Source organism: Glycine soja, chromosome 16 (genome assembly GCF_004193775.1).
Source record: "Glycine soja cultivar W05 chromosome 16, ASM419377v2, whole genome shotgun sequence".
Lineage (NCBI taxonomy): Eukaryota > Viridiplantae > Streptophyta > Magnoliopsida > Fabales > Fabaceae > Glycine > Glycine soja.
Genome location: NC_041017.1, coordinates 32,629,773 through 32,698,115, shown reverse-complemented (window position 1 = coordinate 32,698,115; position 68,343 = coordinate 32,629,773). Strand labels below are relative to the sequence as shown.

The 68,343-nt window shown below is 31.5% G+C and overlaps 7 protein-coding genes and 1 pseudogene across 16 annotated transcripts in view; 6 read left to right on the top strand and 2 right to left on the bottom strand.

Annotated features, from left to right (window-relative positions):
• The first annotated feature begins 19,100 nt into the window (after nt 1–19,100).
• On the top strand, nt 19,101–23,626 carry LOC114391089. The gene is made up of 4 exons (XM_028352077.1): nt 19,101–19,378; nt 19,657–21,967; nt 22,068–22,895; nt 23,007–23,626. The coding sequence occupies exons 1-4, from the start codon at nt 19,259–19,261 to the stop codon at nt 23,288–23,290; spliced, it is 3,543 nt and encodes a 1,180-aa protein (XP_028207878.1). The 5' UTR covers nt 19,101–19,258; the 3' UTR covers nt 23,291–23,626.
• Nucleotides 23,627–25,285: 1,659 nt separating this feature from the next.
• On the top strand, nt 25,286–26,293 carry LOC114390617 (chlorophyll a-b binding protein, chloroplastic). Its single transcript, XM_028351419.1, has one exon. The coding sequence runs from the start codon at nt 25,356–25,358 to the stop codon at nt 26,148–26,150; it is 795 nt and encodes a 264-aa protein (XP_028207220.1). The 5' UTR covers nt 25,286–25,355; the 3' UTR covers nt 26,151–26,293.
• Nucleotides 26,294–27,161: 868 nt separating this feature from the next.
• LOC114390616 (pentatricopeptide repeat-containing protein At1g12300, mitochondrial-like) lies at nt 27,162–30,832 on the bottom strand. Of its 5 annotated transcripts, none has more exons than XR_003661980.1 (3): nt 29,116–30,832; nt 28,565–28,646; nt 27,162–28,344 (listed from the first exon to the last, which is right to left on the bottom strand). XR_003661980.1 is itself a non-coding variant. In XM_028351417.1 (2 exons), exon 1 carries the CDS (start codon nt 30,794–30,796, stop codon nt 29,135–29,137), a length of 1,662 nt encoding a protein of 553 aa, XP_028207218.1. In that variant the 5' UTR covers nt 30,797–30,832; the 3' UTR covers nt 27,162–28,646; nt 29,116–29,134. The 5 variants fall into 5 exon arrangements, 2 of the variants coding, with proteins under 2 accessions (XP_028207218.1, XP_028207219.1); XR_003661981.1 differs by having other exon boundaries at nt 29,161–30,832; XR_003661982.1 differs by having other exon boundaries at nt 27,162–27,775; nt 29,161–30,832.
• A 3,549-nt stretch (nt 30,833–34,381) lies between these two features.
• LOC114389977 lies at nt 34,382–37,671 on the top strand (annotated as a pseudogene).
• Nucleotides 37,672–41,096: 3,425 nt separating this feature from the next.
• LOC114390618 (chlorophyll a-b binding protein of LHCII type 1-like) lies at nt 41,097–42,098 on the top strand. The gene has a single exon (XM_028351420.1). The coding sequence runs from the start codon at nt 41,183–41,185 to the stop codon at nt 41,975–41,977; it is 795 nt and encodes a 264-aa protein (XP_028207221.1). The 5' UTR covers nt 41,097–41,182; the 3' UTR covers nt 41,978–42,098.
• A 1,007-nt stretch (nt 42,099–43,105) lies between these two features.
• On the bottom strand, nt 43,106–50,063 carry LOC114390615 (notchless protein homolog). The gene is made up of 14 exons (XM_028351415.1): nt 49,851–50,063; nt 49,064–49,290; nt 48,880–48,961; nt 48,669–48,758; nt 48,348–48,473; nt 47,710–47,837; nt 46,871–47,070; nt 46,478–46,541; nt 45,449–45,559; nt 44,721–44,858; nt 44,182–44,324; nt 44,032–44,086; nt 43,842–43,898; nt 43,106–43,743 (listed from the first exon to the last, which is right to left on the bottom strand). Exons 2-14 carry the CDS (start codon nt 49,226–49,228, stop codon nt 43,660–43,662), a joined length of 1,443 nt encoding a protein of 480 aa, XP_028207216.1. The 5' UTR covers nt 49,229–49,290; nt 49,851–50,063; the 3' UTR covers nt 43,106–43,659.
• A 5,643-nt stretch (nt 50,064–55,706) lies between these two features.
• On the top strand, nt 55,707–64,755 carry LOC114390701 (polypyrimidine tract-binding protein homolog 3-like). 2 transcript variants are annotated; one of them, XM_028351546.1, is made up of 15 exons: nt 55,707–55,792; nt 56,250–56,316; nt 58,075–58,146; nt 58,257–58,333; nt 59,575–59,653; nt 59,963–60,086; nt 60,365–60,429; nt 60,527–60,576; nt 60,734–60,775; nt 60,877–60,928; nt 61,037–61,082; nt 61,175–61,188; nt 61,830–61,937; nt 62,047–62,190; nt 63,889–64,755. In XM_028351546.1, the coding sequence occupies exons 2-15, from the start codon at nt 56,260–56,262 to the stop codon at nt 64,276–64,278; spliced, it is 1,320 nt and encodes a 439-aa protein (XP_028207347.1). In that variant the 5' UTR covers nt 55,707–55,792; nt 56,250–56,259; the 3' UTR covers nt 64,279–64,755. The 2 variants fall into 2 exon arrangements, with proteins under 2 accessions (XP_028207347.1, XP_028207346.1); XM_028351545.1 differs by having other exon boundaries at nt 59,933–60,086.
• A 1,609-nt stretch (nt 64,756–66,364) lies between these two features.
• LOC114391169 (5-formyltetrahydrofolate cyclo-ligase-like protein COG0212) overlaps nt 66,365–68,343 on the top strand; it is a 6,823-nt gene continuing 4,844 nt past the window's right edge. For 4 of the 5 annotated variants that reach the window (XR_003662068.1, XR_003662069.1, XM_028352183.1 and 1 more), the window contains exons 1-3: nt 66,365–66,504; nt 66,566–66,965; nt 68,052–68,142. Coding sequence is in view for 2 of the 5 variants with exons in the window: in XM_028352183.1 (XP_028207984.1) it covers nt 66,455–66,504; nt 66,566–66,965; nt 68,052–68,142 (541 nt within the window). In the remaining 3 variants the exon portion in view is untranslated. Of the gene's footprint in view, nt 66,966–68,051; nt 68,143–68,343 lie in introns of all 5 variants that reach the window. The other variant, XR_003662070.1, reaches the window with a different exon arrangement.

Sequence of the window (68,343 nt, the reverse complement as noted above, 5' to 3'; positions counted from 1 at the left end):
AAAAAATATCATTAACAAAACCATGATTCTATATTACCAATTATCCATGCAAAATGTGATTTCTTTATGATAGAAGAGTGTAAAATGATACTGGGAATCAGTCGCAGCACGAGGTGGAGGAGATGGAATAAGATGGTGATTTGGAGAGATGATGATGGTTGCGCAATTGTGACAAGGGGATGGAGCCTGGGAATACTGGAGTGGATGAGATGATGTGGGAGGAAAGAGCAAAATGAACTTTTTCGTGAAAAGATTGGAGCCAATAGTAAAAAAGGTTGGGACCTTTTTAGAAACGTATAATGACAGCTAATTATCTATCACTATAAGTTTTACTTACTTTTTATGGTGTGTAGGTAAAAGTCATTAACTTCTACCTACATCTTCTGAGTGTAAGTAAAAGTCTTTAATTTGTACCTATCATATTTAACTATAGGTAAATACCGTATAATAATAATAATAATAAATCTTCTAGCTATACTCACTGTTACTTACTCGTTCATATTTTTTTTTAATTATCATGTGAAAAATGACATTTAAATTGGAAGAACATGTAAGTTATAAAAATAAAAACAAGGAAAAAGAAAAAAGAAAAACCAATAGTATCAAGATAAAAAAAAATTGACATAAAAAACACTGATTTTAATTATCTCAATAATAATCACATTATAAAAATAATAGAAATTGACCAATAAATAATCACATTATAAGTGTAGGTAACTAGAGATGCACCTTGACATTGTACTCTGCCCTCCTCAACCTTACCTTGCTATAACTTGACTGAACTATAAGTGCCACATTACAATCTTCAATTGCTTTCTTGAATTGACCTAGCTTAGAATGACATGTTGCTCTATTGCATAGCAGAAGTGAGTTGTATGGATCATGCTCTAGTCCTTCATTGTATACAGCAGATGCTTCCGTGAATTTTGATGCCTTGTTTTATCGAAAGTACCAACTAACCAGTGGAGCTGAATCAGCACCCAAGGATGTTGCAGCCTGTGATTCCTTTAATATAACTTTCCAATCTTTGACTTTCCGAGCTTCAGTGCATTTGCTAAGGTGATTTTGAAGAGCCTGAGCTTGGAAAGCAAGTACGGAATCAACACATGGGCTTGTTTCATTGCAATTCAGTGCCTTTTCAGCCTCTCTCAATCTACAATAAAAAAATTATCAATTTTGTAATAAATAACAAAACAAACATCACAGCATATAGTCCCCTTTTGTTTATACTAGTCCATAGCAAATTGAATGAAGCATACACATGATAATTATTATTGTTGAGTACCTGAAATAAATTGTTGCTAAATGGGTGTGGGCTCTGCCATAAGAAGGCTCCAACCTGATAGCTTCCTCACACTCAACAATTGCCTGCAGAAACCTTCCCAAGCTTATCAAAGCCGCACTCTTGTTGCAATGATATGTTGCTTTCTTGGAGTCAATAGCAATGGCTCGGTCATACAAAGCCAAAGCCTCTTCAAATCTTCCCTGCTTGTATAGTTTCTTGAAATCGTTCCCTACTAATGCAGATCTTATCCTTCAAGATCAACAGTCAAGACCCAGAGACAGAGTTGCATAGTTTATATTTATATGAAGAGAAGCCACACAGCCATGAGGCATGCACACAAGCAGAAATTTAAAATGGAACAACACAGGTTTATAATAATAATCATAACTCAAAATCCAATACACAACACGAAATCAAGGCAAAGAAAATGTTACTTACTATTAAAATGGAACAAGAAAAATATTTCCAGTAGTGTAATTGTCATTGGTTTGAATAATAATTCTTAAAAATCATATACAATTTCCAATATTTTTCTTTTAACATAATAATTATAATAGAACAAAGAGTAAGAGTAAGTACCTTGTTTTGGTGTGTATTCGCTATACGTATTAAATATGGCTGGGTCAAATTACCTATCAGGGGGTAAATCCCCGTTTCCAATATAATCTTGAACAGGTGGCGTTTTCATCATTAGGTCCTTAAAGAGTTGATAACCCCATTGATGCCTCTCTTTTTTCTTCTTTACTTCGTTTATGTCTTAAAAAGCAAGTGCGCAATGAAACCGGCCAGAAGAATTGTGTTAATCATTTAACAAGTACTAGTAGATAGCAAGAAATCAAGAAGCATGGACAATACTACTATACTAGCTAGTACAAACAATACATACCCACTCCTCAAAGGCCAAGAATATGTACAAATCCAGACCCAACAAACTGTAGAAAGGTGTTATAATTAGGTGGCAAAAGTCCAAATCCAAAATGTTCATTGATTGGTGGGTTTTCTTTGTCAAGACATTTTGCCTGACCAAAAGAAAGATGTGTGAGAAGTACCTGAAACAATATATTAACTTTTGATACAAATATTTATTATTCGAATTACTAGCACTAATTAAATAAGAAATCTATGAAAGTAGATCTAAATTTTTTCAAACAAAACTCTTCATTTAATGATGAGTGATGAGAGTGTAAAAAGAAACAGAATATGCAGGGTAAGGAGGTATCTAATTCAAACATCACTGCTCTTCGTTTGAAGCACAACACCACACACATTGGGGTTGAGCTGCCTTGTCCTAGCTTGTGCAACAAAAAGTGATGGCAGCTCAGCAGGATGGTAGATACCACCCAATAAACTGATAGATACCGAAGATTTTTAGATTCTCTAATTGAAGGGAATTGGAATAACAAGTTTCATATATAGATTCACATCACAGGGAGATGCAAATCTAATAAATGTTTATCATCTCTGGCTTCACGGAGCATCAATCTAATCTTGCAATATTAATTGTTACAACTTGAGTGGGAATTTTCTTCTGTGTATGAGAAAGTTCCGTTGAGAAAGATCAAATTTATTAGTGTTCACCTTAAAGAGAAACTAATAACACATTGTACAGTACAATTAATTTTATTTTTTTTACTTCCATGATGCTATTAAAATTTATAAAATTATGTGCCACGGTAAACTGAAGAATATGTAACTTTGTGTGCACAAAAAAAAATTAGAAAAAAAAGGAAGTTGAATTATTTTAAAAACAATATTGAATGCCACAAAGATCATAATGACTTAATATAAAAAATTATTTAATATAGTTAGTTAAGGTTACTAACTTAAACAAAACAAAAACATTAAATATATTTAAATGTTTTGCATTGGCTGAATCATTAGTTGGTTTTCAATTATGGAAGGGCCAAAGATCCAACATAGCATGTTCATAATCTCCCTTATACGCTGGCAGTGCATTTTATTCTCAAAATGCAACGGAAGTATTATCATATATAACCATAGCTTAATGCCACGATGTTGTTAAAAAGTAGTTTAGTGCAATAGGCCATATTTATTTATTTATTAAAAATGGTTATACCTGATGGTTAATTGAAATACAATGATAAGGATTGGTATAATTTCATAAGATACTGATAGAGTGTATCTTATAACTTACAGTCGTACAGGATTTGCTTTCACAATGAGTGTTTGCTTGCACTTTTGAAGGCCGATGGTCTGGTGGCTAGGACATTGAGAGGAGTGAACTTCTCTTTATTATGCTCTTTGCTAAGGAAACCATAATAATGCACTGTTATGAGGGCCAAATCAGCATAGCATATGTGTATGGTAATTAAATTATAAAACCAAAAAAATTAATCCTTAACAACTGCTCATCATTTCGAACTTTGATGTTAAGGATAGGTCAAATTTGTTCCTTACTTGGGCAAATAATTATCATTTTGGTCGGTTATTCTCAAATATATATATATATATATATATATATATATATATATATATATATATATATATATAATTATTTTGATCTCTAATGCACATCAATTAATTTAAGTTTTCTTTATATTACACATCAATCATTTTGGTCTCATAGTAGTCTTCAAATTAAATTATCAAATTAATAATGATAGTCTTCTAGATTTGATTAATTCTTTAGTCTCCCTAATATATATATATATATATATATTGCAGTGAGATGAAGGGTGAATGTCAGAGTACTGTACTGCAGTCCAAGTAGAAAAATTGAGAATGAGTCAGAAGGAAGCAGCAGGAGCGGAGTGTGTCATGCATCATGGATCAAAATATTAATTTCAGATTTCCATCACTATTTTCAACATAGAGTTAGATTGACTTCAAAAAATATAAAGGAAGATATGGTTAAGCTCATGGTCCAAGTCTAATTCAGTCAATAAGGAGTGGATCCATAGCAATTCTGCTGCAGAATTTGCGACAGTTTTATATTCAGCCTCGGTTCCGGCGACAGCTGGTTGTTTAGAGGATTTCCAAGATATCAAGTTGGAGCCATGGTATACAAGATGTGCAGAGGTAGAGGTGAAATCATCTTTGTTTCCAGCCCAATCAGTATCAGGACCTTAGTTTCTGATAACCCATGAAAAATGGTACCCTATAGGGAAGAAGCCTTTTTAATGCGGTGAAATGTGTGGCCAGCTTGTTTACTGAGAAAGCAAGCAATGTCTGGTCAGGTCATGGACTGTAACGTACTTATGTTGGCTGAGGAATAAACCCATGGTTATAGTAAATTACCTCAACACCAAGAAAATAATGCAAGTTCCCTAAATCTTGTAGAGGGAATGTCTTAGCAGTTGCTGTGCTACAATACACTAGTCAACTTTGCTGGAGGATCCTGCGATTAATTAATATAATATCATCTACATACACAATGCACAAGTGTGTATAAAACAAAATCTGCAATTCTCAGGACAAGGAGTCACATTTCGAATTAACAAACCCATAATTACAAAGGAACTTTCGTACAAATGAACTTTCTTAAGGTAAGGTCTGAAACCACCGTGGTGCTTGCTTGAGGCCATAAATGGACTTTCATATACAATAAAGCCTTGGAGGTAGACTTCCTCACTTAAGTGACCATGAAGGAAGGCGTTGTTCCCATCAAGTTGACGAAGTGGCCAGGTTTAACAACAGGACTGAAAGTCTGAGTAAAGTCCAACCCAGATTGTTGATGAAAGTCTTTGGCCACTAATCTGGCCTTATCGATCAATATCACCATTGGCCTTTTTTTAACTATAGACCCATTTGCATCCTACAGAAAAGGTGTGCCTTGTTTCAATTCTCTACATGGTATACATGGTATAAGAGATATCAGACTTTCCCTAGTTTAAGAGCACCTCGATCCTCCCTCAAATCAGCCGCCATGACGCCATGGCCATCACTAAGTCCATTTAATAATGGTACACCCCTCCTCCTTAATGCTGTCATCACTTTCAAACTTAGAGTCACCCCTTAGTACACCCCCTTTGATCTCATGTAGAGAATTGAAATAATAATGGTACACTTTTTTCTATTGCTTTGGAAGTGTATTTATACATAAGGATGGGATGAATATAACAACCACATATGTCATCTACAATTCAAAGCAAACATGATTGAAACTGATAACAGACTGATAGATATGTATGGTTAACTTGTTGATCCAACACTTGACTGCTCTTTATTTTAATTTAACCTACATTTATGTCTGTAGGTCCAACTTATTTTTCTTGTAGTGCTAGCTTCTCCTTGTGCTGTTGGTTTTTTGTACCAAATAATAACCCGCCATCACTGGTGAGATGATTGCTAAAATGATTATTATACAAACTTCCCATCTTTGTGTAGACATTCACTCACTTGTTTTTCTCTCTTTAAGCCTCTCATAACTTATCTTTCACTCATCTTATCTTCTTTTATTTTTTTAAGAAATTTTTTAGATTAAAAAAAATAATTTAAACAAATACATTAAAAATAGAAAAATGATTATTTTATATTAAGAAAATTAGTTTTAAGAATATAAGTTTAAACAACCCCACATTATTATTTTTATTATCAGGTGTTGGTGGTAAACTTTTGTATGAGATTATGATTAAAAAATAAAATATATCAAATATTATAGTTTAGTGAAACAATTTATTAAATACTTATCTATAAATTATATATTTTATAATATTTAAAATGTGAAAAATAAGATATAATTAATATAATCATACTATCGTTAAGGTCAAGTTTATTTTTATGAGATATAATTATAATAATGTTGTGAGTCATTCTACCAAAATAATATTTTGTAAGTCATGTATGACCAATGAGACAACAAGAAAGGAAAGAAAGACTGGATCACAAATTTATTTGTCATTGTTTATATCTGTATTTTTAATAAATATCATATCTATTAAGATTTTAAGAAGTAAAAATAGAAAATAACTAACCTACTTCTACCATCATTCTATTCTATCATTCTTCTTACCAAGTACTTCTATAATCGATAAAGCTATGAGTTTAGTTTTATATAATTTTTAATCATACTAATCTTGTGAGTGATTCACATTCATAGTATGAATTAAGAAGGAAAACACATGATCAAAATATTTATTTTTCATTTTTTTATTCATGAATGTTTAATATAAAAATAATAAATTAATGTGTATATATATATATATATATATATATATATATATATAATAAATAATAATTTTAAAATTTATATAGAATTACAAATATTAATCTAATTTATAATTATTCAGTAAGAACTTTCACGATTTAGGATAGGCGCGTGTAATAAATAGATGCATGAAGTGGGACACTTGGGTAAAATTACCAAGTCTTACCCAAGAGGGACCATAGTGCAATATTATTGATCACGTGGCTAGTTGATTTAAATAGGTAATCATAATTGAAAATAATAATGTCACGGTTTCATATCCACAAAAATTGTGGTGGGTGTCGCTGGAAACAAATGGCTGTGGCCTGTGGTCAGACAGAATAAATAAGTAAAATATGTTTTTATAATTAGAAATAGATAAATGATCACTTAAAAAAATATCCATACGAAATGCGATTATGTTATGATAAAAAATATCTTCAACAAAATCATGATTCCATACTATCAATTATTCATGCAAAATGCGATTTCACTGTGACAGAAGAGTGTAACATGATACTAGCGAGGAGATGAAATAATTAAGATGGTGATACTTTGCAGAGGTGATGATGGTTGTGCAACTCGAGCTTGGTGATATCACTTAGCTTAGACATGTTTCTGTGTATAGAATTTTCTATCCTTTATTATCTTGTTTTGATTTATTTTGGGTCTATGATGATAAAAAAAAAATGAACCTAATGTCTCTTATGCAAACGCAAGGTTGATTCATTATATTTTTTTAGCCTTAAACCAAATTTTAAGGTAAAGTCTTTTTAATTAATAAAAATATTTTTTCCAAAAAAACTAATGATAGAAAAATTTGAACTCTTACAACTTTTTTTCATTATGGAACCTCATTCTCCAAGAAAAAAGAAACAACCTTCATTATCATTAATTATTATACTAATCTAACTAATAATAAAAAGTTATACATGTACAAATATTAATTTTAAGGGAACTCAAAACAGGATTTTATGTCAGGAAAAATTATTAGATAATTCTAGACTACTAATTATATTGATGTCTCAATTAATCTCTTTATAATAAATAATTAATAAAAATTATTTATGTATCATTTGAAAATTGATTGATATCACATGATAACGTTTAGCGCTTAACAATTTATCCTTAAATTAACCTTAATGGTTTATATTTTTTTTAGTTTGATAAATAGTATTAGCTAGTAATGATCAAAAGTTGTTTGCATATGTAGTTGAATACTTAAGGGTTTGTTTGAAACAAGAAAAATAACGCAAGACAAACATACAAGATATAAGATATTTTTTCTTTTACATATGGTTTGGTGGATAATAAACAACAAAAAGTAAAATAATATTAAATTTATTAAAATAACTTTTGTTAATTATCTTAATATATTATTATACATTATAAAATAATATATATTTTAAATATTCGTATATAGTTATTGTTAATTCAATGTGTGTTCTAAAATAAAATAAAAATATTTTTCAAACAAAAATAAAAAAGATAGAAATTAGAATAAAAATTTTCACAATTTCCTTCTTGAATAAAACCCCAGTGGTTATTTTTCTTACCATATATTAATTAATAGATAAAAAGAGAAAAAATAATAATATGAATACGTTTTAAATACTTTGTACTTAAAATAAGAAATTATCACATGATCTCCTAAAGATTGACTACTTAGGTTGAAATCTTTATTTTTTATTATCATCAAAGAAAATTAGAATCATAGGATTAAATAAAGAAATTTCAAACTTTCTATTACACATATTTGTTTTCGCAGTGGTATTTTTGTTTGAGCCGTACGAGATGAAATTCTCATATATGGTTTTAGGGGGGTCCGTTGGTTTACCTATCTCAATAAAGTCTATGATTGGTTCGAAGAACGTCTTGAAATTTAGGCGATTGCCGATGATATAACCAGTAAATATGTTCCGCCTCATGTTTATTGTTTAGGAGGAATTACACTTACTTGTTTTTTAGTTCAAGTAACAACGGGATTTGCTATGAATTTTTTATTATCGTCCGAAAGCTTAGAATAGAACCATTTATCCTTTTTAGTATCAGGATTTTTATTACAGTCTTTCCTTTAAAAAATTGGGATGCTTGCCCTATTACATGCTCAAAGGGTCAATCTTTTTTATAAGTGGTGATAAGATATATCTAGACTAAGATTAATGATATGGGTTATTTATCGTTATGGATTATCTATGTTTAAAATGTCAATGGATAAATGTTTTTTCAAGATTTAAATGATGGGTAGGATGTGTTAATTCATATATTTATATGTGAGATGATTTTTTGTTTGAAGTATAAGTGTGAACTTTACTGACAAATACAAGATAGGAATACATTAGTGCAAGAAAGGGTAAGGTTACCAGATAAGATGTAATATTTACTTTTATGATTTATGTGTCTTATTTTTATTTATATGATGGTCAATCTATTACTGTTCAACGGAGATTTTACTTCACCATACTTTTGATCCAACCACTCTCATTCATGTTCCAAGATTAAATTCTAAATTGTTTAAAGAACTTTTAACCATTAATATGACAACTAGATATTGAGATATCACATTGATCATTTCTCTTTGATACTATCCTATTATATATTTTATTATATTCTCCTAATCACATGACATGATATATAATATAAGTATGAGTAAGGACAACTAAAATCCAACATAGTGTAACGTAGCAACACAGATAGAAATATTCAATTTTTGGTTAATTGATTGAAGTGCATAGTTTAATCTTTAAAACCTTTTTGTCTCAACTTTTGTCTCAACTATTAAGTGAATAATACAATACAATGTGTGAAGAGGAAACCTTTACTAACATTACATGCAATAATTATATCAACATGTTAAAGAGATAAGCATATTTCTTATGACTTTACATGCTTTGGAGACTAAGAGCGATCAACAGAGATGTCTTGATTTTCATAAACCCTTCTTCTCATATATAACAATGATATATTAAGAAAAAGTTAGACAATGATATATGATTTTTAAAATAATTATTATAAAAATTAACAAATTTATCATGTAAATCACTCCTTTCTCTCTTACCAATCATGTAAGGAGGGACTCATCACTTATCTTCCTCTCTTTTAATAGAGTTGTTTTCTTATATTAAGAAAAATAATTTAAATAAATACAATAAAAGTAACAAAAATGATTATTTTACATTAAGAAAACTAGTTTTAAGATGATAAATTTAAACAACACATACTATTATGTAATTTTCCATTAACATGGTGCTAATGATCAACTTTTGTATCAGATTATGATTAAAAATATATCAAATAGTATAGTTTATTGAAACAGTTTGTTAAATACATCTATGAATTATATATTTTATAATATTAAAAAATGTGAAAAATAAAAGATAATTAATATAATCATACCATTGTTAAAGATACAAGTTTTTTTTTATGACATAATTATAATAATGACCAAAATAATCTTGTGAGTCATGTATCAATAAGACAACAAGAAAGAAAAATCAAAAATTTATTTTTCATTGTTTATCCCTGCATTTTTAATAAATATCATATCTATTAATAGTTTAGAAAGTAAAAATAAAAAATAATTAACTTAATTTTATCATCATCCTTACTACCAAATAATTTTATAATTGATAAAGCTATGAGTTTAGTTTTATAATCTATAATCATACTAATTTCATGAGTGTTTCACATTCATAGTATGAATTAAGAAGAAAAACACATGATTAAAACATTTATTTTTTCATTTTTTATCCATGAATGTTTAATATAAAAGCAATAAATTAATGTGTATATATATATAATAAATAATAATTTCAAAATTTATATAGAATTACAAATATTAGTTTAAAAGTAAAGTTATGCTACTTTGATTACACAACATAGTTAAAATTTCTCTATTTTTTTTTTGGAAAATTACATTCAATTACTTACAAATTGGAGAAGACATAATATTGAGTAAATTTATTTCTCAAAAAATATTTTGTATCATTAGATTTATAAGTTATTAAAAATAGAAAAGCATATTATAAAATATATCTCATGTAAACATAACATTTAGCTCCAATAGAAGATCATGCATATTCAATCATTCGATGTGCAAGATCTCCACTGGGAAGACCCTACCCTTTAAGTTACTTTTAACTGCAGTAAAACGATAGAATGTAACAAACCATTTGTAATGATTTAAGTTTAAATTTATTTGATCATAATAAATAATATATTCAAAAAATATTATATCACAAATATAATCATATATTATTATATATTTTGTGATTTTATTTTTATGCTTTGTTAGTATAATTTTTTTAAAATTATCAATCCATTATAAATCATAATAAGCGTGACTTTTAACATAATTATTATTAAACTGAACAAATTTATCTATTTATTTTATGATAATTTATAATTTAATAATAGTATTAAAAACTATTTAGACTATTAGATAAAAAAGTAGTAAGAGTATAACATTTGGAATAATATGTAAAATGCATGCGTTGCAAGTTATTTAATCAATATAAACTTAAACTTTAATATTTTATATTTTCAATTATTTTTGAACTTTTTAAAGATTAATCTCTTAATTTTTATTCAATTAAATTTATATTATTAATTATTAATTAAAATAAATGTTATTAATTATTTTAAATTAACTAAATATTTCTAAGAGATTTTTAACTATACACTTGTGTGTCCCCAATCTCGATCGACCGTACATTTGTGATACTTTGCATGAGATGATGTGGGCAGAGGAAGGAGTAAAATGGACTTTTCTTGTAAAAAGATTGGGGCCAATAGTAAAAAAAGGTTGGGACCTATAAGGATTCTCTTTCTATTAATCCCTATTAGTAGTTGTAGAATCATCTTCAATGTACCTTTTAACTTCAACTTGTTCCACATTTCCTACATAATAACGTACTAACCTAACCTGCATAGTAATAATTAAACTACGTCAATCATATAAACCTAGTAAAGATGATGTACATGAGTTTAATTGATATATATATATATAACCCTTCCTTTATCTAGTTATAAAATAATATATGAATACTCTTAAGAGATAATCTATTACTTAGGGTATCATTTAGCTTAGACATGTTTCTGTATAGAATTTTCTATCCTATATTTTCTTGTTTTGATTATTTTTTTCTTTAACGAGATTCAAACCTCATTCTCCAAGAAAAGAAACAGCCTTCATTATCATTAATTATTATACTAACCTAACTAATAATAAAAATTATACATGTACAATGATTAATTTTAAGGGAACCCAAAACAGGATTTTATGAGCAGAAAAATTATTAGATAATTTTAGACTACTAATTATATTCGTGTCTCAATTAATCTCTTTATGATAAATAATTAATAAAAAGTATTTATGTATCATTTGGAAATTGATTGATACCACATGATAATCTGAGTACTTCACAATTTATCCTTAAATTAACTTTAATGGATTATCATTTTTTTTATTTTGATAAATAGTACTAGCTAGTAATGATCAAAAGTTGTTTGCATATGTAGTTGAATACTTAGGGTGTGTTTGATACATATGAAGGTACAAACAAGAGAAAATAATGCAAGATACAAGGTATAAGATAATTTTTCTTTTACATGTCGTTGGATGGATAATAAACAACAAAAAGTAAAATAATATTTAATTTATTAAAATAACCTTTGTTAATTATCTTAATATATTATTATATATATAAAATTATATATATATATATATATATTAAATATTCATATATAGGTATTCTTAATTCAATTGTGTTCTAAAATAACATAAAATAAAAAGATTTTTTAAACAAAAATAAAAAAGATAAAAATTAGAATAAAAATTTTCAATACATTTTCCTTCTTGGAAAAAACCCCAGTAACTATTTTTTTAACCATATTCATTAATAGATGAAAAGAGAGAAGAGTGATGATATGAATGTGTTTTAAATACTTTGTACTTAACAACAAGAAATTGTCACATATCTTTTGAATAACAAAATATAATGTTTTTGTCCTATTTTTTAAGTATTTATTTTGTGTTGTTACATAATTCCTCTTCAAATCAAGCGTGAAATAGAAATATTTATTCTTTTCAGTATCACATTTATTTTTTATCAAATTAAACTGATCTTAGATTTTTTAATCAAAGTTTGAGGATTCAATCATGGATTTCAGAATTAATTGAGTCTTGAGGTATTATTTTATTGGCTCACCACAAGAGAATCGAGTTTGTTGTTGCGGGGACTGATTGTCGTTGATTTTCCTTTGTGTATCAAAACCTGGATATATATGCTTGCACGCATATACGCTCAAAAGATTAATCTATGATAAGTGGCGATAAGATATATTTAATTTTGAAATTTTAAATATTTTGAATGCATGGGTTATCATTATATATGGAACTTATCAGTACACGAAGCTAGAAGCATAGGAAGCAACTAGATCAATGATATGGATTATTTATTATTATGGATTATCTCTGTTTAAAATCATCAATGGATAAATGTTTTTCAAGATTTAAATGATGGGTGGGGTATGTTAATTTATATCTTTACATATTCACATCTAGTTAAAAAAAAAAACTTAGATATAACTTTTGTTATTAGCCTTAGACGAAGTATTTGTTTATTAACTTTTAATCAGTGATTTCTTTACCAGTAAACACTCCCCTTTGCTATCGTTCTTTATTATGAACAACGTGTATATTGGAAATTTCTTAAATTAGCCTAATTTATGTAAGATCAGTAAAACTATGCCTGCCTGATAGATGGTTTGTATTGTTGTATCTCTTTTTTTTTTTTTCAACTACACTAAATCTTAAGAAATAAAAGACTACTCCTGTACTATAGATTTGAGTGTTCCTTTTGGGTTGGAAAATGAGATTTTGTCATAATAAATGCAAAAAAGGCTGAAGTAGTTCAGGTTATGAGATAAAATGTGATGTTAAGTTTATTTTTATAACTTGTGATTTGTACGATGTTTTTATTTATATGATATTCAACTTTTTTACTATTATTCAATGTAAGACTTTACTTCATCATATACTTGTGATCCAATAACTCTTATCCTTCCCATTCAATTTTTCCATTAACACACTATTCATGTCTTTTTTCTTCCTCTTCAATATATACATAGTGGTATCCATAAACTTAGGAGAGTGGGATTGATTCTTTAGAATAACTAAACTCCAAATGTACATAAGAAATATTCAATTCTTGGTTGATGGGTTGCAATTTCCTGTGTCTGTGTATTATTATTGATGATACCTGCCCTGATTTTTATAAGCTGCATAATACAACCATGAGGACCGAATTTGTGCTCCACACACAGCATTAAAAAATCTACTGGTTCACTACTAACTTTATCTTGTAGACAGGAGGTTTTGCTAGTGACCCTGATTTTTTATAAGCTGCATAATACAAGCATAATTTGGATCACTACAACATTAAAAAATTTACTATTTCACCACCAACTTTATCTTATGGACAGGAGGTTTTGCTGGTGTGCATTTGGGATCCCTTGTAAAGATGAAGCATTATCGCATCATTATCCCAATCCGATTTCTCGATGGATGGACGATCATATATCTTATAATATTAAAAAATATAAAAAAGAAGATAATTAACCTAATCATATAATAGTTAAAGGATGAAGGGATGAAGTTTACGTGTTTATACCACATATCATCATTCATACTAATGTTTATTTTGATTTTATCAAAATAGTCATCAATACTTGAAAACAAGGAAGAAAAAAATGTGGGATCAAAAATTTATTTTCATTGTTTATACTTAGATTTTTTTTTTATAAATATCATATATATTAATATGTTAAAAAGTAAAAATAAAAAATAACTAACCTAATTCTATAATCATTTTTTTTACCAAATAATTCTATAATTGATAATGCTGAGAGAGTTTAGTTTTATAACCCATAATCATACTAATTTTGTTGGTGATTCCACCAAAAAAATATTGTGAGTGATTCACATTCATAGTATGAATTAAGAAAGAGAACACATGATCAAACCATTTATTTTTCATTTTTGATTCATGAATATTTAATGTAAAATAAATAAATTAATGTATATATATAATAATAATTTCAAAAATTATATAGAATTACAAATATTAATCTAGTTTAAAATTAAAGTTATGCTACTTTGATTACACAACATAGTTAAGAATTCTTTGTTCTTTTGACAATTACATTCAATTACTTTTATACACATTTGAAAAGAAAAAATATTGAGTAAATTTATTTCTCAAAAATATTTTGTATCATTAGATTTATAAGTTATTAAAAATAGAAAAACATATTATAAAACATATCTCATATAAACATAATATTTAGTTCCAATAGAAGGTTATGCATATTCAACCATTAGATGTGGAAGATCTCCACCGGGAAGACCCTTTATTATTAATAGTTACTTTTAATTGCAATAAAACGATATAATGGAACAAATAATTTGTAATGATTTAAGTTTAAATTTATATGGTCATGATAAATAATATATTCAAAAAATATTATATCACTAACATAATCATATATATATTATTATATATTTTGTGAGTTTATTTTTATGCTTTGTTAGTATATTTTTTTTAAAAAATTATCAACCCATTATAAATCATGATAAGTGTGACTTTTAAGATAATTATTATTAAACTTAATAAATTTATCTTATATTTATCTTATATGATAATTTATAATAATAATAATAATAATAATAATAATAATAATAATAATAATAATAATAATAATAATAATAATAATAATAATAATAATAATAATAACTCTTTAGACTATTAGATAAAAAAATATTAAGAGTATAAGCATTTGGAATAATATGTACAATACATGCGTTCGAAGTTATTTAATCAATATAAACTTAAACTTTAATATTTTATATTTTCAATTCATTTTTGAACTTTTTAAAGATTAATCTCTTAATTTTTATTCATTTAAGTTTATATAATTAATTGTTAATTAAAATAAATACTATTAATTATTTTAAATTAACTAAATATTTCTAAAAGATTTTTAATTATGCATTTGTGTGTGTCCGCAATCTCGATAGAATGTACAACACAACACTACTAGAATGATAATAAGCAAATTGATCAAGCTACTTTTTGTTGAAAAAAAAATATGCATTAATAATGTAAAATAATTTTATATAGTCATTTAATTATAAGTTATATAACGTAAATTTATAGTTTAATGTTACTTTTGGTTCATTATGTGAAGTTTAAAAAATATTAGTTTGATTATTTATGTTTTCAAAATGTTATTAGCTTGGTATTTTTTAAAAAAATTTCATTAGAAAAATTAGTATTTCGTTAATTTTTAAATTTTAAAATGGTTTAATATCATTTTTTTGTTCATTATGTAACAATTATTTTGCTTTGATACATTCTATTTTAAAAGTTTCATTTTATTTTCTTATGTTTTTGAAATATATCGTTTTGATTATTTTTTCAATTTTCTGTTAAAAGCATTAGTTTCTATCTAGGTTTTAAATTTTAAAATAGTTAAATTAATATAGTGGCAACTAAAAATTACATTACCTTTTTTATTTAAAAAATACCAAGTAAATGAAGAACAAATGAATTTGAAACCACCAATAACAACAATAGCCTCCACTCTATTGTTGTTATTATTATTATTATTATTATTCATTTAATAACGATAATAATTTCATTCAACAATTATTCTTAATTATACTATGTAAGGATTCCTTCTCCTTCCATCGCATTGCCTCCCCATAAAGACTATTGCCCTAGCCCTGTTTTGGTCAATGTTGCAACCTCCCTACATTGTCGAAATTATCATGTCACCTAATGACATTGTTGGTGCCGCTCGTCGCAATGCGTTGACAAAGGTCAAGAAAAATATCGACAACGCTCGGTTGTGAATGAAGTTTTCGAGTAGTCATGCTAGTTTAAAATCATCTTCTAATGAAATGCATTGTTGTTTATCTCTACCATGTCTGATTGTAGATGTCAGATGGGAAATCCTTTGCTTGTTTGGCCCTACCAAGAACGACAGAAGAGGTCTTGTTTACGAACATCACAAAGAGTCACATCATGATTTCCTCATTCAAATTTGAGTTAATTAGCAAGTTAAGACCGTGTTTTTTTTTTGTCGAAGACAACTATTCGTCCAATCTGTGGTACTTTTATTTCCAAAAGCATAGCTAGAAAGGTTTTGGTTTTTTAGTGAGGAGTACAAGAATATTTTGTGGTTCCAACAAGATTATATGTTGACGTTGTTCGATTTGTATGAAACTTAATTTTTTTTCTCTTTTTAGATCTAGAAGCGGTTGGAGGATATGATAATTTTTTAGTTGTTTATTTTTAAAAAATAAAATCGAGATAGTGACGATTTTTAGCTGTCACTACGTAAAGTTAATTATTTTAAAAAACTTAATGTCACTTTTAGTCTATTATGTTTCAGAGTTGTTTCTCTTTGGTGCATTGAGTTTTAAAAGTTTCACTCTAATCATAGATGTTTTCAAAATCTATCATTCTGGTCATTTTTTAAGTTTTAAAAGTTTCACTTTAATGCACCAAAATGAAACAATTATGAAACATAATGGACTAGAAGTGATGTTAAGTCTAAGTAATATGATGTGATAAAAAAAAGATAAACAAATTATAGGTTTCAATAGAATATTTGTGATGAAATGTCACATATAATTACAAAAAATTATTTTATACATATAATTTTTTCTCATATATAATAAAAAATTATATATTTTATCCATGCAAAAATCTAAAATTTATTTATTAAATTATATATATTTTTGTCCCCTTGAGTCGAATTTCTGACTCTGCCCTGATTCACAGAATTGTTGGCCCCTTAAGCATGGTCTTCAGCAAGCGTGGAATCATGGTGTGCGCATGCTGTTATGTGAATGAAACTAACAACAACAAAGAAGATATAGAAGGATTAGTGGCATATATAATAAGACAGAGAACGTGAAATAAAGACTTCAATTAACTAAGGATGTAACAGATTCTCATTAATTTGAGAAAGATAGCATTTTTTTAGAACTTGGGAGAAAGACAGCATAAAATAAAAAGGAAAATGATTTTTTTTATAGGAGGTAAATGAAAAATCTAAAATAGTGGTCTATGTAATCTATGATTATATATAAAGAAAATATCCTATTTTGATGTATACATTTCTTTTGACAATTTTGCTTCTACTCTCAACTATCCACTCTTGCTCCACAGTTTTCCCTTTCTGTAAACCATCCTTCTTGATCTCTTAGACCATCGTTGAATAATTGTCTTCTCCCACTTAATATTTGTTCTCTCTGCAGATTTCTCTCACATAATAACAGTTTTCTTGCTTGGACCATTTTTCTTACTCTCAAAATTCTCACACCGTCTTCTTCTCCCGTGTCTGTATGCTCCTTTTCCATTCTCAATTTGTTAAATCTAAACGGTTGTGATTACAGTACCATGTTCATTTCAACTTTGCATGAATTGGGAGGATGCTTCCCTACTAATGATTAAAACGAGTTCATTGTTTTGGAAATTTACATAACCAATAAATGTTTTGAAGGATGTAACAGACTCACAATATTTGGAAAAATTGAAGCAATTTAAAGAGAACCCCCCTATGTGACCAAAAGAAGTCCTGAAAAATTGCTAAGATGTCAATGACATAATTTGTTTTACAACAATGGCATACTATATAGTTAATGCTTTAACTTTTATTATATTACAATATAATTATAAATATATAATTAGATATCAGTTACAATTTAGATTTATAGATTTCTTTTGTACAGATACATCATTGCTTAAATTACTACAAATATAATTCTCTAAATATGAATTTTTTTAATACAAAACATTATTAGTTGATGTTCGAAGTATTATTAGTATTTTTGTGTGTTTATCATCAGATTTATCAGGAAAAAGAAACATCAACTAGAAATTATCGAGAAAGCATTATCTATTTTAAAGACCTAATCGACTATTGAACTTATCAAAGTTTACTCAACAAGAACTTAATTTTTTTCAATAAATAATTATTTGTAATAACTTTAAAAAATAAAATTAATTTTATTATATAATCTGAAATTCAGTTAAAAAATAACTAGTATCCGATCAAAACTTATTTCAAAAATATTAAACTTCAATATTATTTAAAGGATTTAATATTAATTTTAATATCTTAATTATTTATGTCCAATCATCATTAGTATCACTTGATTACCCTCCTTTCATGGGGAAAAATATTTCCTGATAATAAATTGAGATTACATCAACTTCAAGATTCCAAGAACAGTAACATTGTATCTCAAAACAAAAATAAGCTCAACCGCAACAAATAGATAAATAAATAATAAATAAATACAAAATAAAGTAAAGGAGTTACCACTTACTACCACGTGCAGTAGCGGGGTCATTGGTGGTACACGTGTAAAGCCACCGACCATTGGCTAATATTCATAGTAAAAAAAGTTCAAATTCAAAACGGATAATGCTCTGGAAACTCAAATTCAAACTTTTTTTTTTGTTGCTATGATAAGAACTCAAATTCAAATTTGTTTGCACGAAAATCAAACGTGTGTACCTAAGTAAGTGTTTTGATTTACGGACAATAACTTTTTTTTTTCAATAAAAAAATGTATCGATAAAGTAGATTCACCAAGTTACAAATACCACACAAAGTAGCGGGAAACTCCTCATTTTAATTTCCAGAAACCAACCAACCCAAGTTCCTTACTTTTCGTTTTCTGTGTGATTTTCATTCTTCAAAGGTTTGAATTTGCAGACGTTGCTGCTTGTTCTAAAAGTGAAAGAGTGATGGATTTGGATTTCCACGGCATGAAAAGAAAGAGACTACAGGCTTTGTGCAAGAAACATGGCATCCCTGCAAATTTGAAGAACAAGGAAATGGCAGACAGACTCTCCTCCATTTTCAAGGTTCTTATCATTATATTTATACCCTTTTCTTTAAGTATGAACTTTTTGTTGTTGTTGTTGTTGTTGGTTTTGGTGTTGTTATTCGCTCAGAATTAGAGTTTTGTCCAAAAAATAAAATTTAATTGGACAATAGTACTGAAAACACTTTAGAAATTACGTCAATGTTTTGTCTATTTTTTCTAGGAAAATGCTTGTTAAGACTGTTTTATTTGTTTGAGTATTATTAAGTTAGTAATTGTGTTGTTGGTATGTGTAATTTGGTTTTGTTTTGCACATAGGGAAAGGAAGTAGAAGATCCTGTAGGTTCTGGTAATGTTGGAACAAAGAAAGGCACCCCTCGTTGTGTTGGTGGCAAAGACATAAATGCGGAAATGGTTGATTTGGTGACTCCTGGCCCGGGTTTAGAGGAAAGGAGTGTTGTTTCTGCCAAGAATTTGAAAGGTTTGGAGATTGAAAGGTTGGAGTTTGAAATGAATTCCTCCCCGGAAATAACAAGGGGAGATTCTGGAATTTGTGGGGTTGAGGAAGACATGAAAAGTGGACTCAATGAGGAACAAGTTGTTAACAGTCAGGGAAATTTGCATTCAGAACCACTTGTAGTTGCTTTAGAGGAACTTAACAGCCCTTTGGTGGAGGAAGAAGTTGAGAAATTGGGTGACAAAAATAATCTTCTTGAAGGTGTTTGTGAAAATGGAAAGGGAAGAGATGAAGCTGTAGAACAAGGCGACCACAATAGCCCTCAAGGGTCAAACATGAAGGATGTGAATGTTTTACATGTTTCTCAAGCGGAATCTCTTTACCCTATGGTGGAAGAAGATGAAGCTGCTGAACAAGGTAGCCTCAGTAGCCCTCAAGCATCAAAAATGAAAGATGTGAATGTTTATGTTTCTCAAGAGGAATCTGGTTACCTTATGGTGGAAGAATATGAAGCTGCAAAACAAGGTGACCACAGTAGCCCTCAAGGATCAAACATGAAAGATATGAATGTTTTACATGTTTCTCATGAGGAATCTGTTTACCCTCTGGTGGAAGATGATGAAGCTGTGGAACAAGGCAACCAGAATAGCCCTCAAGCATCAAACATAAAAGATGTGAACGTTTTACTGGTTTCTCAAGAGGAATCTTGTTACACTGTGGTGGAAGATGATGAAGCTGAAGAACAAGGTAGCCTCAAAAGCCCCCAAACATCAAACATGAAAGATGTAAATGTTTTACATGTTTCTCAAGAGGAACCTGGTTACTCTGTGGTGGAAGAAGATGAAGCCGCAGAACAAGGCAACCACAATAGTCCTCAAGGATCAAACATGAAAGATATAAATGTTTTACGTGTTACTCATGAGGAATTTGTTTACCCTATGGTGGAAGGTGATGGCAACCACAATAGCCCTCAAGCATCAAACATGAAAGATGGGAATGTTTTACATGTTTCTCCACAGGAAGCTGGTTACCCTATGGTGGAAGAAGAAGAAGCTTTAGAACAAGGAAACCGCAGTAGCCCTCAAGGATCAGGCATGAAAGATGAGAATGTTTTACATGTTACTCAAGAGGAATCTCTTTACCCTATGGTGGAAGAAGATGAAGCTGCTGAACAAGGTAGCCTCAGTAGCCCTCAAGCATCAAAAATGAAAGATGTGAATGTTTTACATGTTTCTCAAGAGGAATCTGGTTACCCTATGATGGAAGAATATGAAGCAGCAAAACAAGGTGACCACAGTAGCCCTCAAGGATCAAACATGAAAGATATGAATGTTTTACATGTTTCTCATGAGGAATCTGTTTACCCTATGGTGGAAGATGATGAAGCTGTGGAACAAGGCAACCAGAATAGCCCTCAAGCATCAAACATGAAAGATCTGAATGTTTTACTGGTTTCTCAAGAGGAATCTGGTTACTCTGTGGTGGAAGAAAATGAAGCTGCAGAACAAGGCGACCAAAATAGCCCTCAAGGATCAAACATGATAGATATGAATGTTTTACGTGCTACTCATGAGGAATTTGATTACCCTATGGTGGAAGGTGATGAAGCTTCTGAACTAGGCAACCACAATAGCCCTCAAGCATCAAACATGAAAGACGCGAATGCTTTACATGTTTCTCCAGAGGAATCTGGTTGCCATACGGTGAAAGAAGAAGCTGTTGGACAGGGCGACCACAGTAACCCTCAAGCATCAAACATGAAAGATGTGAATGTTTTACATGTTTCTCAAGAGGAATCTGGTTACCCTATGGTGGAAGAAGATGAAGTTGCGGAACAAGACAACCAGGATAGCACTCAAGCATCGAACATGAAAGATGTGAATGTTTTACATGTTTCTCCAGAAGAATCTGGTTACCCTATGGTGGAAGAAGTTCAGAAATCCGAAGACAATATTTATAATGGCAGTGTCTACAATTTCCAAAACAGTGGATCTGAAGTTGCTGATGGGAAGACCACTTTAACTGCTGATGGAAAGACCAATTTAACTGCTGAACATTTTGTAGATGATGTTCCTTCTAGTTTAAATAAATATTTGGTTGGAACACCAGATCTATTTCAGAGAACTTATCCAGAGAATGAAGTCAAGTCTAGTGGTCTTAATATTCATCAAGGTATAGTGCGGTTTTGGTTTTCAAATTTATTGGTTATGTCTAACTATGATTTCATAATCTTTTATAGCTGGCTTTCTGAAACATTTGTCTGCATATACAGATACTTGTGAAGAGGAGTTAAAAATACCACAAAAGACAGGTCTCATTGCAGATCCAGGGGAATGCATTGGATTTTCTCCCAATCACCTTGAAGCTTCAGCGGTTAAAAGCTTTCAGGCTGAAACTTATTTTCTTCCGAGTGCACTTGAAGATGTTGAGGGAACTTGTAACATGAAAGAAAGAACGGAAAGTGTCAAGATGGAGCAAGTTGATGACAGTCAGCAAGTTAAGCATTCAGCATCTAGTGTAATGTTATTGAGCAATGAGGATCTTGTACAGGTTGCTTCAGTGGAAGTTGGAGATAATTTGTTGGAGGAAGAAGTTGAGAAGTCAGGTCTGCTTGCTGATTCAGAGGAATGCATTGGATATATGCCCAATAACCTTGAGCCTTCAGCAACTAAAGGGTTTCAGGCTGAAACATATTTTGATTCAAGTACACTTGGAGATGTAGTGGAAACTTGCAACATAGAAGAAAGCATAGAAAGTGACCAGATGGAGAAAGAATACAGTCAGGAAGTTTTGAATATGGCAAATGAATTGCAGAGATCTATGGAGGAGAGTGATCCAATGGAAGGAGAAGTTACAAGGTTGTTTGACAACTCTGATGATCATGATGATGCTGGTGGAACTGAAGCAGAAGACAAAAGTCAACACCATATAAAGACCGACATGGATAGCATTGAGAAATATTTGCTGAATGATTTCCAGTCTATTGATGATGCTGATGGACAAAATTCAGATGAGAAACCAGATGAGTATGCTCCAACTGTGCCCCAATCTGTTGAAATGAACTCATGCACTTTTAGCCTTCAACAAATTTCTGCCCCAGGTAAATGAATTCTGGTTAAAGGATTGCAACGTCTATTTAAGAGTTTACCAATACAAAGTGACTGTTTATATATAGGACTCAATTGATATTTTTTTTAATCTTGATTTCTAGACACTGTTTCTGGAGATGAAGGTACTTTCCAAGAGAAGTTGGAAACACCCACAAAGTGTACACCAATTCTAAGTTCAGAGGACAACGCCATTTTTTATCCTAATGTTGAATCATCCATGAAGTTGATTGTAAAGAGTGTGCCCGTGAAACGTGCAAGGGATGTACTTGGGGCTAGTGACATGAAAGAAAACATTAAAATTGCAAAGAAGGAGCAAGCTGGCACGATCATATCAAGGAGTGCATTTCCTAAGAGGAAGCCTCTACAAGATCTTCGACAGAATTGAACTGCACAGCCCGTGAAGTTTTGGGTTCTGTCTGCAGTTTAGTGAATAATACTGTTTTAGTTTGTTGGTTACATATTTAACTCAATGACCAAAATGCTCTACGGTATCTATTATGAGAGAAGACAATGCTACTTTATGATAATTGTTGTGTCAAGTGTTTTCTGTTATGCTTGAATAACTTTTCTCTGCATAAACATTGTGTTTCCTGTAGCCCTTTATCATACATTGGATTGAAATTGTTACATGGCACAAGTTGAAACATGTCATATTGAAATATACATGACTATTTGACATGTATTGCAGATTAGGAATGACATGATCTTTCTTTTAAAAAAATTCTCTCGTTTTTGTTTATATTTCATGATTTCCAGTTTGTTATACCACTAAACCCTGTCATTAAACAGTTTGAAAGATGTTCTAAAGATCCATAGACTTCACTGGTAGTATAAATCTTTTGAGAGTCTGGAAAAGTGATTTATATTTTATTTTGGAACTGGAATGTTGGTTTTAATAATACTTCAAATGTTGGTTTTGATGTACTAAAAATCTGGAGTAAACCATCAATTTGCTACGATGATACATTTTACTAACTTCCATAGACTAATTTGAAGTATTATTTAGTATGGTTTCTAATATTTGAGGGATTACTTGATATAATATGTTTACTTTGGGGACTATTTATGAGATAGAGTAGTACTTTAGGGATGATGAATTTGTTGGTTAAATAAAACGTGTGGGTAAGAGAAGGTTTGATGTATCTAGTATCTAACCTATAATAAATAAATAATGACAAAGTTCCTTTTGTTCATTATTTGCAGGATCTAGCTATTTATCTGTTTTTCATTTATTGTTATTGTCTTTTTTAATGGAACAGAGGTATCAAAACCCCTTTGAATACTTTTTTGCCTTATTTATATGAATTACACGATTTTTTTAAAGAGACAACTTGTAAATATTACTTTTCCAATTCACATCTCATTTCTGTGATTCTATGATGTTTTTCAAGATGAAATTATTATGAATTACAAAAAGTTAATTGCTTTTTTTTGAACAAATATTAATTTATCGGTTTTGTTAGAAATATTAGTTGGGAGGATTTGAACATGTGATCTATATCCTCTCCCTTCGCTTTTCATTTTTTCTCCATCATTGGATCAATTTTATATTTCCTAGAAGCTAAGCTGACTATTATGATGAAGATTTCTTAAATGTTAATTCATTCTGCTTCACAAATCAAGTACAATTTTGAACATTATTCCTCAAACTGGTACATATATAAGTTTAATTGTCCTTGCTATGATTGACTCCCGAACCAGTTAAAATAAGATACAACCACCATGTGATAAAATGTTTTTTTTTTTCAGATACATCATTAAATGTTAAGTGAATACCAACGCTCATTTGGTTTGGTAATAGCTGACAAGAGAAACGTCTGGCTATGATTCATTACTCTAGTTTTCCTTGTTATACTTTGCAAGCTGTAGGCATTGTATGAAAATTAAATTAATCTGTCTTGAGACAGTGAAGTAATTTCCTAGAGTCTACTTCATTTTCATATGACAAGGACTACCACAAATAATTTTCACAACCTAGAAAATAAAGTGCAAATGTTTACCAATGCAAATACGTATATTTTGCAGTACTTCAGAGATACTTGGTATTGTTACCAATGCAGCAAATGTACGATGGTCTCGCTTCTGTAACAGTTACCAGTGTCTGACTTTAGATATCTTTTCATTACACATAGCCTATCCAAAATCACACACGGCAACTTCTTACTGGATAGAATGGGTATTTAATGATATTATTTGAGATATTTGATCTGTATAGGTAAGGGAAGGAAATAAAACGATTAAAAATTCACAAGTGTCTAACTGATAGGAGAAGAAGCAAGTGGACAAAATGGATGCTCCAAACCAATAAGAATTCAGATATAGATCACATAAAGATAAGTGCCCTTTTCTTTTTTAAGCTATATATAGTGCTCAACAAATGTATGAATCAACAATTACCATTCTCTTCACTTTTAAGTTAAATAATTTTTCATTGTTTCATTTAATCTACAATGGCTGCTTCAACAATGGCTCTCTCTTCATCATCATTGGCTGGCCAAGCTATCAAGCTTGCCCCCTCCACCCCTCAGCTTGGTGTTGGAAGGGTTAGCATGAGGAAAACAGCCTCCAAGACTGTTTCTTCTGGAAGCCCATGGTACGGCCCAGACCGTGTCAAGTACTTGGGCCCATTCTCTGGTGAGCCCCCATCCTACCTCACTGGTGAATTCCCAGGTGACTATGGTTGGGACACTGCTGGGCTTTCTGCTGACCCAGAGACCTTTGCCAAGAACCGTGAACTTGAAGTCATCCACTCCAGATGGGCCATGTTGGGAGCCCTGGGCTGTGTTTTCCCCGAACTCTTGGCCCGCAACGGTGTCAAGTTCGGTGAAGCCGTGTGGTTCAAGGCCGGGTCTCAGATATTCAGTGAGGGTGGGCTTGACTACTTGGGCAACCCAAGCCTGATCCATGCACAAAGCATTCTTGCCATCTGGGCCACCCAAGTTATCTTGATGGGTGCCGTTGAGGGTTACCGTATTGCTGGTGGGCCTCTTGGTGAGGTGACTGACCCAATCTATCCAGGTGGCAGCTTTGACCCATTGGGCCTTGCTGATGACCCAGAGGCTTTTGCTGAGTTGAAGGTGAAAGAGCTCAAGAATGGTAGGTTGGCCATGTTCTCCATGTTTGGTTTCTTTGTTCAGGCAATTGTGACAGGAAAGGGACCTTTGGAAAATCTTGCTGACCACCTAGCTGACCCAGTAAACAATAATGCCTGGGCCTATGCTACAAACTTTGTCCCCGGAAAGTGAGCATAGCAATAGTGAAACAAAGAGAAACACAGTGACTTGAAAATTAGAGTGAGAGTTTCATTGTTATTTGGAGAAATACATATTGAATGTTTTCTTTTAAGAAGAATATGAATTATATATCTTATTGTGCATTGAGATCTTTATTTAGTTTTGTAGTGTTGATGCACTTTATATATTTCGCTAGATGAGGTAGAGCTGCAATACCAACAAGAGCGCATTATATTATTAATTATACGCGTTAATTGGATTAACATTGTGAGGATCAATATGGCTTGTAACATACTTGACCACATTCTGTACACTAGTGTGATGATAGTAATAAGGTCAACATTACTGATTGTGCTAATTGCAACCCAAGAAAACCCAAAACTTATTATTGAAAAAAATTTAGTTATTTTTTACCAATTCAATTCGATGTCAGTTTAGTTCAATTACTGATTTCAACTGTCCCAAACATGTACTTCGATGAAACTTTGGTTAATCTAATTGTTCCAAGTTATTATCTGATTGTGCTGCTAACGCCTGAAATTCAATATGTTGTTTGAAAAAATGCCTATGAATGTGTTTCAAATGAATTACACGTTACTGAAAGAACACAAGAAATTCAGATCCAAACATTAGGTTAATTATTCAAAGCTAGGTTTTTTTATCATGCATCTTAAAGTGAACTAATTCAAAGTTGGGGAAACCTCTGTTTTAGGATTCTCTTCGGATCTGAACTGCTTCGGACCCTTATCAAATTATATATTTTTAGAAAAACCTCTGTTCTTGCAATCTGTTTCTTGGTGACTTACAATTGCACTCGCTACTAGGCCTTGGAAGAAATTATGTATTTCGGGAGACTTTTTTATATCAAAGTTATTTAAGTTATTATTGGTTGGAAATTTGGAATTCTTACACGGGGTAAGAAAAAATGGGATCATGATTAATTAAAACAGATATACACAAAGACATCACATGTGGATCTTTTGGTTTCTAATGAGTCATTCATTTGAGATAAAACAAAGGATGTAGATTAAAAGTAACTTCTTAAATTTTAAACTAATGGGTCGTATTAAACAACTAAAGATTCACATGTGACCGATTCTGCAACTCTTTTTGTTGTGCTATTTCTCTCCCATGAACGAAATCGACATTCTGCATGTTCGCAGCCATAGTCACTCTCCTGTTCCAACTTGGATCCTCTTCCTGTTGATGCTCGCTTTCATGTCAGATTTTCTTTTCAAGAAATTAATAACGAGAGCAATTGTAACTTTTAAGTCTCCAAGGAAGCTATATCTGGGGCCATAGGAATTATCCTTGGCTTGAGCAAGCACTGCTCTTACATTATTGCAATACTTTCTAATTTAGTGTAGGCTATCTTGTTTCTCTCTGCATAATCGTAACTGATTTTGCTCCATTTCTTTGTTTTAAAGACACTTTTTTCCAGAATTAATTTATAACACTAACCAAGGTGCATGTGACATTCCTAAGAGGATATAACACCAAATAGAAGACATTGTCCCAATGTGATCATATCTTGGCAGTTCATTTGTTATGCTCAAACTTGGCAGTATTGTACTTCATATTTCTACTAGTGCAATCACTCCTCCAGTGCCTGAGGTAGTTCTGCTACTATAATAAACCTAAAAGTCAAAACTTTATCATATCGTACTCCATAGAAATGAGAAAGTAATGGGTAAATAACAATCTGAAATGTTTAAAATTTAGCAGGTACTCTTAATTCAGTATTTTTTTTTCAGCTTATGTAGGGTACATTTTAGAGCACAACATAACATAAGGATAATGTTTTGTGAACAAAATATCAGACAGCAAAAAGCTATTTTCTTAGATTTTGGAATGTAATTTTAAAAATGTGTTTAGAACAAAATGATAAAAATATAAAGAAAGAAATAATAATTATATGTAATATATAATTGTCAAATTATGCTCTTCTAACTTAATGCATAGCAACAAGCTCTGTATCAAATGTTTCAAAGTGAACAACACTAAGCTGTGACTTAAACTAAAATTCCACTTGGAACTATGGGGATATATAAGCATTGGATGTCAACACCAACTTTCAAGTTTCAAATTCCAATTCCCCAAACATTTCATCGACGGTCCATAGTAAAATGATCAAAAGAAATCACGTTTCAAAATCAAATTAAATATGCTAGTCACCTGGGATGCGAGTGAGTATAGATTTGTTCAACTGCAGTCAAGTGCAAATAGAAGTCAAAGCACAACGAAGTTATATTAGATTTCAGTTAATTGGGTGGATCAATTCAAAATCATACATTTCAATTATATTCTCAAGTAAAGGACAGTTGGAATGGGTGACACACGGCAAAATTGTCACTCACAACATTGAAGCAGCAAGGCCTTGTAAGAACATAAAAGGTACAGGAAATCAGCAGCAACAAATTACTCACCGGAACGCACAATCCGGAATGAGTACACCAAAAAATAAGTTCTGTCCTTTCAAGAAGCTCCCATTAATTTATAAGCAATGACCTGGACGAAAACATCAGCAACTTTAAAATCTAAGACTACTCAGATGATGCAAACAAATATGCTGTCGGTTTTAAATCTTCTATTTCTACAAAAAAAACCAGGAAAATAACAGATAAAAACAGAATTCAGTTATACTTTCTATAATCAGGAGTAAATGGAGTCAACTATAAAAGTTAAGGCATTTCAAATAACATGTCTGTTTCAGCTTGGTTTGTTATCTGAAACACTAAGAATTAACAGTGACTGAACAAAACCTTAAAAGTAGACTGAGACAGGTAGAAAGTACACGGGGAAGAAAAAATGTAGGTATGAGTTATGACAACACTAAAACAAATAATAAATAAAAAAATCAGTGAAAGTTATTGTTACAATACCAAAATAAATTAACCAGCATATGATTTTTAATCAAATGAAATGTCCATAGCATAGTCTATGAAACAATCAAATGCAATAAACATTGGTCGCTCACCATGAAAATTCACAATAACTTAATTTGTATCTAGAGATCGCTCACCATGAAAATTCCTAAAACGTAATAGGCCTTTAGCAATCATTTCATGGAGAAGTTTCTCGGCCTTGTCATTCTCATCCTTCTTGAAAAGAGAACGAATAATGATTTCAAAAGTTACAACATTAGGGATGCAACCATTGTCTTCCATTTTTGACTTAATGGCCAATGCTTCATCAAGCATGCCCTCTTTACAAAGCCCACCGATCATGACGTTATATGTGCAGACATCTATACAACAGCCTTTAACCAAGAGATCTTGAAAAAGCTTTTGTGCATCCTTAAGTCTTCCACCTTTACATAATCCATCAATAAGTGCCGTGTATGTGTACTTGTTTGGCTGAATTCCCCATTCCTTCATTTTCATGAATAGTGCAGTTGCCTTGTCAAGGTTTTGATTTTTGCAGAAACCATCTAATAAGGAAGTGTAGGTGACTACATCAGCTGGTTGACCTCTGTAGTGCATCTCCTTCATAAGACTCAAGGCAGTAGTAATTCTCCCTGATTTACACAAACCATCAATAAGAGAACTATATGTCACTGCATCAGGAACCATATATTTATGTAACATTTCTCTTAGGAGATTCATGGCTTCATCCACCCTTTCACTCTTACATAATCCATTAATTATTATACTGTAACTGCAAACATTAGGATTTACTCCCATTTGGAGCACAGCGTGGAACATCTGTTTTGCTCCCTGCACTTCACCAGCTAAACAATACCCATTCATTAAAGTGTTATAAGCAACAACATTAGGTTTTACTCCTTCTTTCGTCATCACAGCTAATAAATTTTTGGCTTCTTTCACCTTTCCTTCTTTACATAATGCATCAATCAATATAGCATAGGTATAAACATTCGGGTTGATGTTCTTCAATATCATTTCATTTAATAAACTGAATGCTCCCGTTAACCGACCCGCAAGGCAAAAACCACCTATTAGAGTAGTGTAAGTGATAACATTAGGAAAAATTCCTCTAGCATTCATTTCAGAATAAAAATCATAAGCCTCATTTACAAGTTTATCTTTGCATAAACCATCAATGATGGTGTTGTACATTACCACATTAAGCCCAGTTGAACTGTCTTCAATCATTCGCAGAAACTTGATGGCGCATCTCGTTTCTCCTATCTTACATAGTCCATTGAGCAGGGTCCCATAACTAACCTGGTTCATCTGAAATCCTTGTGCTACGACCTTGTCATGAAAGTGCACTGATTTCTGGACCTCACCCTTGAGACACAGACCTTTCATGAGTGTAGTCAAGGTTATGGTATTCGGCTGATAACCTAATTTTAGAATTTTGCCCAATACAGAAAAAGAAAAGGACATTTGGCCCAAGTGGCAGAAACAATTGATAAGGATGTTCAAAGTAACAAGATTTGGCTCAATTCCTTTGACTTCCATTTGTTTAGAAAGGGAAATGGCAGTGGAATAATGCTTCATCTTTGCAAGATATCCTAAAATCTCGCCAAATTCGACTATGGGCGGGGTATGATGCATAAGGAGCATGCCATTGAACTGGGAAATAGCATCATCAACAACATTGTCAATGGACGGAGGCTGAGAGTGAAAGTAAAGAGGGAAAGTGGGGTTTGGAAGAAAAGAGCTGAACCTTCTTGACAATGAGAATGACATTGTTGGGTTGAATCGGTTTTAAGCGAGAGAGATCAAAGCTTAGTTTGCTTCGATTTGAGGCTGATATAAGGCATAACAAAAATTAAATATTAAACCAAAATGGTAGATTTTTTAAATTAGGAGAAGAAAACTACAAATTTTTTAAAATATGAGAATTAAATATTTATATTTTAAAATAAAGAATTATAATTGTAGATATTTTTTTAAATAAGAGGATGAATTGTCTCAATTAGACCAATATTATAAATTAAGTAAAATAGAGAGATAAAAAATATATTTAAGTCTATAATTATACAATAGGATGTAAATAAAATATTTGATATTTTAAATTAATTTTTATTATATCTATTATATATATTATCATTTATTTAATATTTTATCAAAAAATAAAAATACAATTAAATTAGAAAATCAATCCAACATCAAATTGGATCGTATTAGATTAAAATTATAAACAAAATCAATTGAATGATTAATTTAAAAAATAAAAAATAAATGGATGAAATAATTTTTCTTTTCAATATCGATCTAATTGAATCTGCCACCATATTGTCCAATGAAACCAGCTACCAGCTAATTGATTAGACTATCCGTAGGAAAAAAGCGACTACAAAACTTTCAGTTTCTTGAATTTGAAAACTCTTTTTTAGAAGCTCTACAAATTAAGAAGTACTAGTAATTTCTTCCTTCCCAAAACCAAATAAACCTCCTTCGACTGTGCAGGGCACATTTCTCGATATCAGACCACACCACTGTTTTCTGTAAGCCAATTAGTTCCTAACGAATGTTGTTGTTAACTCATTGGCAAGTGCACAAAATCGTGACAAGCAGTAAAGTTCTCGGAAGTCCGAGTGTCGAATCCACAGGGACTTTGTTTGTACTTAGATTAATGCAAACCCAATTTAAAAGCAAGAGATAAGAATTTAAAATAAAAGATAAAGAAAGATAGAAGATAAGCTAAAGAAAAGATAAGATATTTAAAGATAAAATTAGAAGATAAAAGAAAAGATAAGATATTTAAAGATAAAGAAAAAGATGAAAGATAAGAAAGATAAAAGATTTAAATAAAGGATAAATTCACGATAAAATAATATTAGGAACTGACTTGCCTTGTCTGCCTAGGATGTATGAGTTTATGATTTTTTCTTTACCAATTTAGGTGATTTTATCCCACCCACATCTATTCATTTACTTGCCCCTGATGCCTCACGATGACAAGTCTATTTTAAGACTCAACAGATAAAATGCATGAAGTTCTAATTCTAGATGTTTGCTTTGACGCATGGGCATAATGCAATCACTCTATGCCTAGCAATGATTTTATTATGATATCTTTTCTTCTTGTTCTATTAGAAGTTATCCTCTCCCGAGCGTCTAACCCCTAAAACTAATGCATGCATATCTTCTTTAAATCTTATTTAGAAGTTACCCTCTCCCGAGCATCTAACCCTAATAGAATATAAAGATGAGTATACAAGATAAAAACAGAAAAGAAAATAGGAAAGAAAAACCTGGTATTGCATTGATAAATAGTGAAGAGTACATCATACATCACATTGGCTTCTAGGCCTGCCAGGCCCTAACTAAGGGGTTTAGCCACTCATGGCCATTGAGGGCTTTACAATGAGAAGGAGGTGAAAGAAAGAAAGGGAGTAAATGAAACCCCTAGGAGAGGGGGTTCTGTCGTGGTTTTTTTCTGTCCCTTGGACTGACTCTCTATTTATAGCTGCTGAAGTGGGCTTTGGGCTTTCGTAGGCGCGCTTAGCGCGACACCCCCTCGCTTAGCACGTGTAGATCGCGCGCTTAGCGCGCATGTTGCAGACTTAGCGCGTGCTTCTGTTAGATCGCGGGCTTAGCGCGTGACGCGCGCTCAGCGCGAGTATTGGACTGGGCCTGCTTCAGATTTTCTTCTTTTCTTCAATTTTTCTGGCCTTTTTGCTTGTTACACCTCCAGTTTTTATATCTATAGCCAAAATTCAACAAAACATCAATTCTTTAATATTTAAGCGCAAATAACTGCTAAATAATTATTTTTAAAGACAATTTTACCTTATTTTCTATTATCAAAATACAATTATTTAGCAGTTATCAGTTGTTAATTACGTTGCACGTTGTTCTGACTGTTTATTCAGCTTCGGTTGTAGCCACGGACTCATCTCTTGCGGTGAAGGTGATGACAGAGATTATTAACTCATGCTTAGTTCGAACACTATTTTAACTGTTTCAGTTTTGAGTTCAGAAGAAAGCACACAGCAGAGGTATCTATCTCCTCAGCTTAAAGCTTTTCAATTAATCACTTTGAATATTATTTATTTTTTTAGTGAGTTATAACACAATCAGACTTAAAAAATAGTATCTTATATAAAAATCAATTACAAATTTTTTGTGAAATATGACCATTAAATCACATGATTTTTTTTTTAATAATCGTGTAGAATATATGATTGTTAATTAAACTTAATATCCAAACTTTTTTTAATTTTGTAGAAAATGAAACAAACACTTACTCTAACCATCTAATCAGTCTTAGAAGATAGATAAAGTCTCACATAAAATAAAAATAAAAAAATTTAAATATCATATAAATAAAGAGAACCTATAAAATTAAGTTGTAAGATTTTATATTAAAATATGATGTAAGTTTTCTTATGTAATTGTTCATCACTACTCATTGGTGTACTATCTACTCTTAAAAATATCTTCTCTAACCTTCTATCTTTATTACTTTTTTACTTTTTTTTCTAATTCTTTTTTTTAAATTATTTAATTAGTTAATTTTGTTTTGTTTTTCATTATTTTTAATTAATTACATGGCATATCAAATAACTTCAAAATTGCTGACTGAGATGATCGATCACATAGTCACATTTTACTGCATAATGAAATTGAGTTAGGAAAAGAACTAAAATCTGATATTTCTAAAATTTTAGAAATTAAATGCAAAGAAAAAATTCAAAGGACTACATGTAAATCTGGTGTATTTTTAGAATAAAAAAAACATATTTAATCCCTCTATATATTAATGAGGCAGAATGGGAAAAAATATCAGTGATGATTCTTTAAGTTCGAGACTAAGGCAGTCTTAGGAGAAAGAGGGGAAATAACAAACTTAAAGACTAAATTTTTTATTTTATTTAGTACTTCTTAATGTTTAAAAGTCTATCAAATATCTACAATAACAATAATTGTAATCCCATTATAATAACTTTATTCTCACTAACAATAACCACCACAGTTTCTAGAATGATAACTATCACTATAATAGGTTTCCATGAGAGCATCTTCTTCCTAACAAAGAATTTTCGAATATTAATGTGAATACAATTTTCTCCTAAAGTTCATTATATTCGGTCTTAATTTGTCCTTACTTTTGAAAACTTATTACGCTGAAATTTTTACCTCTATCTAAAATGCATGAACAAGATCTACTTCATTTCAGAAATCTCAAAGTGCAAACCAAGAAATTGCTTTAAGATTTCACAAAGAAACGAAGACTAGAATCGCCAAAAGAACAAATCCAAAGTCCTATGAATTTTAAATTCATTATTGTATTGTGTGCGCGCCTCAATGACCACGTTTGTATGTATGGGAGAATGGGAGCCAACTTGGAGCACAAGAGCTGCAGAAGAAACTGAGACTGGGGCAGCAATACCATGTTCAGGACATGGAAGAGCCTACTTAGATGGTCTTATTCTTAAAGATATGAATGAGTCTCTTTGTGAATGCAATTCATGCTATGCTGGATCTGACTGCTCCCAGTTTTTATCTGATTGTCCTGCCAACGCTGATGGGTAACCCTAGCTTTCTCATAAATTCAATAATCTATTAACTGCTAATTCAACCACGGTCATTGCAATAGTTTTGGACATGTTGATTTATTTATATTTTTACCTTCTAATGAAGTTGATATAATATTGTTTAATGGAAGTGACAGGAATTAAGTAAATGTCTTGCATCATGTTGATTTATTTATTTTTTTACCTTCTAGTGAAGTTGATATAATATTGTTTAATGGAAGTGACAGGAATTAAGTAAATGTCTTACATCATTAGAAAGTCAAAGATCTTAAAAGAGCTTAATATTTTGAGTATCATTGGATGATAAATGACTGCATCTATTTTATACATTAAACGATTCATCTAAACGTTTAACATTAGAGATTATTAATTAATTAACATAATATTAATGCTACCTATCCAGTACTACTTAAATTAGTTAAATAAAATTAAATATTAAAAATGTAGTGTATAAACTTATTCTGCAAAATTTTAAATTACATAAAAAAAAAAGAAACAACAAAATATAATCTTTATCAACAAATCATTTAGATCACCTCGATTTAATATTATTTTTTATCACCAATATTAAATAATCTTATCTTTTAAGTAAGTGATCAAAAGTTTAATTCATATGTATATATGTAAAAATATATATGTTAAGAGAAGTTAATGTCTTAAAGGAATCTAGGTATCTAGAGAGGATAGTTTTTAGTTCTCAGTTGAGATAGATATAGGTACACAAATATATATATATATATATATATATATATATATATATATATATGTATTGTTTTTTTTTACTGATAAAATTTATTGAATATGTTTATTAATTAATTGCAATGGGGAGGATCCATATTTTATGGAGCCATTTTGGATGCGACATACAGCAAGTAGTGCCATTTTAGTGTCAGGATAGCATAAAATGGATTATTCTTATAGTGATAAATCATACATCTCACAACTATTGGTTGAGTACATAAAAAAACTTCATGCCGTCGTTGGGAATGCAATTAATCTCCGAAGGAAAGTACATCGTATTTGGAAGTGGCTCAACTCAACTTCTCAATGCTGCTGTTTATGCCTTGTCTCTCAACTCTTCAATGTCCCCAGCAAAAGTGGTAGCCACAGCACCATATTACTCGGTGAGCTTTAATTTTTTTTAATAAACTAATATTACTTGTTAGTTTATTAATTTTTGTTAACTATTATCTCTTTTTCCTTCTTTCTCTCTTCGCCAAGAGTCACCTAGGTAAGCTTCAATAAAATACTTCCTTAAACAAAATTTAGATGTAATTCTTTAAGTGCAGTTTTTGTGTTGTTTTAAAAGTAAAATTATAGTTTTGTTTATCTCGATCATTTATGTTAACCTCTTAATACAAGCATTTATCTTATAAATCACATAATAGCAACACCTAAGAAACTATAACTAGGTTTTTCTAATACTTTTGGTTGTGTATACATTTATTTATATGCTTATGAAATTAGATAGCTAGATAGATGACATAAATTATGTTAAACTTTTTGAAACAGCTCTATAGAGGCCAAAAGCAATTGTTTAATTCTAGGGATTTTAGTTATGAAGGAGACACATCCTTGTGGAAAAACAACACAAATAGCAGCTTCAGATTTATTGAGTTTGTGACTTCACCAAACAATCCAGATGGAAACTTGAACAAGGGAGTTCTCAAAGGCTCTGATGTGAAAACCATCTATGATCGAGCCTATTATTGGCCACATTTCACTGCTATTCCTTCACCAGCTGATGATGATCTTATGGTGTTTACAATTTCTAAGCTCACAGGCCATGCTGGGAGTAGATTTGGGTGAGATATATCACTATGAAACTTTCATCGTGCTAATTTACATAATTAATTTAATGTGATTAAGATTAATAAATTATAACTCCGTTGAAGACTTTTATTTTGCCTGTTAATATAAAATTTGGTATTTTTTATGATTATTCATTATGGAATATATAGATTGGCATAAAATTACAGTTATAACTTTAAAGATTACCTGAAAAACTGAGAACTTTTACAAGTTGTTAGAGAGCCTGAATCACTTATATTGGAGCTGAGGTTCCCTCTGTATGGTCAAGAATTTGTTGGCTTTAGATCGATCTTATCTTCATAAATATATGAAATTTAAGGATAAAAAATGTTCTGCATTTAATTTGAATTCGGCCACAGTGTAAAACTTTCAGATCAAAATTAAAGTCAACATTTACTTAGAATCATGAATTAATTTTCTTTTCAGATAAATATTGTTAATAATATGAAGTGAGTGTAACACTTTCAGATTAAAATTAAACTCTATTTTTATCAACGGATAAGTAACACATAAGTGTTATATATTGTGATTTTCTAACAGATGGGCAATAATAAAGGATGAGACAGTATATCAAAAGATGATGATATATTTGAGATTGAGCACCATTGGAGTTTCCTGTGACGTTCAGCTGAGAGTTTTAAAGCTTTTGGACATGGCTATTGAAGGAGATGGAAAAGAAATATTCCAATTTACATATTCAACAATGAATGATCATTGGATAAGGTTGAAACAAATCATATATAAATCGAAACGGTTTTCTCTACAGAAATTGTCTCCCTAGTACTGTACCTTTTTCAAGAGCGTTAGAGATCCTTCACCAGGTAGATGTCAATTTCTGATCACATTTTTAGGTTTTATCATTTTTTAATTATGTTTATAAATACTACATTTGTTCTTAACCATTTTAATTTTGATTGTGTCTTACGCCATTTATTTCATCAATTTTATGAAGAATTAATTAATTGCTGTCTAACTTCACCAGCCCAATAAAAAGTTGAGTAAATATATGAAGTTTTCTCCTTGTTTACATAACAATTTGGTTTCACAGCTTACCCTAGGTTAAAGTGTGAGAGACAACAAGACATGAATTGCTATGAAACCCTAAAAGCTGCTCGCATGATTGGCCGTGAAGGAAGTATCTTTAGTGCAGATGAACGTTACGTGCGTCTCAGTATTATTAAGAGCAAAGATGATTTTGAGATACTAACAAATAAGCTCAGAAGTCTTGTTGCAAAGGAATGGGAATCCAACCCAGCTTCCATTTAATGGTGAGGAGTTTGCATATTGAAACCTAAATAAAGTTCACAATCAGAGTCAGATTATCAAAATATCTACTGATGCGTTGGGAACATTTTAGATAAGATTCGAAGAATCCATGCCATTCAAATGCTTATTAAATAAAGTTTGATGGCCTATATTGAGAAAAAAATAGTTGTCATGTTAAATATGACCCTAGATATATATGTTTGTTGTTGTTACTATTAAATGAAAAGAAAATGAATATTTAATTAATTTTCAAATATTTTAAAATTAATGTCCAAGTTTAATCAACACAATTTGAATAAAGGTGTATCACTAGTTACAAATAAATGTGTCAGTGCAAGATTCAGTCTATTATATACGGTCAATTTTAATTTTTATAAAATATTATTGTTTTTATTATTATATTCATCATTTTATGAAATTATTAATTAGGTAAATTTCTTAATTTTTAAATTAACAACTTGTTATCATTATAGAGATAAAGATTGTGATAATGAGATACAAAATTTTTATAATTTTAATTATTTATTATCGTAAGATTATTTTAAATAAGATATCAATAATTTTATCACTTACAATACTTTAACGTGTGGCTTTTGTCTTGCGGGTCAGTTAATGGAAGTTTGGTTTATTAAATGAAATGATATTTAAGAACATCAACCCGAATGTTTATACCTATACTATCTTGATTTAATGGAGTGGTATTGTTTAGTTGGTGAAGTGCAGAATGCAAAACAGATATTCAACGCTATGGTCTAAACAGGAGTAAATCCTGATGTTTACAGCTACAGTATAATGATTCATGGATTATTTAAGAGTAAAAGGGTGGATGAGGCCATGAATCTCCTAAGAGAAATGCTGCATAAAAATATGGTTCCTATGACGTATAATTCTCTTATTGATGATTTGTGTAAATCAGGGAGACTTACTTCTGCTTTAGATCTTATGGAGAAGGAGATGCACCCGAGAGGTCAAGCAGCTGAGGTAGTCATAAAAAGTTCAGTTACCTCACCCTTGAGACACAGACCTTTCATGAGTGTATTCAAGGTTATGGTATCGGTTGATCACTTAATTTTAGAATTTTGTCCAATACAGAAAAAGAAAAGGCCATTTGTTCCAAGTGGGAGAAACAATTGAGGAGGATGTTTAAAGTAACAAGATCTGGCTCAATTCCTTTGACTTCCATTTGTTTAGAAAGGGAAATGGGCTTCATCTTCACAAGGGGTCCTAAAATCTTGTTCAATTGGAAGATGGGCAGGGTATGACGCACAAGGAGCATGTCATTGAACTGGAAACAGCATCATCAACAACATTATCCATGGATGGAGGCTGAGAGTGAAAGCAAAGAGGGAAAGTGGGGTTTGGAAGAAAAGGAGGAAAGTTGGGAATGAAAAGAGAGAGAAGAGCTTAACCTTCTTGAGAATGAGAATGACATTGTTGTGTTGAATGAGAAATAACCAACAAGTAGAATTTTTGTGTCTGTAGCAGAATTTCTGTGCTGTACCACAGTACTACAGGAAATAACCAACTTTGTCACACAATAGGCGTGCTGATGTATTTTTAAAATGGTGAATTGGGTTAAGCAAGGATAGGCACGCAAGTCTAGCTCTGTAGTTTTTTGCTGGTTGGTTTCATGATAATTGACAGTGTGTATTGTGTGGGATGTAAATAGTTTTGTGTGGTCAAATGACATATAGTAGTAGTAGGGTGGAGGGCTATTTATTTTGTTAACACAGGTGCAGGTAATTAATATCCTGCAGCATAGAAGTTAGTAAACCTTTCGGTTTTATCCTGCTTCACACACCTTTTGTTTTTATAATGCAATAAAATTTTATTTGGCTTTAAAAAAAATAAACATCACTTCTATATTTATATTTTTCTCTTTTTTTTCACCAAAATGACGTTTATTTTTTTCATTTCAATTTACTCTTCGTGAGACTATTCAAACTGCGAAGGATATCCACAAGACGAATGCTCCACTCAAAAGTCACAAGCCATCACAACTGTGGAGTTTCGTGTTAAAGCTTTCATTTCATCATCTTCAGCTTTGTTTCATTTGGCATTTGGGTGTCTTAGATGCTTTACATTGCAGTATTAACAAATTTTAGTGCTTCCTTGGAGTGTTTTGTCCCTTTATTTCACAAATGAAAAAACCTTCCAAGGCATTTCTTTGGACCAAAATGCAGCACTTTTAGTATTTACTTAAATATAGGTATAAAAACTTGAATATATATCCAACAAGTATATGATCAAATGTTGCTTTAATGATAAGTAAGGTTTTAAAATTATGGTTGCCTATGGAGTACATGCTCCGCAAATCACGTGATAAGTACATTAGCAAGTGCTTTTCAGTTTTCACAAACAATAAAAAGTCTAAGAGTAGTGGTTTCTTGAATACTCCAATCTTTCAAATACCTATTCAACATCTTTTTATTTCTTTATCTTTTATTTTTTTTTTCTATTACATCATATCACTTATTATACATATATTTTTTTTTCTTTTATCTCTCTCACTAGATATTAAATAATATTTTGGCCGTCCAAAAATATTGTTTGAAAGTGTAAACAGAGCAATGTTTCTGCTTTCATTTAGATACAGACACGGTACAAACAAAAGGTTTCTACTTTCTGTATTTTTAAAGGGTACATAGAGCAATTTTTGAAAGTGTATGTAAATAGTAAAAAAAAAAATCATTTAGATACAGAAATTGAATGAATGCCGATACTGTAAGTGCGTGTCTACTTTGCATTGTTATCAAGGTACCATTGATTTTAAGATACCATAGACTACAGATATTTTTATTCACTACATGCGACAGAGATATTATATTCCCATTTCTTATGCTTCTAAAAAGTAAATCTAAAACACATAGACAGAAATTATTAATAACAACAACATCACCTCCTCTGGAATTTCAAACAGGCCGTGAATTAAGGCTATAGATTGCGCATGTATTAAACCATCAATAGAACTCTTAATTAAAACAATTTTCTTTTGTTTTCTTTTAGTTTATATAGAAAGGCCTAAAAAATGTGGATATGAAACTGTCATTTGAGATGCTTACCAATTTATGTCAACTACCAATAGGACCAATGCAGTAATGTACTATGGTCCCTCTTCGGTAAAACTCAATTTTCCCAAGGTGTCCCCCACTTTATACATCTATTAATTTATTTCATACAACATATCCAGAAATCCTACATGGCATTGTCTAAGAGGCATTTAATGATATGTTTGTAGATATCTGATCCATGCTGGTAAGAGAAGCAAAACAACCAATCCAAAAGATATCGAAAAGTACTAAGAAGCATGTGGACATAAACAATGCTCTAAATCCAAACCAATAGGAATAAAAATATAGATCTCATAAGATATTAAGATAAGAACCCATTTTCTATTTGAAAGCTATATATAGTGCTCGTCTATTACCCCAACTACAAGCAACATTGCTAACCATTCTCTGCACTTTTCAGTTACAAAGCATTTCATTGTTTTACAATATACAACACTACAATGGCTGCTTCAACAATGGCTCTCTCTTCATCATCATTGGCTGGCCAAGCTATCAAGCTTGCCCCCTCCACCCCTCAGCTTGGTGTTGGAAGGGTTAGCATGAGAAAAACAGCCTCCAAGACTGTTACCTCAGGAAGCCCATGGTACGGCCCAGATCGTGTCAAGTACTTGGGCCCATTCTCTGGTGAGCCCCCATCCTACCTCACTGGTGAATTCCCAGGTGACTATGGTTGGGACACTGCTGGGCTTTCTGCTGACCCAGAGACCTTTGCCAAAAACCGTGAACTGGAAGTCATCCACTCCAGATGGGCCATGTTGGGAGCCTTGGGCTGTGTTTTCCCTGAACTCTTGTCCCGCAACGGAGTCAAGTTTGGTGAGGCCGTGTGGTTCAAGGCCGGGTCTCAGATATTCAGTGAGGGCGGGCTTGACTACTTGGGCAACCCAAGCCTGATCCATGCACAAAGCATTCTTGCCATCTGGGCCACCCAAGTTATCTTGATGGGTGCAGTTGAGGGTTACCGTATTGCTGGTGGGCCTCTTGGTGAGGTGACTGATCCAATCTATCCAGGTGGCAGCTTTGACCCATTGGGTCTTGCTGATGACCCAGAGGCTTTTGCTGAGCTGAAGGTGAAGGAGCTCAAGAATGGTAGGTTGGCCATGTTCTCCATGTTTGGATTCTTTGTTCAGGCAATTGTGACAGGAAAGGGACCCTTAGAAAACCTTGCTGATCACCTTGCTGACCCAGTGAACAACAATGCTTGGGCCTATGCCACAAACTTTGTCCCCGGAAAGTGAGGGAAAAAAAAAAAACCTGAAACGATGAGAAACTATGACTTGAGTGTGAATTTCATGTTGTTATTTAATGAAATATATATTGGATGTGTGCCTTATATATCTTTTTGGAACGTTTTGATTGGTCATTCTTCAAGTTTGTATCGTTTATTCACTTTATTCGCCAATTTAATTAATAATCACTGAATGTATTTAGCAAATTAATAACATAAGATACAAATAGTTAGTCATTTTGTGCTGCCAGCTTTAGAACTTGCAAAGGACATTGTCTAAATTGCAAGCGAGCAAAAACCTGTGCAGAAGACCCGAAATAGTTAGAATATGGAAGTGATAGTGTGATCAAGCAACCCACTGAGATGTTCCGTGACATATAGATTTCCCAAACTCAACGGCACGCAAATACTAAATGTGTGCACCAACAATAATATGAAATACATGTTTATAGAGTGGGGTTAGAGTTTAGGAGATGAGATTGAGGATTTACTTGTAGCAGTAGTTGTATTTCAGATAGTGGAAATTGATTACGAAGTTAGAAATTGGTCCAGATAGCAGTTAGTTCACTTATGCTATTATAGTTTGACAGAAAAGTGAAACCAATAAAGAAAGATTTCTATTTATTTTTTTACAAAATGAAGAGAGATTTCTTGAAAGTTGTAATTCTTTTTAAATATTCACACATACATTACTCTCAAGTTTCAACAACAAAATAAATAAATATTTGTCACAATCTTTTTCTGTCCATCCAACCAACTTGAGAATCTAGTAAATTTTCTACTTATTTCCTCCTATTTTAATATACAATTTTTGAAAGTGGGGTTTTAAAGGAAAGGAAACATTTCCTGTTTTTGTTTCCTATTTTCTTTTTTCAAATTTTCAAAGATTTAGAAAATTTGTTTGTTTTAATTATCTATTTTCTATTTTCAAAAAAAAAAAGCAAGTGTTTACTCTCTTTCATCTAGTGTAGTCTCAACTTTGGCGAGTTTGAATCTATGAAGATGCTCCACTGACCATTCATCTACGATTTGGTGAAAGAACAGGTGTGCCTTGGCTCCATGAGGAACGTCCATAGCCCTTGCTCACTTCGAGGTGATCATTACTTGAGATCTTGATTTCCAAGCTTTTTCACACTTATTTTTTAAGTTTTCAACAATCCAAACACAATTTTATAAAATGAAAAGGACACAGCTTAATTTTCTTACATCTCAAATTAAAATACTCCATTCAAACACTACTACTAAAGTGGCAAGGCCAACAAAAAATCATCGTGTGTCAAACTGCCCAAAAATTTCTGAGTTCATACCAATGAACCCTATGACAGTTCAACCCATTATAGTCATTGTTGTCACCGAAAAACAATACCACCTACAACTATTAATGGAAGAGAAGACCAAGAAAGACTTCAAAGCAGACAAGAAAACATCTTGCAAGCATGTGATAGGCCTCCAAACATTTCAACCACTGTTCTGAGACTCGCTTTGAGCAACTTCTTCCAGTGCCTATATTCTCAATTGCTATGAGAGTAATATTTCTGATAAGTCATAAACATATCTTCTATGCTGTCTATATAATTTAAAGACCTTGCATCCACATAATACCAACCATTGATTTCCATGAAATCCATGCATCCGCAAAACTCCATTGAGATTGTACTTCGTTGGATTCCCAATATTCATCCAAAAATTAGCCTAGCCCATCCACAACTTCAACACTTTATCCTTACCACCAGAGGCTACCTTCTCTCCATCTGGACTCCAATCGACCGAAAAAACCTTTACAGCAAGAAAATAGACTTAGGTCAGGGACTAGAACGGAAGAATATTTGAAAGGAAAAAAAAAAACACTCAAGTTGTCATGTGAATAGGCATACTTCATCAGAATGGCCTGGAAGATCTTGCTTCAACTTACGAGTCCGAATATCCCAAACCTTGAAAACCAAACATAATGAAAGCTCAGTTCAAGTTTAGCAAATGAAAATTGATGTATTCAGGTGTATAAACCAAACTAAAAATGTTTTCGATACATATCCCTTCTTGAGAGAAAAGGAAAATTATGCTTACCTTAAGTGTTGAATCTTTGCTGCCACTTAAAAGAAGTCTACTGTCTGCAGACCAGCTGTACAGTAAATCCCAATACACATTTGATTACAGTTATAAATGAAATATCTTTAGCTTCAAGTTTTAATTAAGATAGAATCACTTATGTGGTACCTGATCTGGTAAACAGGCCCAACATGACCACGGAAGGCAGCAACAAATTTCCCTGTGGTGCCATTCCATAACTTCACAGATTTATCAAAGGATGCACTTGCCACCCATTGCCCATCAGGTGAAAAATAGACATGGTTCACAAGCTGTCAGCAAACCAAGTTTAACTTAATCATTAAGCCTAAAAGATGGAATGTGCATACAAAAAAAGTCATAACTTAATTTTGTGATAAGATCTAACAATAAAACAAATTTCAACCAGCAATGAATACTAAGAAATGGGCATCAGCAAAAATATTTATTAAAATTTGGATTGAGCAAGCAGCAGGATCGATACATTTATTAGAATTTTTTTTCCCATTTTTTGAGTACCAAGAAATGGTCCTATATCAGAGAATAATCTTTCTAAGCCTATTTAGCTGTGCTCGATAACACTGAAACAAACAGAACTTCCATTGCACTTTCAAGATCATTTTGGCTTATTCTCATTAACAATTTAACTACTTTAAATGTGAAGAAAAATAAAGGGAAAAAAGTTGTACCTGCTGATGGCCGGTCATGCGAGTTTTGGGGTGCTTGTTGATGAAAGGTTCCCAAAGGAACATAGTGAAATCATCAGATCCAGAGACCAGCCTTTCAGGGGCATTGCCTCTCATTAATTGATACCTTTCAAGAGCAACCTACATTCATCAGCAGCACAATCTGGTATTAATAAAACAGAGATGGAAGAAGTTCCGAGAGGAAGGAACTTGGAAAAGTTAAAACCTGAAAAAAAATGGATTGAAACTACTCTAATAATAATTATGAATGCAAACTACATAACTAAAAGGAGAAATGAATCGAGAGATAAATCAGCTTACCCCAAAGGTCCAAAATATTAATTAACATAAGAAAAATGTAATATAAAAGAACAAAATGTGTCCTTCTAAGTTAAGAACCATGCAAATCACTTTATGGAAAGTATAAAGCAGAACAAGAGTTCAAACTTTAAAGTATACAAAATTACAAACTTAAATAGCATTAAAATAGTTATTAAAATTCTTAATTTTATTGATTCAATACAATAGTTGCATGTAGAACTAATGCAACCCTCCCAGTCCAAACCACAGGGTTTGACATGGTTGCATGAATTGTAATCCAATTCAACAGACCTGCGAAGTCTGAGATTGGGCTTATCAATCTGATCTGACCAGCCAAGGCAAGCCAGGTCTAGTAACTAATAACTATTGTTAAAAGGGAAAACAATACCATTAAACAAAATAACATTTACCTTCTTCATTTCCTCTGGAGATGAATACTTTTTTCCAGTATGATCAAAAGCTCCAGTGCGAAGAACATACTCGGTGCTCAATGCTAAAGAGTTAACCCAATGCCCATGTCCCTAGAATTAACACCAAAATAAAAAATAAAAAAAAAAAGTTATTAGAAAGTAAAGACAGTATAGTGACATCACTAAAACAAGATAGGAGTTGAATATCAGGAGTTTTAGATGGAAAATACAAGGCATGTATCTGATGCATAAATAAGAACAAAAAACTCATCGTCATATCCATCTATACCAGAATTGTTATTTTGTTATTTCATGATAGACTTTCTTTTTTTCATAAACAAAGAAATTCATGTAGAGTAGACTCAGAAAATATTACAAGGAGAATGGAGGATACATGGATAAAAAAAAAATTCACACATAACAAGTCCAACATAATTTCTTATTAAAATTTCAGGAAAAGAAAAGAAGGAATTCCACAAAAAAACATTAATTGAAATAAAATTAAAAGAAAAAAGTCTCATGCAACATGGATAAACAGAAGTTTGGTCACCATACCTGGAGAATCAAACTTTTAAAAGATGTATCCACACATTGAATAAAAATTTTACACTAACATTCTAACAATGGATAAACAGAAGTTTGGTCACCATACCTGGAGAATCAAACTTTTAAAAGATGTATCCACACATTGAATAAAAATTTTACACTAACAATGAATAATGAATCAAAATAAAACACTAAATGTATGTTCAGAAAACCGTTAGGAACCCTGTTGCACGCTTTCAAAAGCAATTTTTCACTTTCCTAGGAAGCAAATGTGACAGCAAAAAATTCTTGCTTCACCATAAATAGTAAAATACCAATTAGTAGCTATATCTGGTATGCATAAAAGTGACACTAAAGATATTATCAAATAACTCAAATGAAGAAAAAGTTGACACCAGATGAGAAACAGGAGTTATGCATAACAAAAACCATGATTAAAAAAAATGCAGATAAGAAGTTAAACTGCAAAGGGATGACGCTCACCTTCAGTTCTCGGATTAGCTTCCCTTGTGTGGTTTCCCAGACTTTGATTGTACAATCCTGTGAGCTGTATAAAACAACATAATTAAGCTCCAAGCAGTAAAAAGAATTGCAGAGTGATAATTAAGACACTAATTTAATTAAAAAGAGGGGAAAACCCCTGTTCATATCATCAATCAACATTAGGATCAGTTGAGTTAAAGGACTGAAAATAAGATCTCTTGGATAAAAACACGAGTTAAAATCATAAAATGAGAATTTAACCTAAATGAGTTTCTATTTCCAACAGGGGTATGCAGGAATATGCAGGAATATGCAATATAACAATAAGAATTACTACAAATAAAAACTCAGGCTGAACTTCACAGAAACTGGAAGGACAGAGGGAGAGAATACCCAGTATAAATCACGCCATCTCCACCCCATTTTACACATGTTATTGCAAGTGTGTGGCCACTGAGACACATAACACATTTCTTTAAAGAAACATCCCATATACGAGCATCCCCATCTTTGCTGGCACTTACAAAGCGACGGCATGGAGCATTCAGGTGGACAGGTTCCCAAGAGATACCAGTAATCCATTTCTTGTGGCCCTGCATTTAGTATACTTTGAATTTTGTTATCCAAGAAACATTATAATGACCCAAAACTCTTCAATTAGCATCAGTTGTCAAAGTAAATACTCAACAAACCAAAATAATAGTTCCACTATGTACCCAAAAAATAAATAAATAACTTCGTACCCCATTGCCCAGAGGCTCTTCGCTATGCGAAGGTATGGGGGAGGGATGTTGTACGCAGCCTTACCCTTGCATATGCAAAAAGGCTGTTTCCGGATTCGAACCCATGACCAACAAGTCACCAAGGCACAACTTTACCGCTGCACCAGGGCTCGCCCTCTAAAACATATCAAAAATAAAGTTTGATGTGCTTTATTTATTTTGGGAGTGGAGTAGGGAAGAGGAGAGAAGTTCAATCAGTATTAAGCAGAGTCGTGTAATTCTTATATCTAAATAAGTGCTGCCCCTGCTACATTGCCCAGTGCCCACTACTGCTTTCAATCTTCATAACCACATTTGACTATTCAGTGTTCAGAGCTTCAAGTTTCTATAAATCTTTGTTCGAATCTTTGAATGTTTGAACTTGGAAGTTTGGCATGATATGTAAAATTAAGAGGAAAAAACAAAACAAGCTTTTTAATAGAAATTGGTATTCAAGGTTGAAGATCTTACAATTAGTGGATTGCCTAATGACTTTCCAGTTTGGGGGTCCCAACAAATAAGTTCTCCAGTCTTGCTCCCACTTACAAGATACTTTCCATCTGGTGACCATGCAATACAAAGGACCCAGTTCTTGTGACCTGCATAAAATGTAAACAGCTATAATGCTATATATGACTCTAAAATTCTTATGCTATAATTTCCTGCCTTCACCTTCCCTATATATCCCTCTTATCCCACCTCCCACTATTCCTTGCCATCTCAGCATTTGATTATGCCCAAGATTTAATAGCATGAACATTCCCTTTATTTCCCATTTTTTCTCCTTACCCACATGTTGATTCTCATCCCCTCCCTTGTAGCATAGTACTGGGTATTAACAGATTACACAAACTATCGAGAATTATTTTTTTTCTAGCAACGCAAACATGAGCATTACCAACTTCCAACAATTCTAACTTTGAGAATTTTTTTTTCTAGCAACACAAACATGAGCATTACCAACTTCCAACAATTCTGACTTTGTTTTGCATGAGTTAAATTGATCATTTTTATTCTTATACTAAGAGAAGGATAACAAAACATCAATTGAGTTTTTCTTGATTTAATTAGCAGATAACAGAGTAACTTATTATCTTTAAATGTCAAACCTGTGCAAGTGTACAATGGTGTCTGAGTGGTCAAGTCCCAAAATCGAACAGTGGTATCACCAGAACCACTTGCCAGTTGTTGCCCATCAGGACTGAAGGCAACACTTAGTACAGCTTCAGCATGACCTACAGAATACAAGCAATCCCAACATGAATTCCAGAGAATATGACAATAACACAAATTCATGCTAAATCTTCAGCAGCCAAACCACATGACTGTTTTTCATGATTTAGCATGCATAATATTTTTTGGGGATAAAAATTCTACATACACCATTGTGCCACTATATGAATGGAAAAACACAATTCATCATGTCTTACCAGAAATAGTAGCCGTACAGCGATTCACAGGACGGATCCGGAAAATAGCTTGAGGTTGACAAACTATAGGCAATGCCTTCTCCACCGAGACTGAAATAATGTTAAAGTAACATTGCAAAGGAAAAGAAAAACATCAATATAAGTGTATATTTTCTTCGGCTCAATGAATTAAGAAAAATAGACTAGTTTGTTGTAACTAAACATGACTAGCCTTTGTTTTTCTGCAAGTATGTTTCAAGTGGCACAAGGAGCTCCTCATTTGATATATAGAAAGCATACGGCAATTTCTCCTCCTAAAATGAGAGCATAGATAATCACTCAATGTTATAATAATAATAATAACCAAAAAAAATGTAAAATAAAATTTGGGAATAGGAGTAAGGGGGTTTAGTTACATTGTTTAGAAGCTTATTAACAATCTGGTTGAGGTGTTGAGGACCAGCATTCTGAGGTAGGTACATAGGAGCACCAAAAGGAGTTCCATCTGGGTCTGTCAAAAGGCACATCACATTGTTGATTATCTCCCTCTTCTCCACCATAGTCTCTGTCTCAGCCTCCATTTTACAATTAGGGTTTTTCCTTTTTTTCTCTAGTGGGTGTTGCTTCTCACTTCTTTGCAGCACTGAAACAAAACAAAGCAGTGAAATGGGGTCACATTAGCACAAACCCAGGACCCATGATACACAGACATAGGACACATTGGCACAAAACCTCTCCCACACTCAAGGTTTTAAAAACAGTCCACGACCATGATTTGGGCCGCAATATCAGGGTTTTATAACTGTCCACAACCGCAATGGGGACCCTATCGGCCGCATTTGTCCACGATATCAACAACAGCAATGAAACCGCAACACGACATTTAAAATCCTCACACTAAAGAAAATTTGTAAAAGCTCCCTCATAATAGTGATGAACACAAATGCTTACCACAAATGTCACAGGTACAACCAACCCAATGTTTAAATGTGTTCATGGAGGGAGGGTCAGAATAGATAGCAAGCAATGCAAGCCCCCAACCCAACTAAGCAAGCACTGCCACTCGGTTCAACAAAATCAAAATACTAATTATTCTAAAATTTGTTTCTCTGACGAATAGGTAGTAGTGAGTAACTCTTAAAGAAAAATTTCAAAATTGTTCCTTTTGGTATATTTCTCCGAAGAAGATTCAAAAAGACTTGCCTGGTGTTCGCTCGTGCGAGTCTCACTGGTTCGAGTTCGACAGCAACGACGACTGAGTTTGATGCTTTAGCAGATTATTAGGGTTTCAATGGCGCCGGAGACGCAGGATGCGCCGGTAATGGAGGCTGCGGGAAGGAGAGGCGCGCGGGTGAGGGTTTCGTGAGGGTTCAAGGAGAAGGAAACCATGGCATCAGTATTTGGAAAAGCTTAAATATGTTTTTTTTTAAGCCTATTTTTTTAGGATAGGTTTTTTAGGGTGTGTTTGGTTGTATTTTTATTTTTTACGGATCTTGGTCACATTAACCCCAAATTCGGTCGACTAATACAAGGTCAAAGTGGTTCAAAAGCATAGCAAATCAAATCCAACCTATTTGACTAAACTTAGTTAATCTTCCGGTTCTCGATTGGATAATAAGGTCCAAGTCAATTTTTAGACTTACATGAACGTGAACCAATTAAAAAAGCAGTCCCTTAAAAGAAAAAAGATGGCTAATATAAAGAAAAGGAGGCTTCTATTAGTGATAATAATGGCTTATAAATCACGGGGTCGTTCAAATTAATTATCTTCTTGTGCATATTAATAGTTTTCTTATCATTCAATTTAGGCATAATGAACACTGAACAATGATACAAAGCTTAACTTTCATCGGGGATTGGAATTGTTTTTTCTTTGCTTTATTACTCTTGAAACTATAAGATTGTATTGGTGTTTTTCCATATATGACATTGATTTTGTTTGGGGGTCATCCTTGGTGGTGCGGAGCGGCAGTGCCAACAAGTGTTGCGTCAATGTTCGTGTATTCCACAAAAACTCTTCTTGGGAAAGGTTATCACATGAGAGGCGATATCCTCACGTGAGATTTTTAATGAAGGAATAAGAACAATTGGATTATATTACAATGAATGGTTGAAATTTGGTATATATATATATATAAAAGACAATAAATTGAGAGGAATGTTTTATTACGAAATGAGAGAATTAAATAACAATAATTAAATGCACCTGCAATTAATATTAACCCTTTCATGCGTATTTAATATTAACAATTAAAACTACTGTACATTTAATATTAACAATTAAATTTGAACTTTTTATTTTGATCTAAGGATAATTATTTAATCTTCTCATCTCTCATAATAAAACATTCATCTCACCTGTTATGTCCCTTATATATATACTAATATAATACCTCTCTTAAATTATATTATGCTATTGATATACGATTAAAATGTACAGATGATATTAAAAGCAGAAGGACTTGCTTGGTACATATGGACGTTGTTTTTTTGTGCTCCCAGGAAAGGGATCAACAATCTATCTTTGATGTGCTCCCAAATGCATAGGGTCTTCTAACACCAAAAGGAGCTCCGCTACGCATCACTCACACTCACAATATTAATGTAAACAAATTGCAATGTTAAACTAAACTCTATTTCACAGTTATAAGTTCATAAGGTTTTTCTAAAGGTTAAAATAGATCTACTACATCATCAAATGATATTACAACTTAGTCAAATAACTCAACATGCATATTTTAATTATATAATACTTCAATTTTGCACATTTGAATTTATCACGCTTCGACATGTGTGTATATATCACGTCACCACACAATCATTTTAAGGGTTAGAAAAGTATGTGACACCTATTTCATATCTCTAATATCAAAGTTACATAGATCACAACACTACATAATATTTTAATAATTGATTTGGTATTACGTGATACAAATATTAATACATTGAAACACCATGTCTTGAGTCCAAAGACATTTACGTGTTAAATACGAATAAAAATTCTTAATTATTTTGATTATATGTAAAAAAATATAAAAATTAAAAATTATGTGTTACGTATCTATTTTTTTATATTTGACGTGTTATTAAAACAAGTTTTTAAAAAAATATAATTTGAGACATCAGATGATAAACAAATAAAGTCATTATCTGATACGATATTTAAGATGACATTTAAGACCTCATTTAATATTTTATGTCTGAAATTTTCTTTGTAGAAATATTATTCTAAGATATGTTCAGTCCTATAAAAAACAAATAAAGTTAATATCTAAAATTTTCCAATCGCCATAAAAAAGAGTTATACTATGCACAAAGAAATGACTACATGTTGTAGTTCTCATACACGTAAACATTAACATTGAAGAAATGACTTTCCACATAGAAAAGGACATGCATTTAATATTTGCATTAAATGCTCCACAGATAATCATTCTCATTAGACAAAGATAAAGTAAAAATATCTACATGTTGTGATACAATGGATATTAAAGGTAGGGCCTATATAAATCATAAACTTTGAATACTCAAAAACAATAATCTTGCAAGAAAAAAATTCATTATTTTTTATGCAAAAAGCTTTCTATATATTGTAAAGTTAGAAAATGTTCTCAAAACACTTTGAATACACTTAAAGAAAAAGACAAAACAAAATCATCAATGTGTAAGATGATTCTAGATTTAGTTTTTGAACAAACTTCAACCACAAATCTATTCTGACTTGTTTAGAGCCAACAATGACTTGATAGAACAAAAAATATATGAGTGTTAATCAAGCTTGGGTAGAGTAGAGCTTGATTTGTAGATCAATTAAAAGTGATAATGACAATACTTGTAACTCGTGAAGAGTTAATGAAATTTTATGTTTTTTCCATAATTGGACGTAGTTTAAGTGAAAAAGACAAATTTATACAACTCTTTTTGTTGGATATTCTCTTATTTTCTTTTTGTTTTCTATTGACACAAGGTCTAAATTGGTTTTTAGATTTTTGAAAATATATTGTACTTTACATATTTATTTTCTATCCTTTGAGTATGTTTTTCATAACATTTGTTATATGTTTTACAAAGATTCCTTATCAGACAAAAAACTTTGTTGAATTAAAAAAAAAAATTATTAAAATCACAATTCAAATTTCCCTTTTTATTATATTCATCTTTACACCATGTTACACACTAAGTGTTTTTCATGCATGTAAAGTGCTTCTCATGCACACAATGTTCATTGCGCACACAAAGTGCTCCTCATGCACACAAGGTGCACGTCTCAACAAAGTCGCCATCCTCTGCAAACTTTAGGTAGACATGTGTCATGAATGGTGATACACTCCATAAGAGAATTTATACATAAGATGCATAAGAGAATTATATCTCTTTTTTCTTCATTAATCAATGGTACGATGCATTCTATATTGTTACTTTATAACAATGTCTCATATAATGTACCTTATTATCCTATTTTCACAGTCAATTTTCTAAAAGAAACCAGTTTCATGTATTAAAGCTCCTAATTACTTCAAGACCATATACTTATAAAAATAGAGATGAAATTAAACCATATTAATACTACTTATGTTTTGATTAATAATTGAAAAGATATTTCACTTCATAATTAGAGAATATATTAAACATTCCATGAAATTTCAATAAATCTTCTTAGTCATATTTGTAGTTAAATTTTACTTATCAAATCATAAAATAATTATTATTATACTTCTAAAACGTAGTAGTTTAATATATACACAATCAATATGAAAAATTTACCATAGTAAAAACTTGACACTAACTTGTAACATTTTTTTTTGGAAATTAATAAAAATATTCAAATATTTTTTTCTAGTAACCATTTTAAGTGAAAATAAAGTTCAATTTATGACGAAGGTATTTTCCATTTTTACCAAACTTTATTAAAACCTTAACATGTCTAACTTTTTGCAAAAACTGAAATAGGTTTAAAATTAGCAAAATCTTAGACAGTATTGGTGTGAAAAATTTAGCAAATAAGAAAAATCAAATATAGGTTAGTCATTTACGGGGAGACCTATCAACATATAAACACAACACCTTAGTTTTATGCATATATAATTTATTAAAAAACAGTTATTAGAGTCTAATTTAGGATCTCAAGACCAGAGAACTAAATTTTGTTGCTGTTGGAACCATTTCACAGTCATTTCTTAAAAAAAAATTGTAAATGGCTCACTTTTAAATCAACTAACATCTTTCCAAGTTTGTCAAGTTCATCCTTAAATTTACTACACAACAACATGCAATGCAGGATATTTAACACATTACACGGAGACATATCCATTCCATAAAGCATGAACCTCAATGTTGTCTCTCTAAGGAATGTGATACAATATAAAAATTGCCATGATTCACACAAATTTAAGAAAAATAGAATTCTAGTTGGATTAGAAACTAATTTCAGAAAGTTATGGCCATAACAATGGATTCCATCAAGCAAAATATCAATATTCATAATAATCAACACGTTTAGGACCAAAAATAAAAAAAATATTTTAGTAGCTTAGCTATTATGTCTCATACAAATGTTGTGCACAAACTCAACCACTTGAAAACATTTCCATGCATCATGCTATCAAATTATACCCAATAAACATTGAAAAATATAGTTCAAATTAAGAATATTTTACCCACTGTAATACCATTATTGTGTTTGTTAATTGTAATTTTATCTCCTAAGTATATGTTTATATTTATATGAAAAATATTATACGTTAAAATGATAACTTTATTTATTAAATATTTCTATATAATTTTATTTATCTAACCACATAACATTGTTTATTATATATAAATTTCACCCTCTTGTTAGTAAGATAGTTATTTAGAAATAAATTTATTTAATAAATAAATTTATCAACTTAACTTTAATATTATTAACACCCTTTGGAGAACCAAGAGCACAATCAACAATGCATTAATATATATATATATATATATATATATATATATATATATAATATATATATATATATATATATATATATATGTATATTTTAATATATAAACTGAAAAAGTAAAATGTTTTAGTAGCTTTGGTGATTGCGAAGAAAGAAGTTGGAGGTCTAAGTTGCCATATAAGAAACGAAGTGCCACATCAAAAGACAATTAATGATAATACCTTTAGGAAAAACTTTAAAAAACTATACAATTTCATCGACAAAATTCGCCAAAAAAAATTATAAGATTTTTTAATTTTAGGAATCAATTTCATCAATCATTACAATTTTAGACACTAAACTGATTAATAATTTTAGGAATTATTTTGCCATTTTATTTATTTTAGGGGTCAATTTGACCATTCATTACAATTTAAAGAAATTAATTAAATAATAAAAAGTTATTTTACCATTTTATTAATTTTAGAGATCAATTTGGTTGGCCATTATAATTTAAAGAAATAAATTGATGATTCACTCAACAAATAATTGTTTGACGGTTAAAAAGTTACCGATCTAGGATTAAAATAACCATATGTATACTTTTAAGAATTATTTTGTCATTTTATTAATTTTGACTACCAATTTGACTGACATTATAATTTCAGGAAATAAACTGATAATTGACTCAATAAATATTTTCTTATGCAATTGATAAATTAAAATATTACTATAAATTAATTTAGGAATTATTTTCTATTTCATTTATTGTAGGGACTAATTTAACCATTCATTAGAATTTTAATGATTAAATTAATTGACAATGTAAATTCTCGAGATTATTTTGTTATTTTATTAATTTTAGAGATGAATTTACCCAATAATTTGTCAAGAAATAAACTTATGATTCACTCATTAAATATTTTATTGACCATTTATTACAAATTTCGAGACTAAATTAATTGATAATGTAGAATTAAATATTTTATTGACCATTTATTACAAATTTCGAGACTAAATTAATTGATAATTTAGAATTTCAAACATAATTTTACTATTTTATTAGTTTTAGTAATTAATTTAAGCAACGTTATAATTTTAAGAAATAAATTGATAATTCACTAGTTTTCTTATGCAGTCCAGATATCAAAATATTAATATACATAGGGCAAGAAATCCACGACACCATTAGCACCTTCTCTAGTTAACTTCGTTTTCTCTCTCTCTCACTCTTTCGAGGCAAGTTCTCTTTCTTTCTCTGTATCTGCTTCTGACTGTTATCTTCTCATTCTGTACGATTTGCAGCGTGTGCCAACGTGACGCGATTTCGATGAACTTTTTGTGCTCTTTTTTGTGATTCGGAGATGCCCTTTTGCCGCGTGGCATTTCTTTTGTTTACCACTTTTTGTTCTACTCACTCGTAGATTCAGCTCCTCAATTGGGTATCTGAGTTTTTCGCGAGTTCGATTGAGTAGGATATAAAGTTTGATTTTTTACGCGATTTGCACTTGGTTTCAGAAACCCCCAAAATTTATCCATTTGAATCTTGATTTGCTGTGAGAGTATTGTTGAGAGTTTCTGAGTGAGAGTTTTCTTGCATGCTTGAATTGTAATGAAAACAAAACAGCTAGAGATGCAAAGATATTGTTTATTATTATTTTTTTTAAAAACTTTTTGTTGTTTGTGTTTTGTTTAGGTAATTTGCAATGGCTGAACCTTCCAAGGTCATTCACGTTCGAAATGTGGGGCATGAGATATCTGAAGTAAACTATTTCTCTCTTTCTTACTCTTTTTTTTGCTCCATGTTTGTACTTGATACTTGTTTTTGTTATATGATCGTGTCATGGTTTTACCATTGCTCAGTTGCACTAGCTTTAGCTCTGTCATGGCCAGAATGGTTATTTCTGTAGTATTTACTCGTCTGGGAAAGAAAGTGACATTTTTAGCCCTTGTAATCAATTCTACGCTTTCTATTTCTCTTATTGGTTCTGTTATTGATTGTAACAGTTTTTGTTAGCTCTACTTTGGATCTCTAGATGTAAAAGTAAAGCCATTCCTTGATGTTGAGTATATAATACAAAGTTGGACAGTATTAACTAAAAAATTGCTTGTTCTATTCAACTTCAATGGCTATGTTTATAAAAGGAAGCTGCAAGATCATGTCAGTAAAGAAAATTCTGCCAACCACATATACTTAATTGTTAAAGCTTTGCATGGTTTGTTTCAAAAACTATTTTAGGTTGAATGTGAGTTGCTTCTTCCCTCTATATTTCTTCTGTCTTTCAGAGATTCTTTTGGGCCACTCTGATTTCTGTCCTGTCAAATGGAAGAAGTTTGTTTAAGAGGGAGTGTAAAAGTTGAAAGAGTACAGAATATACAGACATAGAAATCACGAGACAAATGAAATCAGTGCAATATAACACCCCTCCCGAAAGAAGGAAGTAAACTCCTGAAGATAGGAGTTGGTTAAGCACCTCACAAGCCTATTCCATAGCAATGACAAAGACATGAACCTCTTTAAGATATTTTTTCCAAGATGCTTTAAAAAATTATGACAACCAATACCCCTGAAACAAATCTACAAATTTCTTTAAATTCTGATGATAAGCTTAGTATCATCTAAATATTCCAGACACACCTATCAGTAGGGAAATATAAAAGCAAATGCACAATGGTTTCAGAAATTGTGTAAATAATGTTCTGATATGAAGTGTATTCTATAGGATTGGAGTCTACTGGCACTGATCTGTTCTGTACTGCAGTCCAAATGAAACAGTAACCTTGTGAGAGGGCTTTGGATGTCAGGTCAAGGAAAAAGAAAACAAGTTGGTTTGAGAATAGGCGATAAAATGAAAGAAGGATTTACAACAATAAACACCATAAATCCATAATGCCAGTCTGGAGTAAAATACAAGGGTGTTTGTTTACTGTATTTATGACAAGGAAAGTGTTTAGTAACATTTTCTAAAATTGCTTATTTCGAGTTATAGTCACATATTCCATGAGGCATAGAGTAATTGAATGCATACAATCAATACTGCTATGTTGTTTTTCTGTTTACTTGAATTTCCTGGAGTGGGGGAGACAGTTGGAATGGAATGTATGTCTGCTGATGTGCAAACAAATCATTTTGATTATATGGGAGGAATCAATTTGCATTTGCTGTTGTCAGTTATTTGAAGTTCTTCAAATCATCTCTCATAAGATAGAATTTATGAAGGACAGAGTAAAGAAGATATAGGATGGGCAGTTTTCTTAAAAAAAATTAAAGAAAAACTATTAAAGCATAAAACATTCATGGACAGTCCAGAGCTCTAAAAAATATAACTTTGTATGTTCTTATAAATTTGATGATGTTAAAGGAGCTTCAGTGATTCCCTCTTAATATATCAGGTGTCCACTTAAAGATGACACAGGCTAAATTTCGAAGATGAGCTGAATTAACAATTCTTTCCCCACTTTCAGCTTTGAGTTTTCAAATTTCTTCAGTGATTTATAAATTATAACTCATCTGGTTGCAGAATGATTTGCTTCAACTATTTCAGCCTTTTGGAGTAATAACAAAGCTTGTGATGTTGCGTGCCAAAAATCAGGTTTTCTTCATGCTTGCAAATTATTTTCTGTTTTCCTTAGATTCTTAGAATTCAAGGCTGACTTATTACTAAATATTTTCTTTTATTTGTATAATCTATTGCTCTTGCAGGCTCTTCTTCAAATGCAAGATATTCCTTCTGCAGTTAATGCTTTACAATTTTATGCAAATGTCCAGCCAAGCATAAGGTATAAATAGATTTTTTACTTTCTCTTTTAAAATTTTTGTGATTGCTTTGAATACTACTACCTCTAGGCCTAATTATAAGAAACATAGCCCACTTTCAAATGCATAGTTGTCAATCCTGGATAGCGGCACGGGGCCGACTCTGGAATTGGGATAGTGAGACGGTGGATAGTGGGACGACTGCTATTCTAATATTTTTCACACACACACCCATGCTATAGAATAGTCAAAATTGATAAACTATTCATAACTAAAATAAAAACTCATAGTACTACTACTTAAACAAAACAAAACATACAAGTAGCTGCTGCTGGGTAGTAAGGAAAAAAAGAAAAAAAGAAAATTTATAATGGGTGAAAGAGAAAGAGGAAACGTTGGAAAAGAGAGGGTGGCTGCCGGAAAACAGAATGGGTTGCTGGAGAATAAGAAGAGAGCTTGGACAGGTTGCTCGTGTGCTTTAGAGGAGAAGAATGAATGGTTGAAGTTTTTTTTTTCTTTCTTGAAAGCTGATACATGAAAATTTCCAAAAGTATCCCCACTAATTATTACTTACTACTTAATAAGGGCATTTTTGGGATCTAAATATTTTTCCGTGGATCTGAAAACCATTTCGACGGATCTGAAAAGAACTTTGACAGATATTTCGAAAAATATTTCAACATAGTATGCTCCAACATGATTTCACCAACTCTGCCACTTTGGGATAGCAGCTGCCACTGCCACACTGTAAACTAAGACGCTACGGCCTCCTTGTGGTGGTCCAGTGCCGCTCAGCACCGCTCTGGTGCAACACTGCTGCTATTGACAACTATTTTCAAATGTATTAATTGGTAATTTCCTTTTATTATGAAGTCTATTAATGAGGCATTGACTCATTTCCCACCAAAGTGGATGCATTCATTGGGTTATTAGCAATAAGTCACACGTTGATTGAAAAATCATCCCTTAAATTACAACTTTACAAGTAATGTAATTAAATATAACCACTACTCAAACCATTTGCTTCTGAGTACATTTGGAATAAAATTTAAATTTTTGATATTATTAATTAAAACTAGCTAGTTTAATTATTTTTATTGGTCTTGATGAATTAGGTATTTGTTTCTTATATTTAGGACCAAAGGCAGTGTTTTGATAACTTAATCTTGGATGTTTAGAGATTTGTAAAGGGATATTAGTTCCTCTTAATGTTAAGAAATCATTATTCTTCACATAGTTATCTTATTTTGTTGTTTCATTCTAGGGGGAGAAATGTTTATGTCCAGTTTTCCTCACATCAGGAACTAACTACAATGGATCAAAATCAAGCACGAGAAGACGAGGTTGGTATTTTGTGTTTTTTTTTTATTTAAATGGAAAAATATATGCCTCAACTTGTTTTTTGTGGTAAAAACAGAAAATTGTCCATCCCTTTTTCTTTAAACATCTGTATTCTTTATTTTTTATGCCATGTTTTCTCCCCTATAAATTTACATTGTTCTTAGACTTCCATTGCAATAAGTTTAGTGTTAAATTCTTCTGTTCTGTAGTTTTCTTTCTCTTTATCACGGACTTCTCTATTTATTCTCCTTTCTCTCTCTCTCTTCTCTTTCTCTATGCTGTCTGCTGTCGGCAACTCTCTGGATGCACAGCCAAATCGAATTCTCTTAGTTACAGTTCATCACATGCTGTATCCTATAACAGCGGATGTGCTACATCAAGTGTTTTCTCCCCATGGATTTGTGGAAAAGATTGTAACATTTCAGAAGTCAGCTGGTCAGATTCTCTCAGATTTCTTCCTCTCTCTTTCTTTTCCTATTAAGATTTTTTTTTGTTTTAGGGGGCCATAATGGGGTGAATTGAGGATATATTTGGTTCATGTATAATAATTTATTTTGAAATATATAAATCCTTTTTTTTGTAGATAAATAGGAAAATGAGTTCTTTGATATTAACAAAATTATGTTTCTGGTTTTTTATGGAAGACTATCTTTATATTTGATTGGTGTGGATGTGTTCTATTACTTGTTTCATCCCGTTTAAAAACTGTGTAGGCTTTCAAGCTCTAATCCAGTATCAATCCCGTCAAAGTGCTGTTACTGCCAGAAGTACTCTTCAGGTTGTTTTACGTTTACATGGAGCTTGTGGCATTACTTGGTTTGTTAATTCTATTATTATTTTTCTGATATGATGATTGTACTTCGGGCAATTTCTAGGGACGCAATATTTATGATGGTTGTTGTCAGCTGGACATTCAGTTCTCAAAGTAGGTTAAATTTATCTCTGATATTTCATCCTCTATTGGTTTCTGGGTTAAGAGACTTATGTTATTCTTGTATGCTGTTGATAAATCTTTTATCCCCATCTATCTGTCTTTGCCTTTTATCTATTTATCGTTGGACATTAATTCATGTTTATTGCAGCCTTGATGAACTACAAGTGAACTACAATAATGATCGTTCAAGGTGACTCAGTTGGTTCTTTCTTTATTTATTTATTCATTTTTTAACTTAATCTCTTTTATAACATTGTAATCATTATTACTGAGTTTACTCATATCCCACAGGGACTTCACAAACCCTAATCTGCCTACAGAGCAGAAAGGTCGATCTTCACAAGTATGTTCTTTATGATTATTTTCTTTGTGTATTTATGAATCAAATCTTCTGGTTGACCTTTGTCAAGTTGTTTCTAATTCACTTCATCCTTCGTCTCCTATGAAATAGCCTGGATATGGTGATGCAGCAGGCATGTATTCAGGAGCCAGGGCAGGTGCTAAAAATTTTAATTTTCTTTGGTTTATTTGCTTTGTTTATCTTATTGTTTTTTGTGTATAACTAATATTTGTTATTTTCTTTTTACAGGTGGGTTCTCTCAGGTGGGTGTTTTTCAAGCCAAGTTGAAGCCTCTTTTGCAATTATTGATACACAGTTGAATATTTGATGAAATTATTAACTTATTATCAATTTGCTTCTTATGAAAAGTAGCACTATAAATGTCTAGTCAATTAATAGTTGATTTCTCTTCATTTTCATTTTTATATATTTTTTTAAATCTGAATACTTGGGTTTCCATGATTGTACCCAACCAAATGGGGGAATTTGAGTTTGCTGATCTTTAGCAAAATAATTTCATGACGGGACTTTATATTTTTTAATTTTTTTTCCAAAATGGAGTTTCATTGAAAAAAGGAATTTGTTGGGCTTTCTCTTTTGTTTACAGTTTGGGATTCCATTTAGTGGTAAAGGACAATCATTATATTATTAACGTAATGCTGTGACTTGTGTTAAAAAAAACCCCATTGCTATGAATTTTTGGTTTATAAGTTGACTGTAGACATTGATGTAAATGAATTTTTCTTTTCATTTATATTTAATGCATGTTTGGCTTATCTTAATTGTTTGTAAAAAAAATCAGTTTTTATTTTAAGCTTTCTCAATAGTTTTTTATTATATAAGCCATACCGAACTCAAAAATATGCTAAATCAATCCTGTGTTTTAATTTGTTTTGAATTTTAGATGGCCAATGCTGCGGCAATTGCAGCTGCCTTTGGGGGAGGTTTGCCTCCTGGCATAACTGGAACAAATGAAAGGTGTACAGTTCTTGTTGCAAATCTCAATCCTGATGTAAGTACACTGCCTGGATATTTCTGCCTTTTTTCTGAAAGTTCTCTCCATTTTTTTAAATATATTTGGCTTGAGTTTTTTTTTTCTTTTTTCTTTTTTCTTTTTCCAGAGAATAGATGAGGATAAACTGTTCAACTTGTTCTCCATTTATGGGAACATTGTCAGAATTAAACTTCTCCGAAATAAGCCAGATCATGCACTTATCCAAATGGGAGATGGTTTCCAAGCTGAATTGGCAGTACATTTTCTGAAGGTTTGTTTCTTGTGCTCCTTATACTAGATCTTGTGATATCTTTACTAATGTGAAAGGTTATATTGTTGTTTGTTATAATTGTGGCTGGAGATAATTGTTGGTTTTACTATTTTTGTAAGAAGATATTATGGTTATTAGTCTTTTCTTATTGCTAGTGAGCTTTGTTCAAGTACTACTAGTACTTGACCTAGATGTTAGTATAAATAGCAGTACTAGGTTATGTTGCTAGAACACATTTCATCTATCAACTATACTTCCATTGTGCTACTGTTAGCTGTCTTTTTCTATCTTTCCCTTATGTTGAATTTAGAGAATGTGGAGAGAGAATTAGAGAGATGGGTACTTTTAGAGAGAAATTCTAAATGAAAATATTTATTATTTAGTAGAATTGTGGTACATAGGTTCTGCATATGACCAATATATCTAGTCTCTTGGATTTGGATTGTGGAGACCATTACTAGGCTAATATAAATTAAGTTCAACATCCTAGACACTAATGCCCATGACATGAGTACTAAATGCATTAGACTGGTATCATTCAGCTTGAGAAGATGTGTTCTTTCTACTGACTCGAGTTCATATAACTCTTTGTATATTCTCTCTTTTCATTACCTTTGAAATCCTGTTCTTTGTCTATCCTAATAGTATATAAATTATGTCATTTCTGTTGTGGAAAAAATTCTCTGTTTCCCTTTGTTCACTGCCCCTTCTCTGGTTGTGGCTCCCCTTCCCTCTTGCCTGACAATGCTTCCATTGTCAGCTCAACATTCAACAACCATTTTTGGTTTTACCTGAATATTTATCTTAACATTTATTCTTCTGTTAATGATAAATGTACTTCCGAAGTTTATCTTCCTCCAAGTATTCACAATTGGTCATTCACAACCCAAAGTAAAATGGAATTCATCACCATATGTTCTGATACTTTTCCACTAGCCCATGAAAATTTCACCTAACTTTCATCTTTATATATATTTTTTAATTTTTAATTTAGTAGGGTCATTCACAACCCAAAGTAAAATGGAATTCATCACCATATGTCCTGATACTTTTTCCACTAGCCCATGAAAACTTCACCCAACTTTCATCTATATATATATTTTTAATTTTTAATTTAGTAGTGGTTTTATTTTCTTGATGCTTTTGTATGTTTTATGTAACAAGACTGAAATTGAAAGATCTATTATAATGAGATGATATTTTTGATCTGTTTATTATAAAGACATTGTACTGTTAAATGTTAGCTCATTCTTTTTTCTTCATTATTGATTCTACTGGTTTTGTTTGGTATGCAATGTTGATTCATTCAAATGATTGGAAATGATCCTTAATTTTTGAGCTGATAGCAAGAAGCATGTCATTGATAAAGATTATGGTTGTAATATCATAATGAGCTGATATCATTTAATGCAAAATTTGAATCAGTTAAAATGTATTTTTTATGGTTGTGCTGCTCCATGAGAAAATAGAAAATAGATAATTGTTTCATTCAGGCTGGTTTGATAGCCAATTGGATTGACGTGTACATTAGACTGAATTCATGATGGATCCTTTAGTCATCTACAAAGCATTATTTGTGCTTATTTGATATATTTATCCTACATATATTTTCATTGTGGCATGCAGATTAATCATTATGTATTTTTTTCTGCTCTTGTTTTGAACTGGTCACTAAAACCTTGTCAATTTGAAATATAGGGAGCCATGTTGTTTGGAAAGCGATTGGAGGTCAACTATTCGAAGCATGCGAACATAACCCAAGGTGCTGATACACATGAGTATGTCAATTCAAATCTCAATCGATTCAATCGTAATGCTGCCAAGAACTATCGGTACTGCTGCTCACCGACAAAAATGGTCCACTTGTCCACCCTCCCGCAAGACATAACTGAAGAGGAGGTTGTAAGCCTTTTGGAGGAGCATGGAACCATTGTCAACAGCAAGGTCTTTGAGATGAATGGAAAAAAACAGGCACTTGTTCAGTTTGAGACTGAGGAGCAGGCTACTGAAGCCCTTGTGTGCAAGCATGCAAGTCCACTTTCTGGATCAGTTGTTCGCATCTCCTTTTCCCAGTTGCAGAATATATGAGCAGACTTTGATAAGGGCTGAAGGGAAACAGTTTTATGGTTGTTACTTGATAATCTTATTAGGGACAAGGAATTCTGAATTTGGGAAGGATAATTTTTATGCAGATAATGTCACCTTCATTGTCATTGTAATGGTCTCTTTGTTTGCTAATTTACTGATAAAACCTGCTCTACTTTTTTCTCTTTGAATCATTTATCTTCTCATCTCCATTGCCTCTACTAGAGATGTTTAGGTTTCTAACATAATGTTGTGGGGCAAGCTTTATTATTGCAGATGGATGTAGTCTTGAAGAATAGAAAAGTGGGGAGGGAAGTTACTACCTTCTTCAGAGTTGAGGGATTGCCTTATGGTTTTTATAATGATTGTTGTATATGTTCTATAATTCAGGCTAAGTATGCCTTTCTGTAGTATTCTCAATCCATTTCAATTTTCTTGTCCAACTAAGTAAAAATTCTACATTTTTGTTTTTGGCGTATTTATTCCTATCTGTACTTTGTTGCAGCTACATGTTTCTCTCTTCCTCCTTTTCTCCCATTTCTTTCTTCTACCTTGCATGCTCATGGAATTTTTTTATCTCTAAATGTTAATGGTTAGTTTTTTGATCGATAGGAGGATCAAACCTGCGATTTTTTCTTTTTGTTCTTTTTTTTATCACTTAATCAACCTTATATTTCACGAATGTTCATGGATTTTTTTATCGGTAAATGTTAATTGTCAATTTGCTAATCAGTCAGTTTGTTAATTTTTTGTTGGTAGGAGAGATTAAACCTATGACCTTTTTTTTTTCTTTTTTTTTAATTATTTAATCAATTTTATATCTACTGAATATTCATGGATTGAGAACATGTTTCATTATTTCTTCTCTTTGACCTTGAGATTTTCATCTTATCTTCCTCTCCACAGACACTTCGACTTCCAATGAAAAAATGAAAAAAAGGACATTAGATAAATAAAGTGTCCTTGTATTTTATGTAGTCTTGCCTAGAGATTCTTTCTTTGCAAGATGTGGACGGAGGTTCTATTGTTTTTTATTTTTTTTATTCACATGCAATCAAGAATTGCTCCTATTGTTTCTAAAACGAGGTAATTAACTTCAATCTTTGAACTTGTTAATTACCCTAGTACGAGATAAGGCCACCATAGGCACACTTAAGTTTTGATTACACAAATTTCTCGTTGATTACTCACATCACATGATATTAATGAAGAAACGTATATTTAAACGTAGCTTAGTCAGTAGCAACCAATTAAAGGCTTCAATGTTTTTAAAGTTCTTTTAAAATATGTATTTTTTTATATCTTTAAGTTTTTTAAACCAAACATTTGACGTGTTACTTGATTCATTAACCTGGATTCTCTCTAACTTGATCTCTATGTCTACTTTTCCTTCATTTCTCCGTCATTTGTTTTCCTCTACTTTCAATTCTTATAAAATTATGATTTTTTTAATACATGTTCTTTGATATATTACTAGTTCATTTTATTTGATATTTAGATAATATTAAGCTTATTTCAAACTTTCGTTTACCACATCATCATTTAATGAACAACTTTAACGTTAAAGATTAAAACACATTTTTTTTATTAGAATACATAATTTATGTAATAATCTCGATGAAAATAAAAAAATATAAGCATTTGTGTATTGAATGTGAAAATTGTTATGAATTAAAATATTAATAAAAATGAATATTTATGAATATAGATATCATTTGAAAATGAATAATTCAAATAGAATGAAACTTTTGATTGATTCAGGTACTTGAAATCCTATGAACTAAGACATGATTTATTTGGATTCCATTAAATTTCATTATAAAGAAAGTAAAAAAAAAAATACAATTTTACAACCAATATATTATTCGTGAATGAATTAATTCTAATTTTTTAAACAAGTTATGAATCGGAGTCAATTCATTCAGGAACAATTGTAAAATTGCATTTTTTTTCCTCTTCAAAATGAAATTTAATGAAGTCTAAAGAAACAATCTCTCATCGGCTAAAAAAAATATTAAAATCTTTAAATTTATTATCCAATAAAATACCATTAGCTATTTTTTTTTATCCATTTCTTCTTCTTCTTCTCCTTCTTCTAACATTGGAATCATATATTTTTTTATAACCACATAATTAGGACCTTTGCTCTTCCATGGGATCATATATCCTTTAAATTTTGATGTTTTGGATCCAGTGGGAGACTAATTTTACATTGGAATCTTCCTTAAGGTATGTTGCTGACTGTTCTCAAGCTGTAGTTGTACACATGTAACTCTGTCAACATTTTCAGACCAAATCCAACGTTGTTTCTGGCAAAAATGGATGCATTCCGTTTATCACATTCATTTATGCTCAGCACCAACATCCACAGCCCCTCCTCTCTCTGCACCCTTCGTTCCCTCTCCACCAATCCCCGCAACAGGTGGTTCAAGGTGGAAGCCACCGCCGGCGGCAGCCAGAAGAAGAACAATAACAAGGCCTTCGACGCGGCGGCGTTCGAGGCGGAGCGACTTGCCCTCGACGCAGAGGCCCGGCGAACCATGGCGGACGCCGCCGACCCGAAGGCCTGGAAATGGATAATCCGGAAGAGAATATGGGATATGATGGAAGCTCGCAACTTTGCCAACAACCCTCGGCCGGTTCACCACCGCATTCCCAATTTCGTTGGCGCCTCTGTTGCTGCTGAAAAGGTACTCACTTAATAAAGAGTAGTAAGTATTCTATACATTCACAGTTTAAAAATCATGTTATACTGGCGTCTAATCACAAATTGTTATATATAAGAGTTTAATTACTATGCACGGGACAATCGCTTACATTGTTATCTAATAAAAAATCATAGTTAGTATAACTTTAAGATAGTCATTGTAAAATTCAACAAACTTGCCATATACATGATGATTTGTTATAAGGATGACAATCTAAAACTGCTTTACACCGTATTTTCTCTATATGTAATGAGATTGTTGGCTTTTGTATCTAGAGTTTAATGACTATGTAGTAAAAACTTTTACATTGCCAACCAATAAAAATCATTATTGGTATGACCTTCAAGGCAGTGATTATTTAAGTCAACAAACCTTCAAGGCAGTTGTTTTCTTTGAAATTGCTTTACACTCGGTGCATAGCCTAAAGTTAGTTAAAAAAATTTCTATGCATTGTGAATTTAAAAAAGTTTACAACTTTCAACCAATCAGACGTAATTGTTGGTATAAACTTTTAGATAGTTATTCTAAAAATCAATAAAATTACTATACATGCCCATTTGTGATTAGATGATAATATAAAAACTCTTTACTCGGACACTACATGGACTATTTACTCTTTATAATTACTAATTTAAAAGTCATATGTACCATAGAAATGAAACACTTTATAAAATTCTTTACTCTCGTGTTAGTAGGGAACATAATACAGCAACAAGTTCAAATTGATGGAATTTACACGAATATAATGAGAGGATCCAAAGCCCTTTACATTGAGTGTGGTTAGTTGAGCTTAGTTTAAAAAATAAATTTTTTTTTTTTTCTTTTGAAGCGGCTTCTTTTGAAACAAAATGTAACTGTTGTTTAGAAAATAAATGTTCTTATAGGGGATCAAGTATAGGGAAATTGTATGAAATGAGATTGTTTAAAATAGGATAACATGAAATGAATGAGATAGAATTAGATTTGATTTAGATCCACTAAGAAAGCCCGTGAAGTAAAAAAAAAAAAGTAAGAATATATTCACTCTGGATTTGATTTAGTTGAATTGTTTGATGTGGGTTTTGGCAGATGAGGGAGCTAGATGTGTTTCAGGATGCACAATGTGTAAAGGTTAATCCAGACTCTCCTCAGAAACAAGTCAGGTTTCTCACTCTTTCAGGTCAGATACTTGATTTGGGGTTTGTTTTTGTGTGTGGTGCTGAGTGGGGAGGGGAATGTTATTTATGATCAAATTGTGTGATTGATGCCTTGTTGATTTTGTAGCAAATTTTCTCAGTTCGAAATGTGTTAGTATTATAGATAAGTGAGAAATAGCAAGAGGGTGATTTTAAAAAGGTATATGCTCGTAATAATAAGAACA

Bases quoted from the DNA above. Each gene is read 5' to 3' on its own strand.
- LOC114391089 (XM_028352077.1), top strand. From the start codon at position 19,259: ATGGATTTGGATTTCCACGGCATGAAAAGAAAGAGACTACAGGCTTTG. The intron at 21,968-22,067 runs GTATAGTGCGGT...CTGCATATACAG, and splicing joins TGGTCTTAATATTCATCAAG to ATACTTGTGAAGAGGAGTTA. The intron at 22,896-23,006 runs GTAAATGAATTC...CTTGATTTCTAG, and splicing joins TCAACAAATTTCTGCCCCAG to ACACTGTTTCTGGAGATGAA.
- LOC114390617 (XM_028351419.1), top strand. From the start codon at position 25,356: ATGGCTGCTTCAACAATGGCTCTCTCTTCATCATCATTGGCTGGCCAA.
- LOC114390616 (XM_028351417.1), bottom strand. From the start codon at position 30,796: ATGTCATTCTCATTGTCAAGAAGGTTCAGCTCTTTTCTTCCAAACCCC.
- LOC114390618 (XM_028351420.1), top strand. From the start codon at position 41,183: ATGGCTGCTTCAACAATGGCTCTCTCTTCATCATCATTGGCTGGCCAA.
- LOC114390615 (XM_028351415.1), bottom strand. From the start codon at position 49,228: ATGGAGGCTGAGACAGAGACTATGGTGGAGAAGAGGGAGATAATCAAC. The intron at 46,542-46,870 runs GTATTCTCTCCC...TGTTTTATACAG, and splicing joins GATGGCGTGATTTATACTGG to CTCACAGGATTGTACAATCA. The intron at 45,560-46,477 runs GTGAGCGTCATC...TGTTAATTCTAG, and splicing joins AGCTAATCCGAGAACTGAAG to GGACATGGGCATTGGGTTAA.
- LOC114390701 (XM_028351545.1), top strand. From the start codon at position 56,260: ATGGCTGAACCTTCCAAGGTCATTCACGTTCGAAATGTGGGGCATGAG. The intron at 60,430-60,526 runs GTTGTTTTACGT...GGCAATTTCTAG, and splicing joins CTGCCAGAAGTACTCTTCAG to GGACGCAATATTTATGATGG. The intron at 60,776-60,876 runs GTGACTCAGTTG...CATATCCCACAG, and splicing joins TACAATAATGATCGTTCAAG to GGACTTCACAAACCCTAATC.